At 36.2% G+C, this 72,089-nt stretch overlaps 3 protein-coding genes across 5 annotated transcripts; 2 read left to right on the forward strand and 1 right to left on the reverse strand.

Annotated features, from left to right (window-relative positions):
• Nucleotides 1-14,455: 14,455 nt before the first annotated feature.
• On the forward strand, nucleotides 14,456-26,084 carry ABCG22 (ABC-2 type transporter family protein). Of its 3 annotated transcripts, none has more exons than XM_028205004.2 (11): nucleotides 14,456-14,723; nucleotides 15,630-16,019; nucleotides 20,496-20,566; nucleotides 21,192-21,427; nucleotides 22,232-22,387; nucleotides 22,527-22,710; nucleotides 23,144-23,452; nucleotides 23,695-23,982; nucleotides 24,465-24,749; nucleotides 25,244-25,351; nucleotides 25,476-26,084. In XM_028205004.2, exons 2-11 carry the CDS (start codon nucleotides 15,635-15,637, stop codon nucleotides 25,683-25,685), a joined length of 2,232 nt encoding a protein of 743 aa, XP_028060805.1. In that variant the 5' UTR covers nucleotides 14,456-14,723; nucleotides 15,630-15,634; the 3' UTR covers nucleotides 25,686-26,084. The 3 variants fall into 3 exon arrangements, with proteins under 3 accessions (XP_028060805.1, XP_028060807.1, XP_028060806.1); XM_028205006.2 differs by having other exon boundaries at nucleotides 14,626-14,952; XM_028205005.2 differs by having other exon boundaries at nucleotides 14,629-14,992.
• A 459-nt stretch (nucleotides 26,085-26,543) lies between these two features.
• On the reverse strand, nucleotides 26,544-51,623 carry LOC114260010 (prolycopene isomerase, chloroplastic-like). The gene is made up of 12 exons (XM_082899031.1): nucleotides 51,230-51,623; nucleotides 51,033-51,132; nucleotides 49,641-49,723; nucleotides 49,469-49,525; nucleotides 49,239-49,391; nucleotides 49,056-49,130; nucleotides 48,780-48,928; nucleotides 48,541-48,675; nucleotides 48,297-48,411; nucleotides 43,850-43,960; nucleotides 27,288-27,396; nucleotides 26,544-26,934 (listed from the first exon to the last, which is right to left on the reverse strand). Exons 1-7 carry the CDS (start codon nucleotides 51,386-51,388, stop codon nucleotides 48,917-48,919), a joined length of 639 nt encoding a protein of 212 aa, XP_082755157.1. The 5' UTR covers nucleotides 51,389-51,623; the 3' UTR covers nucleotides 26,544-26,934; nucleotides 27,288-27,396; nucleotides 43,850-43,960; nucleotides 48,297-48,411; nucleotides 48,541-48,675; nucleotides 48,780-48,916.
• Nucleotides 32,522-40,057, forward strand: LOC114286454 (uncharacterized). Its single transcript, XM_082898028.1, has 4 exons — nucleotides 32,522-32,550; nucleotides 36,966-37,092; nucleotides 37,761-39,343; nucleotides 39,451-40,057. Exons 1-4 carry the CDS (start codon nucleotides 32,522-32,524, stop codon nucleotides 40,055-40,057), a joined length of 2,346 nt encoding a protein of 781 aa, XP_082754154.1.
• Nucleotides 51,624-72,089: the final 20,466 nt, after the last annotated feature.

A 72,089-nucleotide genomic window follows, 5' to 3' on the forward strand; every position in this document is an offset into this window, starting at 1 on the left:
AAGGCGAACAGAGTTATTAAGAAGAAGACAGAGGAGAAGACGACAAGAGGGCGATAGAGCCAAGGCAACTGATTGACTGATTGACCCGCTTCGCTTTTGTCGGTCGGCTGATGCAAAAGCGAGGACGCATGTCCGACGCGATTTTCGATGAACAAAAAATATACGCGGGCGAATCATGTATATATCTATTTTGATTATCTATTTTTTGATGCCATTTATCACTATCATTTTCCTTCCCCTCCTCCTTCTCCAGATTCTGACCCATAATTTCCTTTTGATAATGTCACAGGGGGAGAAAACTTATGATGTTATGATGTTATGTATTATGGTATTATTTTCAAATTATGGTATTATTTTCAAACTAATCTGATGTTATCTTAGTCTCATATCATGTTTCTAATTAAAGCTTATTTATTACACATGTGCTAATCTATGTATTTAGAAATGAATTCAGAGAGCATGACTTGAGGGAGAGCTTTTCTTACTCTCAAATCAAATCAAAACATCATTGTGTGCCATCATCAAAAAGGGAGAGATTGTTAGACTTATTTATTTTAATGATTTATTTAATTATGTTTTATTTTATTTGAAAGAGAAAAATAAAATCTAAAATTTATTTTGATGATTTATTTAATTATATTTTAATCAAAATTTATTTTGATGATTTATTAGAAAGAGAAAAATAGAATCAAAATTTATTTTGATAATTTATTTGAAAGAGAAAAATAGAATCAAAATTGATTTTGTCCCATTATTTCTCACCTAAACTTTTATCCTAAATGTTGTTATAATGTATTTAATATTTAATTAAATCAGGAGTTCAAATAACTCAAAACTAAGGTTCAAACAGCCTAGCACAGCAGCAGGTCAAAAGGTTCAAAAGGTTCAAGTGAAAGATATTCAAATTAGTAATGATAGAAGTACAACGACTATAAACGACTATAAACGTTCAAAAGGCCAAAATGTTCAAAAGGTTCAAGTGAAAGATATTCAAATTTGTAATGATGGAGTGGAAGATATTCAAATTGGTAATGATGGAAGTACAACGGCTATAAATTCAAATGACTACAATGACTATAAACGGCTAAAAATTCAAATGACTACAACAACTATAAACGGCTATAAATTCAAATGAATACAACGGCTATAAACGGGTATAATTTTCATTATATATACCAAAGCCTCTAATGTAAACAAGTTACAAAAAACCTAAAAATATTCTTTGATCTATAATCACTCACATTTTTTCTCAGAAATTATACACTGAGCCTTATAGTTTTAAGCTCATCTTTCCTGTGTGAGGTTTACAAAAAAACCAAAGCTTCATTTTATATTTCTATCTTTGAGAGATATTTATTGTAAGTTTTCTTTGAAAGAAAAAACACAATTTCATCTTGTAAAAGTGTTGCAAACACTGTGTTCTTGAAATCTTGAGAGTGATTGTGAATCACCTAAGATTTGCAAGGGTTTGGGCTTGTGAAGTCTGTGTAAAATCCGTGGAGGATTGCTCCATTTGTAAAGAGGTTGCTAGCATCCCTGTGAAGCTAGAAGATAGTGAAAAATCTCAAGTGAAGTTTGAGGAGTGGATGTAGGCTTGGTTGAAGCCGAATCACTGTAAATCTGTTTGTCTCATCTTTCCTAATCTCTTTACTTTCCTACTACTGCTATAGCTATCTAATATTTATGTATTAATCATTTGATTTACCTTGTATGTTAGTTATACTTCATTGTTATTTTGGTTGATCATTTATTGCTAAGTTCATCATTGTGCTTGTTAATAATTTGTTGCACTAGTAGTTAATTTTATTGGGGTATTATTAATTTTAATTTGTAGAAACTTAATTCACCCCCCTCTTAGGTTGCTTTTTGGGTAACAATTTATTATGCTCAAATCTAGAGGGAACCAAAGTACTTTTTTTTTGTTCAAAATGTTAATAACCCATGATAGAGAGATATATTGTAACAAAATTGAAAGTGTGAGATTTAAATTGTTCAAATTAAAATTATGAAGACTAAAGTGATACTTAGCTTTAGGGGTGATCGTGGATGAAGTTGGATTGGGTGGTATCACATCCATCATTCATTTAAAATTAGGTGGATTGAAAAGAATCAAATCGCATCCGTTTACCAGTTTGGCGGATGTGGATTGAGGATACTGTGTGGATTGGCGGATGGATGCGATTGGTTTGGTGGTTTGGATTTTACAAATTTTGGACTTTTTTTGAATTATAATTTATAAATTTTACAATCTCCAATAACTAGTAATCTGAAGAAAAAAAAAAATTATTTGTCTATAATAGACCATAGCACCATGTGTACATATTTTTAAGGTATTGTTTTCTATTTTCACAAAACTATATATTTTATTATTTCCACTCTAGGTTGTTACTTGTTAGTATTTTTTTTTTTTTTTTTGAACTTCATTTACTAGCAGATCGGGTTCATGCTTGTACGGGCTCGTTGATTTGCCATCCAAACCATATCTACGAATTTTGAAATATTTCATTGGCATTCATCTACTGAAAAACACGTATCCACTCAAAATCAATTGATTTGGGTCGATTTGATCGGATTGGGCGGGTTGGATGGATCCATGATCACCCATATTTCTCTTATAAAGACTAATGATGTAATTTACCACTCAAAACAAATTTAGTTATTTATTAGGCATTTTTTTAATTTTTAAATCTAAAAGATTAATTTATTCGTAAATCACTCTTCACCTACTTATATTCCAAGTCCAAATTATTTTCTTGTTTCAATAAGACCTGTGAGTGACATAATTATTAAAATATTTTTAATAATAATAGGGTGAAGCGTGTATTAATGTTCACATTGACAATGTAAATGTATCATGATATGAACAATCACATTGTCAAATTTATTTATTTATTTTTATTTTATAAAATTACATATTCAAGTAAAATCTTATTTGATAGATCTCTTTAATTAGGTTTCAAAAATATAAATTTCATAAAAAAAATATGTACAACAAAAATTATGAATTTTTTAAGTTTAATATATATAAAAAGTACAAAATAATCTGGAATAGTGCACACCAAATTGCTAAGCGTTCAAAAAATATTTGTAAAAGTAAATTATTCATAAAATACCTTATACATGAGAATTAAGATTTGGTGGATCAATGTCAAAATAATAGGACTTTTTGAAATATAAGAATATGTTATGGACTAATTGGATACAAATACTTTAAAAAAAAAAAATCTAATAAATTTTCCTAATATAAAATCATCAAATTTAGTTGTTATTAAAAAATAAAAATAAAGAAGATTTTAACAACTAACAAATTTGACAAGGATATACTCGAATGTGATTTTGAAGGGGTTAGGAAAATACGTATTTTTTAAACAAAAAAATAACATATTTAGGTGATGGATGCTTTTAAATTAGCCAATAATTTTGATAGAGTTATAACATAGTAAACTATTAAACAAGGTTAGTGGATAAATATTTTAATTTTTTTAAAATGTAAATACTTGTTAGTCAATAAGTATTTTTTTTAAAATTATTTTAACACTATAAAAATTAACAAATTTTATTTGAAATTTTAAAACTCCTTTAAACTCTTGTTATTAAAAATTCATTTTTATATAATACTAGAGAGATAGATTAGGTGGATGAAACTTTTGTCACCGAAATGGCATTTGTAGAACAAATGTTGGAGGCATGTAATTTTATTATAAATTTACGTAATTTTTCATAAATTTATATAAGGAATTTTATAAAAATATATAAATTAAATATAAATTTATTTGTAAAAGTAAACTTATGTAAATTTATATTTTACTTATGCAAATTTGTGAGATTATTCATATAAGTTTGTAAAAATTTATATAATTTTGTGATAAAATTATATATTATGTGTATTGTATACTAGAGCATTACTACTACTACTGTTAAATCCATTAATATAGGAGAGAGATAACATATATATATATGCCACGTGGCTAGTTGTTGTGGAGAGAGATAATACATTCCACGTGGCTACTAGTTGGAGAGAGAGAGAGATTCAACCGAGTAAGGATCCTCTCCTTACATTTTTTACTTGAGTCCCTCCTTGCAATAGTTAAGATTTATCTCAAGACAATTCAATGGTTCAAATTATTGCAAAAAAAAAAAAACTTTTTAATTTTAAATTTTTTTTAATAAAATAATTTGAATCGTTAGATTCACTTTAGATGAATTTTGACCATTATAAAGAAGAAATTAAGTAGAAAATGTAAGGAGTTGCTCGATTCAATCATCCACGAGGGCACAGACAAGGCCTTATTAAAAACCACAAAAAATTGTCTTTTTGGGACCACTTTGTCTATCACCCTACTATTTAGGGGTTCTTTGGCATGCAAAGTTGAGACTAAAATTATAGTTATTTTATTTTTTCTTTTATAATTATTAAATTAATTATAAAAAATTAATCATTATCTTAAATATAATCCTTTTAGTTAGATTAAAATAATTAATTAATTAAAAAAAATTAAAAAATTCATTCCAAACAAAGACTTTTATATATAGCTAGCTAACAGCTCGGTGGTTATATTTATGCCACCTTTAATTTTTGAGGAAATATTTTCTCTCTTAAACTATATTCTAAAAATTAATTTCACATTTGATCTTTTAATATTGTTAATTTACCCCTTACATATTTAAATTGTGATTAATTTATCTCTTACAGTCACATTTAAATGGAAAAAATTTGAACACGCTATTAATTTTTAAAGATATATATATTTTATGCCTTTTTGGTCTTTAATATTTTAATTTTATCAATGAAATTCAAAATGTACGAAAATTTTAGCTATGATTGGTTTATTTTGATTATTAAATATGAATTTTGGAGTTTCACTGTTATCTATGATTATTTGTGAATCGAAACATATCTTTTCGCCGATAACTTTTTTTATTTTTTAAGAATGGCCGGCAATGGCGGCGTTGTGATGTTGGTTTGAAAGGTCGTGGTGATGGTTGTTTAGTTGAGCGAGGAGAGATGGCGGTTTGGGTGAGAGAGAAGAGAAGAATTGGTGGGTTTGGATCTATAATTTAAAATTAAGGGTCAAAATATAAATATAAATGTGACGGCAAGAAATAAATTGAACATAATTTAAATAGGTGTGGGGTAAATTGATAATATCAAAAGATCATACGTGAAATTAATTTTTGGAGTATAGGTTTTCTTTTTTTGGGGGGGGGGGGAAATGATATTTTCTCTTAATTTTTTGAGAAATATGGCTTTAGTAGTATTTGTAAAAAATAATTATAAATTAGTGATAAAATTTACAAATATTAATAATTTTATTTCTTTATTTATTTTTATAAATTGATAAGTGTTTTCTCAAATTACTACTGAATTTTAATGTTTCCTTAAATTTTCTTCACACTCGCTTACGTCATATACCATAATTTTTTTAATAATATTATTTGATGGGACAAAAATTTCTTTAAAAACATTACCTTATGTGTGAGTATTATATTAGAAATAAATATGAGTGGTAAAACCTATTACACCAAGGCCATGTTTGTTTGGATGTATATGAGCTTGAGATTCAACTAATAGTCCAATAAAATTATTAATCCGATATTTGGTTAAACAATTAAAGTATGGACTAATAATTCATCCGGATATGGTATTTCACATATGATAGACTATTCAATCCCATATAGGGGGGCGTGATATAAATTAGAGGACTAAGCCAAAATCTAGACTATTAGTCCATTTTTATAATCCTAACTCAATCTAAACATAGGATAAGATACACAATTCTAAAACTATTAGTCATGGGAATGTTAATCTAATCTAATCCAGTCCGCTCAAACAAACATGGCTAATAATATACTAACACATGAAGTGATACATTAAAAGTAATATTAAAAAATGATATGTAGCATTACTCTTTTTCAATTTGTCCATCATTTTCCTATCACCTCCAACATATCAACTATTTGCCACCACTTTTCCCTCATTTCCTCTACTACTTGCGGCCACTCCTTCTCACTGCATGAATAATCGTTGCCACTCCTAATCCTTCTCTTTTCCATCCTCATTTCCCTTCTATTCCGCTTGATTCATTAATTCTCTTCCCTCTCTCTGCCACTCTTTCGCCTAGATCTGTGACCTCCAGTCCCTACATTCCTTTACCTATTGCCCTCTCTCTTAAATATGCCATCCCTCATTTCCTCAACAACAATCATGCTTCTCTCTTCCATACTTTGTTCACTATTGTTGCCTCTTCTTACCATTTAGCCATCACTGCTACCTACCATCTTGAATCAATAAATCAAAAGGAGATGATGGGAAAGAAAGAAAAAAAAGAATAGAAGAGAGAAAGAGAAGAAGAGAATAGGGGTAAAAAAAAAAAAAAATTTGTGAAGTTAAGAATGAGAATAGAGTTGAGATATTAAGGAGTGTCGAAAGATAAAATTAAATTTTTAAATTTTTAAATGGGTATAATGATAAGCAAGAGAAGCTTGAGCAATTGACAAAGACAGAGCCACAAATCAAGCTATGGCCAAGGCCATAACTAAACACAGAGTAGCCAAGGTTGCAGCCCCTATTACAGACAAAGCCGCAGCTCAAGCCATGGCCAAGGCCACAATTGAGCTCAAAGCAGTCTAAGCTGTAGCTACAATTGCATCACCAATCTCAAACACGCACAAGGACTAAGACCTCTCTCACTTGTGATAACAATTGTAATAGTTGTACTGAGCAGTTAGTTTGTTAGAGCTAAATTGTGGTTAGTTTAGTAAGTAGTTATGGTTAGGTTAAATTAGTTGATATCTAGCAAACTCTATATAGATACTTGTGTAATCATTCATTCAATCAATCAAACTAGGAATTCCTTTATGGTATCAGAGCCCTAGGCTCTCACGAGCATTGATTCATAAAGAAAACCTTTAAGAAGGTCTTCAATGGCTTCTTCAAACTCCATCACTGTGACAATCTATTCTTCTTCTTCTTCCTTCTTCTTCTTCTACTACTATATCTATAGCTTTACTTACAAATCTCACATTGCTGATCTCGAATCTCAATGCCTTTGTCACCACAAAGCTTGATTCCACAAACTACATAAAGTGGAAGAGTCAATTTTACAACATATTAGATGATAAGAATGATAATAGAATTGGAATGTTCTTGCCAAAAAGGTTTACCTCTTTATCCAGATCTCATATACACTAATTAAAGAATAAACTCAGTCACATTATCAAGAAAGGATAATCAATGGATAATTACTTGAATAAGTTTAAAGCTATTGCATATTAGTTAGAATTGGCCTCATCACCTATGGATGATGAAAATCTAGTTATGCTAATCTTAAATGGACTACCAGATGAGTATAATACATTAAAAACTATCATACGTGCCATATCTAGTCTTATTTCTATGGAAAATTTGTGTTCATTACTTTGCTTTGAGTCTATTCATGTTGATTCTTCACTCAAACACACAAAATTCAAAAATTCCATTTGCATACTTTGTAACTAAAGGAAATTACACTAATAAAGGAGGCTATATAGGCTATTATAGAAGAAGGGGTTCTTCAAGGAGCAGAGATGGTGGAAGGTTTCAAGGCACTCAGAGTACGCACTATCTAAAGGGAGGTAATACTTCATCTCAGTATCACAAAGGCAAAACAAGCACCAATTTCAATCCAACTGTGAGTTGAGAAAATTTGTGGAAAAGTGAACTATACAGCCTTAGACTGTTGGATCAGATTGAACTCTACTTTTCAGCCTTCGCAAACCTCTTACACATTAACAACTCAAGGCAATGCCAAGGCCTACATTGATTCTCTTTCAAGTTTAACTTCTCTGACTGATTCTAATTGGTTTCTTGACTTTGGAGCCACCAGTCACATAACAAATGATCTACGCAATCTCTCATTTTATTAGCCTTATCAGGGCCATGAACAAATTACTATTAGAAATGGTACTACTCTTCTTATTGCCCACATTGATAAAGGACTTCTTCCAACGCCTTATTTTCCATTTCATCGTACAAAAATACTCTGTGTTCCTACCATTTCATCCAACTTACTTTTAGTACATCAGTTGGCTGTTGATAATCACTGTACCATTACTTTTGATGAAGACTCTTTTCTTATCCAAGACAAGAATACTCAGAAGGTCCTTGTAAAGGCTGCTATTCCAATGGACTCTATCCATTTTCATCCTCATCACCCTCATCTGCTGCAACATCTTCTCAAGCATGCTTCTATTGTTCTCTTCTTCAACTTCTCCAAGCTGGCACTTTAGGCTTGGCCATCCTTCATCCAAGAAGCTTCATCACATACTCACACATCATGATTTACCTTCTACTTCTTCATTGTTTTCCAATAATGCACCTAGCTTGTGTGAACATTGTTGTATGTCTGAAAGTCATAGATTCTTTTTAGTTTGTCCAACTCCACTGTAAATAAACCTTTAGCCCTCATTCATACTGATGTTTGGGGACCATTTTCTTCTTTTGTTTTAGGCTTCAATTACTATGTGTTGTTCATTGATGATTTTAGTAAATTCACTTGGATTTTTCATCTTCATTATAAAAGTGAAGTTTTTACTAAATTTTTAGAGTTTAAAGCCTTTGTTGAAATTCAATTCACAACCAAACTACAGATTTTAAGCAGTGATAATGGAGGTGAATACCATAGTACTCCATTTAAAGTATTTCTCAAACAAAAAGGAATTGAGCATCAATTGAGTTGTCCACACACACCTGCTCAAAATGGTGTGGCTGAAAGGAAGTATAGGCACCTTATTGAAACTACTATTACACTCATGCATCATTCATCTCTTCCTTTGCTCTATTGACTTGATGCCTTTGCTACTATAGTGTTTTTAGTCTATAGCTTACCTACTCTCAAACTTCATAATCTTACTCCTTTTAAGGTCTTATTCAAAAATAAACCTGATTACAAGTTGTTGAGATCATTTGATTACAAATGTTATCCTTGGCTCAAACCTTATATATCTCATAAGCTTCAACCAAAGTCAATTCCATGTGTGTTCATAGGGTATCAATCTTCTATTAAAGGTTATAGGTATCTTTATCCTATTGTAGGTAAAGTCTACACTTCGAGACATGTTATCTTTGATGAACATTTCTTCTCTTTTTAGTTTTTCTCTTCCTCTCCCTCTTCTTCTACCATTCCTAAATTGCTTGATTTTTTTTTGTTTGCCTTTCCAAATATCTATTCCTTATCTCCTTCTGCAGTTGCAACTGTCCTTAGTATGACTGCTACCACTCTACTCCAATGCTTGGTTTACCTGAAGCATCTCCTCTTGAAGCTTCACCTATTGTGCCGGCAGTATCCCTTTTTGCCACTGCAACTAATATCCCTTTTTCTCCAATTTATTTCTCTCCATCATCTGTCATTCATACCACTGCTATTGTCCTTCATGGTCAAGATACCTCTTATTCTTGACCCCAAATCCCTATATCCTCTGTTTTTATTGATCTTCCTTGTCTTCCCACTTGTAATGTACATCTTATGGTTACTAGATCCAAGATTCGAATTCCACAATCTTCTTTTCATTGCCTCCTAGCATGAGCCTTACGCGGACAAAGAAGTAGTTTCTTCACTTGCTTGGCAAATTGCTATGGTTGAAGAGATGAAGCTCTTTGAAGGCACTTAGTCCCTAGCTTCTCTTCCATCTGGTAAACAAGCAATTGGTTATAAATGGGTACACAGGCTCAAGAAGAACTCAGATGGCACTATTGCTAGACATAAGGCCAGGCTAGTTGCTAAGGGATTTCTTCAAATTCAAACTGAAGGTGTGGACTATCATAAAATTTTAGTCCGGTGGCTAAACAACCTACTATTCGAATTCTTTTATGTCGTGCTCTTCATTTTGATTGGTCTATTGAGTAGCTTGATATCTCTAATGCTTTCCTTTATGGAGTGCTTGAAGAAGTGGTTTATATGCAACAACCTCAAGGCTTTGTTCATCCCATTCAGCCTTTACTTGTGTGCAAACTTCATAAGGCTCTTTATAGGTTGAAACAAGCTCCTAGAGCTTGGTATTCTACTTTCTCTAATTTTTTTCTTTCTCAAAATTTCATTGCTAGCCATTGTGATTCTTCCTTATTTGTCAAGAAGACATCCAATTCTGTTACCATTCTTTTCATCTATGTGGATGGCATTCTTCTTATTGAAAGTGACCCTTTTTATATCACCACTCTCAGTAACCGAATGCACTCTACATTTTCTACAAAAGAGCTGGAATTTATCAACTATTTTCTTAGCATCTCTATTACTAAATTAGTTTCAAGCTATGTTCTTTCTCAAACCAAGTATGCCTTGGACACTTTACTCAAAGTTGGGATGAGTGATTGTAAACCATATTCTTCTCGTATGGTTATTAACAATCCCAATCCTTCTTCAGCTAATGATCTACCATTCTCTTAGTCTTCTCTTTATTGAAGCTTGGTTAGTGCTCTTCAATACATAACCATTACAAGGCTAGATTTAGCTTTTTCTGTTAATCATGCCTATCAATTCATGTAAACACCTTTGAATAGTCATTTTGCTGCAGTCAAAAAGCTCCTCAGGTATCTCAATGGCACATTAGCTCATAGTCTTCACTTTTCTAGTGGTCCTCTCATTCCCAATAGGTTTTCAGATTCAGATTGGGCTAGTAATCTTATTGGTAGAAGATCCACCACTGGTTATTGTGTCTATCTAGGTCCAAATTTGATCTCTTGGTTTGCTAAAAAGCAACCAATTGTAGCTAGGTCTTCTTGAGAAGTAAAGTATAGAGCTCCAGGTCAGACTTCTGCTGAACTAAGTTGGCTTGGCATCTTCCTAGTTGAGCTTCATATCAGTGTTCTTGTTCCCACTCTCTGGTGTGACAACTTGTCCGCAGTTGCTATGTCTAACAATCTTATATTTATGCTTGCACAAAACATATTGAGGTTACCTATCATTATGTTAGGGAAAGAGTGGTTGCTAAGAAGCTCCATATTTGTCACATTTCCACTACTGATCAAATCACAAATATATTCACCAAACCGTTATATGTATCAAGGTTTCAATATCTTCAAAGCAAACTTTCAATCCCTCTTAGTCCTTCTAGTTTGAGGGAACATGATAAGGAAGAACAACTTGAGCAATTGACAAAGATAGAGCCGCAGCTCAAGCCATGGTCAACGTTACAACTAAACACATGTTAACCAAGGTTGCAGCTCCTACTGCAGACAAAGCCGTAGTTCAAGCCATGGCCAGGCCACAATTGAGCTCAGAGCAATCTAAATTGCAGTTGCAACTGCATCACCAATCTCATACATGCGCGAGGATTAAAACCTCTCCCACTTGTGATAACAGTTGTAATAATTGTATTGAGCTAGTTTGTTAGTGCGAAACTGTGGTTAGGTTAGTATGTAGTTAAGGTTAGATTAGATTCGTTGATATCTAGCAAACTCTATAAAGATAATTGTGTAATCATTCATGCAATCATTCAAACTCAAAATTCCTTTATATAATACACGAGACTAATTTATTGTGTAAATAGAAGCTTCTTTAACAGCCACTCACAACATGCATGGAGTTACCATTCTACCTTTTACCTGTCTATCAATTCACACCTAATGATTCAAACAACTTCATTTTTTCTTCCTTTATACTTCAGCAGTGGTATAGGAGATCAAAAATTTTACATTCAAGCCTCGTTTGGCAATGGGCTATTTTAGTCAAAAAGTCAAAAAATCACTAAAAAAATTAAAAAGCCAACAACTCATACCAAAAAGTCAAAGATTCCTCATTCTCTCTACTTTTTGCACATCTTTTCGTAAAAAGTCAAAAAGTCATCCCAAGCATACTAATTTTTTTTACATTACATTTTAGCCAAAAAACTAAAAGGTTATTAAAAAAGTCTGTTCCCAAACGAGGCATCAACATTAAATAAAAAGTGTTACTTGCAATTTTAGTTTATTTTTAATAGGTCCTTAATTTTTAAAGTAATATAAATTGGGATTATTAAACACAATAAATTAATTTTTATTAAATACATCCAATTTTATTAAACACTGATTTACCCCATAAATTCATAGAAAAAGTTTAAGATAGAAATTTTATGGGAATATAAAAATGTGCAGTAGGTGACAATAAATATCATCTTTAAAATACAGCATAGGGTAGAAAAACCTCATTTCTATCCATATTTAGTATGCTAGCATTCCAACTATATAGCATGGTCCTCCTAGCATTTGACGGCATACAATTTTGGCTTTGCTACCCTTATTAGGTATAACTAACCACGGTCAAATATTTTTGTGGTTCCTTATATGCTCCAAAACAGTCTAAAAAGCTAGGTATATAATTAATGAAGTGCAAAAAATAAAACATATATTCAATGCAATTACACTCATAACAAATTGAAATTGAATTTGAAAGCAAAAAATTAGGACAACAATGATGGCGATGATGATGACAACAAGATGACTATTTGATAGCATTTGTATGCATATTTTCTACATTTACAAGCAAAAAAAGACTGCCCACAAGGTACCAAAACTCCAAACTTTTATTTTTTAGTTTTTTTTTTCCTGCCCTCTAAGAGAGGGAATGTGAGAGACGGAACCAAAGCGTCATATATGGATTCATGACTTGTGTCACATTCATTATCATCTGATAAGGGCTTCACTTCAAGTCCCTAGCTAGCTAATAAGGTTACGATACATTTAATGTTAAAAGTTTGCTAATTGACTCCAAACTCAAACCGACTTATATATTATGAGTGTCCTTATATGCATCCATGAAATTCCAAAAAAAATGGAACAAATGGCTTGTCCGAACACGTGTATGGTACGGATGACTCAGTGGCTATGACTGATCTTTTGGTGGATCATATACAATGACTACTCTTTCATATTGTCTTTTCAAGTTCAACAATTCTATGGAATCAAAAAAAAAAAAATGTCAATTATAGTGGCAGACTTCAAAATTGTGGAAAGGGTTAGAGTAAAATTATTTAGAACTTTTAGGGTTAAAGTTTTTTAAAAAAAAAAAAAGCCCAATTAATACACATTAATGTGTGTTTGAGAGAGAAAAGATTAAGTACACAGCTAACTTTTTTGGCATAATACACAAAGTGATGGCCCTAAGACTTGAACCCATAACCTCAAAGTCATCATTAGATTTCATTATTGTAATTATGTTATGATTGATACAATGATAATAGCATTTTTAATCCTCATTAGTTTTTTTCATGTATATACATACCTATCTGTTGATCCTTAAAAAAGGTGCGCCATACTCAACAGTAGTTTTACCCTATAGTGAGTTCTTGATATATTTTTTTAGTTTTTTAGAGCCATTTTGGGTTGTAACTAGTTCGTATTTTTTGGTAGACGTGAATACTAGATGTAGAAAATTGTAAGTACTTGAATTGTATTTTAGAGTTGTTACACTTCAATTGTACTTTCAGGTAGTATGAATAACAGATGTAAGATAATGACTAATCTCTCAGGTTAACTTTTTTCTACTTTCTATTAGTTACATACATTCTTATTTTATATATTATAAATCTCTTAAATCATTTTATTGAATTTAGCTTGAGGAAATTGCAAATCAATAGAATAATAAAAAATATATATATTTTTTGGTGGTGTAAATTTTTTGTGTACATCGTGCAAATATTTCCTGTATTTTGTGCAAATCCTGTGTGTCAGAGTTGCACTAAGAAAGACTCCATCTAAATGCAATTATTTTTTTACTGTCCCACTGATTTACAATTTTCATTTAGTTTTGTTATTGGAATAAAACAATTTTGATTTTTGGCATGTATAAACCTTTTAAGTTCTGTGTTTTTTGATAACTCAATATCTGACCTGAATAGACCTGATGCCTTCAGTGATTCAGTTTGGTGGATTGTTTGCTCTTGCATTGAGACATTTTTGTTGAAAACTTAAAGAAAGCTAAAAAAATAATGGATAAACTGGGGTTGTTTTGGTATCGCATGTGTAATGTTTCTGTTGTTGTAATAACCAAAAATAAATAAATAGTTTTGGAGTCAAAAATAAATACAACAAGATTTATTTTAATGCACCTAATACAACTTATATAACTGAAGTTCAAATGTGAATTCAGCACCTCCACCCTTCAACACCTTTAATGGCCCTACTCGTCTTATGGAATTCCAAATAAATAAAAATTTAATTTTAAAGTATGATGTGCATAATAATGCACCAATAATTTCTTTTGTTTCAAACTCGAATCTTGCATATAGTGTAATACTTACCACTTATATTTGATCTGTTTGGTGTTTGTCAACATTCTATAGACTTTAATTTTAAAAACATCTATAATTTTGAAAAACCAATAATTATATTGTAAAGGTCAAACGAATAAAATAAAAATAAAAATTTTATTGTTAGTAAAAAAATTCCAACACACCACAGATATTAAGGTACTTTTTCTAGTTTCATACTTGATTCCTTAGCTTCTTTTTTTTTTTTTTGAACGAAGTTTCCTTTGCTTGATGGGTATTATCAAAATAATGGGATTATGAATCCATTGGTAATTTGACAAGAAATTCAGGGTATTTTTGTAACTTTGTGTTTCCTCTTAATTGCTCTTATAAAAAGCACAGGAGAGCCACAGTTTGCAGCACAGAAAGTTTTTACAAGTTAGTGGGTTCTTTCCCCAAAAGAGATCTCCTCTTAACTCTTCTCTTCTACTTCCAGCCCCTTCCTTTCTCCCACAAAAAGAAAGGTGTGCCAAATCTATATACTTGTTTAATGTTTGTATGTGTGATCAATTTTCTCTTATCCTTGAGGCCTTCAAAATACTTCTATAAATTACTACATATGTTGATTTATGTATGTTTTGGGGGAGACCAGGAATTAGCTCTCTCTCTCTCTCTCTCTCTCTCTCTCTCTCTCTCTCATGTTTCTACTTCCAAGAATTCCCATTTAGTTTGAAAGTTGCCACATCTCCACAAGTATACTTGTTAATTCTTTATCAGTCATTTTGAATCCATGGTATCATTGTTATTCATATCCTTTGTTTCTTGCCTGCGTTTTTTTTTTTTTTTCTTGAAAAAAACATAGAAAGAATTAGAAAACAATATTGGGGTTTATCTTGCCACTTCTGGTACGAATACAAATCACTCACAGACTGAACATATAATACATATGAATGGATAATGTTTTATAAAGTTTGCTGCTGAAGTTCACATTTAAAAAAAATTAGTCATCAACATATATTTCGTGTTTAATTCTGCGACCATTCTCTATGTTTATAGATTTATTCTTATTTTAAAGAGTGGGTCCAAAAACAAAAAAATAAAAAATCAATAATGCAATGTCAAAAGCTCACATGATTTGTTATGCTCATGCCTCCACCATAGTGATATGACATTTTGATTCAACTGCCAAATTGGTGTTGCATATATATATATATATATTTTGTACATGGGAAAAGCATATTTACCTGTTTCATATTTGTGGGTATTTTATGGCTATATATCTATGTCTATATTTATATTATTATTATATGTGTTTATATAAAGCACATAAGAAATTTTTGTTTACTTAAAACACTCCTAGATATAGTAATTGTCATTATTCTTAAATTTTAACTACTTTTAATAATTGTCATAATTATATGAAATTTCAGTGTAAATGATGGAGAAAGCAAACTCGTCTGGAGGACTACTAAGAACTAAGTCAGATCAACTGTTGGAAACAGTAATGGCGGCAATGAAGTCACCGATGTCGAACGAGGCTGTGGGAGGGGCTGAGGCCGGTAGCGGAACCCTATCGAGGAAATCGAGCAAAACATTATTGACAGCAGCCTCGCCAGGGCGCACTAGTAGCAGTAGTAAGAACACACACATTAGGAAGACTAGGAGTGCCCAAATGAAGCTAGACCTAGATGAGGTCAGCAGCGGAGCCGCCCTAAGCCGAGCCTCTAGTGCCAGCTTAGGATTCTCCTTCTCCTTCACCGGCTTCACCATGCCGCCCGATGACATCTCCGATTCCCAACCATTTAGCGACGATGACATTGGTAAGTGTTTTAAGTTCTTAACTCTCGTGTTCATCAGGCAGTGATAAAATTCCACATTTTTGTAGTCATTGATTTTTGGAGAAATAACAAATAAGTGGGTATTTGTAAAAATAATTTCAGATTAATAGAAAACTTTATAAATTTTAATAATTAAAATTATAAATTTTTTTTATGAAATAATAACTATTTAATAAAGACTCTGTTGGTGTGTGATTTTCCCTTGATTTTTTTATGTCATTTATTTGTGTTAATACTCATGATGAGTTGACAAGTATGTAAATGATAAAAAACGGTATCTAAGTCTATCTTAAATCTAAATGTTTTGAGTTGTCAAAAAAAAAAAAAAAATATGTCACTGGAATAAATAGTTATAAGACACTTTTATAAGACACTTAGGCCATGTTTGTTTGGGCGGACTGGATTAGTATTCCCATGACTAACAGTCCTAGGACTACGAATCCGTTGGATTATGTATCCTATCTTAACTAATAGTCAAGTTTAAAATAGTTAGTCCGTACTTCAATTGTTTAACCAAACATCGGATTAATAATTTTATTGGACTATTAGTCCAATCCCAAGCTCATGTCTACCCAAACAAACATGACCTTAGGGTGTCATTTCAAAAGCAAAAAAAACCATTTTATCACTTTATTCTTATTTTTCATATAAAATAGTCATGTGTTTCTATACCATTAAAAAAACACACAATCATGTAATAAAGTTCAATTTGCATAGTTGATCTATATTTAATATATAAATTATGTAAATATTTCTAATTATTTCACTAATAAAATAAAACTATATATTTTTTTACCTAAACTCATGATATTTATTTATTTCCCATTCCTTTTATATTGTTGTATGGGTACTTTTTTGTTCTCTTGCCTTGTGAGAGACGTTATTGTCCACACAAAGTTAAGAGAGTTCAAATGACCAAAAGGACCCTCTGACATATGAGCCTCTTGATTCATATGAACCAATCTAGAAAAGCATAGAGGTGTTTTTGGCCATTTCACAGTGCTAAAAAGACCAATCCTTATCACAAAACGACCAAAGCTTTCATAAGGTTGAGTTTTGTTGGCAAATGATTGGCTTGGATAAGAACACATTGAGAGAGAGAGAGAGAGAGAGAGAGAGAGAGAGAGAGAGAGGAGAGGGAGAGAGAGACCTTGTGATTTTATCTCATGCATGCAAACTGTCAGCCTATGCTTTTAAAGAAAAGGCCACCAAACATTTTTTTAATTATTTATGTATTTTGGAGGAAAATGTGAATACTGGTGAAAAGTGGGCGCTTTGCTCATCCAAAGAGATAAACTCCAGCTTCTCTGGAGACAAATAATAGGATAGAGATTTTAGTTTACTTACCCAAAGAAATTTAATACTAAAAAAAGGATAAATTATATTGTTTTATCAAAATTTTAGTTTGATCCTGATTATTTTAATTTAAATAATATTAACTCTAAACATTACGGTAAGTCCTATCTAAATTATTGTCAAGTTCTTTTACGTTTACTTTTCATGTAACTCTGTTAAAAAATAATAAATTATAACATTCAGTTTGAATAAAATGATTAAACTTAAACTAAATTTAAATTCTATGATTATTTATGCTAAATAACTATTTATGACTGAATTTCAATTTATTTATTGAACTCTAGATACTATTTATGACTTCTCTATATTTTATTTTTGTAAGAAAATTAGTGAAACATTCATCCCTAATTTTGAGGTCCAATATGTTTTTTTTTAATTACTTTAGTTCCACAATAATATTTATCTGTGAAATCAAAGAAATTTTGATGTGAAAATTGAAATTTTTCTGCCAATGCGAAATTTCTCTGTGTTGAATTTTCTCTATTAAAAGATCTCAACTATTATAAAATATTATATATTTTTTATCTTATAAAATATTAATATAAAAAATTATATATATATATATATATTTTATTATATTTAAACTGTGCCAAACGACTCCACCATATCTTTTACTCTGTTTCTAGTTAATTCTTAAAGTTAACAGCAAAAGGCGAACCAAAAAAGGTTCAAGAAAACATGACTACTTTATGATTGATTACCTAATTCTACAACAAATTGTGGTTACAGCCTCATTCCTTTCCACTACTGTCACACTCATGTCACACTCTTATTTACTGCCATATCCACTTGTCATCAACTGTGTCTAGCCAGCTGTTACATGCCGGAGAAGACAAGTCTTATTTTTATTTTATTTTATTTTATTTTGTTTGATTTATATCTTGGATTTGTTTAAAAAGTTGACTATTTTAATAAGTTATTTTAATTTTTAATTATTTTAATAGGTTAAAACGTTTGTAGTTGAAAAGATAGTTAGATTTTTTTATAGTTGAATGTGATATTTGTGAGAAAAAAAAAATAATTATGAGTTTAATGTGACATTTTATTTTACTGATTATTTTAGACTATTTTATCTTTTTATAAATTTTAGCTAAAAAATAAATCAAAAATTCACTTGCCAAATAGGATCATATACGGTATTAAAATAAAATGTAATGAATTACAAGCATAACAATCAAAATCAAATACATTATATAATTAGTACGAATAAATTTCTAAATTGAAAACACCGAAAATTAAAACTCACATGTAGATGAAGAGATTCAAACTATTGATTTCTTAATAAGGTATAATAATTCTGATCAATCGAATTAGTTCCGTTTATTAAATACAAGTTTATTGAGAGTTTCTACTTTCAAATATCAGTATCTATATTTCTTGTTTAAAATAAACTATCACATAAAAACTTATGATTTGAAAATTAATTTCCGAATAAGAACTTATAGTTTGACTATACTTAGAATTTGAAAGTTGATCTTTAAATCATAAGTTTTTGCTTCATAGTTGATATATAATTCTGTTTGAAAATTAATTTTCAAACAAAAAATGATATGTTAAAAAAAAAAATTAATGTAAAAAATAGAAGCTCCCAAGTCTATTTCATATTGAGGGTCCTAAATTTTGGTATGGTTTTGAAACTTGTGGCAAAAATAATTTAATTTGGAGATGCTTTTCTCTCTCTCTGCAAAATTTTCTTTGCTCTGGTCCCCCAACCCACCATGAATTTTGGCTAAGATTGTTCACAATTTGGGTAGGATTTTGGTAAGATCATTGTACCCAACAAAGCTACTTTGTGGTCCTTACCTTTGATTTTCTCATCAGTTGTGTCTTTCAAAAATTTAAAGCGTGAGATATCTTTCTTAGACATAAACATTTTTAGTTTCTTAAAAAGTTGTCAAATCACAATCAAATAATGACAACAACTAAACAAAATTATGCAAAAAGCAAGATTTTATACAATCCTCTCCCTCCATCATTTATTTTTTGGTTAAATCTTATTGTCAAGCGGCTACACCGAGTAAGGATTTACGGATGTTATGATATTCTCACGGAACGTCTTTTTTCATTGTTCCCCAAAAAAAAAAGAGGCACATTTTGGCTTGATTATTAGAAAATCCTTTGCCAATAAAAAAAACTTAGTCATTTTGATTAATTTTTGGACCCATCAAAATGTTAGGTAGAAAAATCATTTGATCATGTAGGTAAGTTCAAAGCTTTCTAAAAGAGGATGCTTTAAGCATAATTCTCCCCACAAAAGCCTAGAAAAGGAGGGTCGGGGAGGTATTGAAGTGCAATAACAGAAACAAGTACACAAAAATAGTTTTGCTACATAAACAAAAATAAACAAATAAAAGAACGGTTATGCTCTAGACCACCAGCACCCCCACACCGCCACACATTTGTGAGAGAGAGGGAGGAGAGAGAGAGGAAAATAAATAAATAAATAATATGTGATCACAAATCAATTGGGGGTTGCGGAGGTCCAAAGTATTTTTCATAAAAGAATCATACAAAAGAGTCATTGACAGAAATGGAGGTCAGCTTCCCACCCCCTCCCTTACGCCTATTTTGTAGAATTTAGTGATTTATTTTTGTACTTTCTCTATGTTAGACTTTCTTTGACAGAAATTTAGACTTTTTTTTGACAAGTGAAATGAAAATTTATTAACTCGACAAATAAGGTACATCAAGAAAATAAAGGCTAAGGGGAAAAAAAATCATAGCTAAATGGGCATGCCCCAAACTATAATGAACCCAATCCTTAACTAATCATATGCTAAAACCTTAGTCCCAGAAACTGAATGCACCCAAGATAGAAACAAAATCAAAATCCTCTGTTCTTCATGTCCTCTCCCTCCCTGGTAAAGAACAAGTTTCACACCATAAAGAAACAAAAATTGGGACTTAAGTAAACATTTCTACCTCAAATCATTCATAAACACATGAGGCATGAAGCCGGATCAAACAACAGTTAGAATGCCGGTAATTCAAACAATCGACAATATCAAACGTGCATGTATATATATTAGTGTATCAAACAAAATTGGAAAAGCAAAATCAGAAGTCTGCTTATTTATAAATACTGAACATGATTACTTACAGCGGAGGATCTTGAAGCTGGCATACACAAGAAGAGGATTCAAGCAGAACCAACCTTGCCTATCTATCTCAAGGTAACATATATAACATAACAATGACATTCCTACCTTTGCTTGTTTTTTTTTTTTTTTTGGTTTTTTTTGTGTGTGTGTGTGTGTGGATGTACAGGGCATATATATATGTATCGAGATGACAAACCCCTATTTTCACAAAAGAGCATGGATTAATTTTCATACTATATGTATTTGGACAGGAAATGATGGAGATTAGCTAGAGATCAACGCGACCCAGTTGAACATGGCTATCATGTCAGGTTAAGTCTTGTACAGAGTCCTATTTATATGACATTTTTGTACAAGACTTTCCTTTCACCACCACCACAAACAACAATGCAAACAGAACGCCCATAATTCATTGAAAAATAAAATAATATTCATCTAGGAAACAAACATAAGAACTAGTTCAAACTCCTTCATAATCAACTGTGAAATTGGTTTCAAATCCATCATCTGAGACAACTTTCAGGTATATTGTATAAAAGACAATAACTAAAAACACAGCCATGCTCAGTACAAATACTACTATGCTATTTTGTGACAATTATATGTATATATACATACACCTATTATTGTTGCCAATATTGTAAATGGAGACTTCTTTTTTTTTTTTTTTTTTTTGTTTTTTTTTCTGAATATGCAGTTTACGGACGTGACATACAAGGTGGTTATAAAAGGAGTGACATCAACAGTGGAGAAAGAAATATTGAATGGGATTTCTGGTTCGGTGAATCCTGGAGAAGTTTTGGCATTGATGGGGCCTTCGGGGAGTGGAAAGACTACACTTCTAAGTCTGCTCGGTGGCAGAGTGAGAGGGTCGATACCAGGAGGTTCAATTACTTATAATGACCAGCCATATTCGAAGTTCCTAAAGAGCAGGTAATAATCTAGATATACATGAAAGAGCTAGTAGCATTGTATTTATGCGTGTTTGGTTCTCAGGAAATTTACTGTAAAACTCCTATCTTTGGTTACAAGGAATATTTCACTACTCAAAAATCTATATATGAGACTTGAAAACTGGTATAAGACACAGCAGTAGGCAGTCCGAGTAAGGTAAGTAATGTGCTTATGCATATAAAGCAAAATAAAACACTTTCAATTTGTACAAGCTATGTCTATCAGTTGGGCTGCATATTAAGAAAGAGTAGTATACATACACAATAACAGTTTTCTCATAGGCCTTTGTTACATATATTCACAGAAATTCATCATCACTACAACTAATGCAAAGAAAGGTAAAACCTAAGAAGCTTGGACACGGACACGTGACACGACACAAACAAATTGATATTAAAATTTAAAAATTTTATAAACAAATTTAAACTTTCTTGTATTTTTCTGTGTTTTTTGTAAGAAACTAAAGCTTAGTTACCATGCTACCATGGGATGGATATAAAAATTACCTTCTTATAACTTCCATCACTTTTATGCTAAACAAACTCAGGAAAGTTCTAACTTTTTTCCACCATTTACTTTGCATTCCCCCACTTTCATCATAACCAAACTTAGCCTGATTAAGACAGATTTCCTCAAAACCCTACCTGATTGAAATTGGTTTTATAATTTCTTTCACCTATATGAATGTTCAATGTTCACATAAAAGTATAGCCTGAACATTACCATTAAAAAAAATAAGTGATGTGAAAATAAAGGGTAATCACAACATGAAATATATTTCAGGATAGGATTCGTGACTCAAGATGACGTGCTCTTTCCTCACCTTACAGTGAGGGAAACATTAACATATGCAGCACTCCTACGGCTTCCAAAGACATTGACAAAACAGGAAAAGGAAAAACGAGCCATAGACGTAATCGACGAGTTGGGCTTGGAGAGGTAAATTCTCATTTCTCTGCTATGCTATTATCTTCAATTATGTGTTAGCTAAAGTCAGATATAGCAAAAAACAGACCACACACAAATGAATCATACCTGTTCTCATGAGCTGATCAATGAGGAATATCAATGTGCCTAGGTGTCAAGACACTATGATCGGTGGCTCTTTTGTTCGGGGAGTTTCAGGAGGAGAGAGGAAGCGTGTCTGTATTGGCAATGAGATTATAATCAACCCTTCTCTTTTGTTTCTCGATGAACCAACCTCTGGCCTGGATTCTACAACTGCTTTGAGGATCGTTCAAATCTTACAAGACATAGCTGAGGTATATTGCATTTCAAGTCCAAAGCTTCAATTTCACATTATTATGAGCAAATTCATGATTATATATGACAACAAAAATACAAATTATAACTATAACAAATCAAACCTATCTTCATCCCAACTTCTCAGAGTTTTCTTTACCCACTGTGCCATATCTAGGGCCACAGGTTGTACAAATCATCAGCAAATCACCTAGACAATGAGAGAACAACTTATAGAGGCAACGGTAAGAAACGGTGATATGATCACCATAAATGGAAATGTTACGAGAAGACCTAAATTAACACGGGATGTAGTTATAAAAAAAAATTTAAACTAAGCATATAGCCCTTGACAGAGCAGAATGACGGAAAATGATTCATGTAGCCAACCCCACTTAAGTGGGACATAAGGCTTACTTTAGTTTGGTCTAATTTGTTTCAATTTCATCGCAGGGTGGGAAAACAGTGATCACCACAATCCACCAGCCATCCAGCAGACTCTTCCACAAATTTGACAAGTTAATCCTTCTTGGAAAAGGAAGTTTGCTTTATTTTGGAAAGGCATCAGAAGCAATGGTTTATTTTTCATCCATCGGATGCTCCCCACTAATTGCCATGAATCCAGCAGAGTTCCTGCTAGACCTCGCAAATGGTAACATAAATGATGTCTCTGTACCATCCGAATTGGAGGACAGAGTGCAAATGGGAAACTCAGAAACAGAGACAAGAAATGGGAAGCCCTCTCCTGCAGTTGTTCATGAGGTAAAGTAATATTGAACTCAAAAACATAAAAAGATGGGTTGTCACACATTGAATGACTTCCTCAAATATTAATGAAAAACAACGCATGTCATTCAAAAAATTCTAGCTAAAACTAGTAAAATCGGCTGAAAATTTTATGCCCTTAGAGATGGTATATCATGACGCTAAAGAGTATTTGTAATTGTGACTAGTAGAGTGAGTGCTAGATTATGACTATTGATGTTATTTTCATTTGGAAACAGTATCTAGTAGAGGCTTATGAGACAAGAGCAGCAGACAATGAGAAAAAGAAGCTTATGATTCCTATACCAATTGATGAAGAACTGAAGTCAAAAGTGTATACTTCAAAGCGAGAATGGGGAGCAAGCTGGTGGAAACAGTTCTCCATATTATTCTGTAGAGGACTCAAAGAACGGCGCCATGACTATTTTAGCTGGTTGAGAATTACACAAGTTCTCGCTACTGCGGTTATTTTGGGATTGCTCTGGTGGCAATCAGATGGTAATAGCCCCCAAAACCTGCAAGATCAGGTATGCAATCATTGCCTTGTGAAAATGCACAAGTTGACCAATTAAAATGGAATCCCTAACCAGCTATTGCTCCTCAATCCCCAAACATAGAAGCTGAATAACCCCCCCCCCCCCCCCCCAAAAAAAAAAGAAAAGAAAAAAAAGAAAGACAAAATATAAATGAACCACTTACATAAAAGAACTCTCAACCATTTTTGAGCTAGGGCTAGAAGGGAACAGAAACTTGAACTACAAACTTTATAAATATTGATTATAATTCAAAAATTGTATTAATTTTGGCTAAATTTGATTAGTTCTCTCAATAAAACAATTCTGTGAAATGTCAGTTAAAGAATGAGAAGATTCCACAGAATCCCATCTAAAAGAAGCTAATAGTTAATTTCATATAGTTCTATGACAAAAGAAACCTGATTTAGGTTGGTCATCGAAATCTTCATTTTGGTCTCAACCTTATACCATAATATACATCTGCATTAATGCAGGCGGGGCTGCTTTTCTTCATTGCTGTCTTCTGGGGATTTTTTCCAGTCTTCACAGCAATCTTCACGTTTCCTCAAGAAAGAGCCATGCTGAACAAGGAACGAGCAGCCGACATGTACAGACTAAGCGCATATTTTGTGGCTAGGACTACAAGCGACCTTCCTCTGGACCTTTTACTGCCCGTTCTTTTCCTTCTTGTGGTCTATTTTATGGCAGGCTTGAGAAAGACTGCTGGTCCATTTTTTCTAACCATGGTTACGGTGTTCCTCTGCATTGTGGCAGCTCAGGTAATGCTTCTTTATTCATCTCGTTGACAAAATAAATACATCGCAAAAAAGTTGCAACGTTGTCTAACAGCTTAAGCTTTTAGAGTAACAATTGTTAATATGGTAACATTCAAAGTAAGAAGATCTTGTGCTTGAATCTTGACACCTGTTTGGTGCAACTTCTTGTAAGCTGAAAGCTACTAATTAGAAAGAAGAAGCCAAAAGCACCTTCTAGATAATCAAATTGTTTCAACTTATTTAAACTATTTCCGCTTAGTAAGTTGTGAGCAAAAGTTGCACCAAACAGTTTGGAACAAACTCTCAAAAAAAAAAAAAAAAGAGAGTGGATATAAGTAGCTCATATAAGTGCACCAACAGCCCCTGAATGAATTTATGTGCTCAGCCCGGTCCTAGAGTCAGAAACATATTAGAGTCAGCAACCATTTGTTAACAAGATCAACACGGTACCATACCACTCCTACAATGCTTCATAACAAGCTTGGGTGCAATGGCAGGGACTTGGACTAGCTATTGGGGCTACACTGATGGACTTAAAGAGAGCAACAACTTTGGCCTCTGTAACAGTAATGACCTTCATGTTGGCCGGTGGATACTTTGTGGCGGTAAGCATGCAATTTGCTTAAAAGTTAAATTTACCTCATCTTTAATTCTCGGAAAGAAAGTACTCAAACAAAACAAAAATCTATACCGAGTTCTTAGATTAATTAACAAATATTTCTGTTGCAGAAAGTTCCAGTATTCATATCATGGCTCCGCTATCTGTCTTTCAACTATCACACATACAAACTTCTTCTGAAGGTGCAGTACGAACACATTACTGACTCAATCAATGGAGTGAAAATAGACAGCGGTTTAACTGAAGTTAGTTGCCTCCTGGCCATGGTTGTTGGTTACCGTCTCTTGGCATACCTATCTTTGCGAAGGACGAAGCTCTAGCTGGGAGGTTAAAGGAGAGAAGATTTTTTGAGTGAGGACAAAGCTGAGCACATTAGCTAGCTTCTGCTTTCTACCAATCGAAGAGCTATCTAGAGAAGACTCTGAGATACAGGGTCACAAATCGGAAACTAAACCACTGATCCAGAACTTTTATGAGCTTTTTTGCACCTCTAAGAAACCTAAACCCTTAATGTAGCGGAAAATACCATAAAGGAGAATATTATATATTATCACAGGCATGTACGTGGATGTAACTGCCCAAAGTTTCCTTGTGGTTGGTTTTACATACATTTTGAACTCAATATAAAGATAGGTCCTTCACATTTGTGAGAGTACTTTATCTGTTGTAACCAACTGCTACTCATACATATCTATTAAATCCAGGTAGCATCTCAAAAATTCAGCTTTGCATTTGGTATTGGAAACTGGAATTGGTTTATGCACTTCTATATCTTAATTATTGGACGTCTCAGAATTGATGTTGAATTCAAAATTCAGTGTTGGATGGTCATTATTGATCAATTCTTCATGAAGTTACTCAAACTTAGTAGTTGGAAAGCTACAAGCATATTTGGTGTTTGTAGTTGAAGCAGCAAGTGATATCTTACTACATATTAATTTATTTTTGTCCTCATTCCACTTTGTTTTAGTTTGGCTTTAGTAAGTTGAATTCAAATAGCACCTCCTTGAAAATTTGCAACCTCCATTTTGTCACTAAATTTCAAATCTTGGTATGGGAGGATTTTTCATATTCAATTTAAGGTGCATTCACCCAAGTAAACTAAGCACAGCAAGGTCAATGATTTATTAGAACTTTCCAATCCATGAATTAAAGAGTACCACAGTACAATTTACTTCTATATGAAGAACCATTGGCAATAATTAAACAAGTTCTGAATCAAATCATGAATTACAATCTAAAACTTTTCTATAAATACAGCCTGAAGTCTGTATAAATAAAAGTTACAACTGACGATTTAAATTTCCAAAATTGACTAAAATCAATGTTGCATAATATACGGATTCAGCATTGACGGTCACCGACTAACTCAAGGGTATAAAGCAAGCATCTTCATGCCTCAACTTACAGTAGGTGGTTGCAATTCAGATATGAGCGACGGTTTCCCTTCCACATGATGATGATGTTTCTTGTATTTCTATCATATAAGTAGTGATTATGTCAATGTCCTTAACCAACCAAGTAATCTAAGAAGAGCAGCATCCAATATCGGGGAATTCTTCTCAAGTCCTGAGGACAAAAGAAAGGAAAATGAAAAATCCCTAATCAAATGAAAGAAGCTATTCAAAGTTGAAGCAAAAATAAACAATGTGGTGATTCAACTTTGTTTTATCACTACTCAATTTTGTGGGAATCTATAAACAGCTGTGATCAAAGAAGTTGAATTTTTTTTGCTCTTTCAAGTACAGTAATAGAGAATTACAATTTTGTCAACCAGGACAGCTCCGCCAATCATAGGCAAAGTGCAGCCATTACCCAAAATTTCTGGTTCTAGAATAACTAAACTGTATAAGAGTATCAGACTTTATTTTCAGCCAATGGCAAACATTCTGTTCAAATGAAGGCATCTAAAATCTGCTTACCAATGTCAGCAGCTACACGATGTGCACACATCACTCCAGAGAAGGCAACGGCAATAACACCTTGTCCTGGGAAGCAACTATCTCCCACACAGTACAGACCATCTATAGCCTGCAAGTTCCAAAATAATGTGGTAATTAATTGAAAGACCTGATGCAAATAAAAATATCTATATGTACGAGCAAGAAAAAATCTTCTCGTATAATCCTGTTGATCAAATCTGCGCTCCTCCAAACGTCGTCGCTTTACTCCCTGAAAACACAAACATGAGCTAGCCGGCGGGTGTGTGCCGGATACCTCTCCGATGCCTAAGTTAGCAAAATAGACAAATAGGCAAAAAGCTCTGTGTATTTGAGAATTAAAGTTGTGTTACCTCTCCATAGGTATTGTTATGAGCTTTAATAGGTTCCGTGTGGCATAATCCTAGTAGGACTCTTATTCCTCCATGCAGAGTCCTCCTAGGAATCACACTCCTGAAAGATATTGCTTATCCTTCAACACCCCCCTCACTGCTTAAGCCATGTGAGATGGTTTTACCCCGGTTGGATGACAGTACGACCGAGCTAACCCAGCTCAGATCTTCTCTTCAGTGCCTGTATCCTGGTTAGGCATACTCCAACCGGGCTGTTAACTTAAGACCGAGCTAATCAAGCTTGGTGCTCCAATGCGCAACGCCAAGCTAGCTCGGCTCTCGTTCAGTTGTACCTCGGTTGCCTGTTGAAAACCAGGCTAATCTACGGCAAGCTACGACCGTGCTAACCAGAGCGAGGTCCATCGTGAGAAGCCATCATACCTCGGCTCCAAACGCTAAGACCGAGCTAACTCCACTCCAACCGTGGTGATTGTCATTTCATTTGGACCGTGCTAACACTACGGTCCACTTGCCAAGCCCTTTTCTACCGTGGCCCATAAAACGGCCCATTACTCAGCTCGGCCCAATTTACTTATAAATTACCCTCTCAATTGCCCCTTAATTCCATCTGCGCAACATGATTGGGATTACTCTTCTTCCTGCCGAGCTAAAAAGTGGTCTTCAACCGGGCTAAATTCACATCGAGCTACTAATCTGTCCGGTCAAAACGTCTTTTCAGCCGCTGTAATTGAATCGCTTCCCATTCCGTGGACACGTGGCGAACGTTCATTGGCCCAGTGAAACTGTCACGCCGTCTTCGTACTCCGAGAAATTTGAACAGTCTCGCCTTTTTTATTACTCTTCACAAAAACCCTACTCTTCAAACGTAACACTATTCACCTTTTTCTCTTTCTACTTTTTGAAATTTCTTCAATACTGCATCTGCAAAAGCTCGTGTTTTGCTCCTGGTGCCATTTCCATCTCCAGTTCCTCCATTCTTGACTGGTATGTTTACTCAAATCTGTTTCCTTTTTGTTGATTTTGCACCTGTTTTGCAATGCATAGCATGTTCATTCGTATGTTTTTCAAAATATATACCATGTTTGCTTCCATTTTTCTGTGAAAAACCATGTAATAGAACCACTTGTACTTACGAATAATCTGAAGAACGATGTATTTGATCCAAAATCACACTCCAACCGAACTAGGAAGTTGTTTGTATTAGGTGCGAACCTAGCCAAACTAAACAACCGAACTAACACTTCATGTCATACTTGTAGTTTCAATAAGTCTAAATACCTTGTGCTTTACTGGCCGAGCTAGCGAACTGCCTTAGGTTCGCGCAGTACTGTGCTAGAAAGCCTCAATCGCCAACCGAGCTATAACTTGGGCTAAACCAGCTCCCTTAGTCAAAACCGAACTAAGAATGCTACTCCAATAGCTTCAACCGGGCTAAAGTCCCTCGCTCAAACCGAGCTAAGAACGATAGTACCCCACGTAGCCGAGCTAGGACTTCATTTATCTTTCCTTTGTTTCTTTTAGCACGGTCCAACCATCTGTGCTTAACACCTTTCTTTTTTACTTTGCAGACTTAGGTTGGCCAGGCACTCCTTTGAACGCTCAATCGAGCTACTCAGCGTCATTTCTCGACCGAGCTAATATTTGAGCTAATTTATTCATAATTTAATAGCTAATGGGTAAATATAGGTTTTTAGTAAACTCACCAGGGGCCATGGCCGAGTTCCGAAGGGACTACCATATCCCTGATGATGTCTATCTTACCTTGACCAACCTAGATACCATACCCTGGGGAAACCCTGGCTTCGTTCCCTTCACCCTTCTTTCCATTGTAGAAACCGGACTGTGATTCCCTGTACAGCCCCTTCTCTGTGAATTTCTCAGACAAACAAACCTTTGCCCTACCTAGCTTTCCACCAATTCTTACCGCATAATAAATGGTATCGCCGAGCTAAACCGCCGGGCTAGCCTTAATCTCGGTTTAGTCGAGCTTTTCCACTAATATTCCATAGGATCGGCTGAAGATGGCTGGGTTTACTATTTAAGAATAAGGCGCCGGCGCGAAAAGATAATAAAGAATACCCCAGATAAGGATGTAAACGATGATGATTTTTTTCTGGGTTTCTAGGAACTTCGAAGACCAAGAAGCCCAGATCCCGGGCGACCAGATAAAATGGAATTAAGGAATCGCCGGTATAATTACCTCGACTTAGTTTGCTGTATTCTTTTACCTCGGTTTCCTTATCTTGGACCATGCTAACTGTTTGTCTCTTTACTTCATGCAGATTTGAACTTTCTCAAGTCCCAGTACAGCTACCCCAACTTGAATGCACTTCGCGCCACTCTGCGATATTTCAACAGAAGTTGAGCCGAGCTACTGAGTTTTGAATCGACATACAGATATAGCAGCCGTAGGAAGACTAGGGTGACCGATTTCCTCCTTGAGCCTTCACCAGAGCCAGACCCAACCTTGCCTCAAATCAATTTGATCTCGTTGACAGCGGAGCAAGAGATGCCAAGAAAAGAGCAGTAAGGGCCCTCATAACCAAAACAAACCAGGCCGAGGTACCACCAGCCAGCCAAACTCAAGAGGCCGTGGTAGCCCTCCCAACCCATCAGCCTTCATCATCTCGGGCAAGCAAGCATGCTCGGACTTCCACAACCGAACCATGCCTTGTCGACGAGGATGAAACCGTGGTTCCTCAAGCCTCTTCACCAAGTCCTCCACCTGAGCGCTTTGACCGAGCTAGTTCTTCTAAGTGGGTGCCAAAGGTCACCTTCAAGAACCGCGCTATCACTGACTCTGATTCAGTGGTCGCGGAAAAAGATCATTTGTTGGCCTTCAATTTGGCCAAGAGCGTCTGCCTTCTAGCTGACATGGATCATCATGACCACCTTACTGAGCTGAAGGCCATTCGCTCGGCTTCAAAGTCAATGGTGTTGGTAAGTTCTCTTTTTCATTCTCCAAATTTTAACATCTTTTAGCTCGGTTCCTACTTAATACTGCCTCCCTCCCCTCGCAGGCCTTACAGAAGAACCACATTGCTCACAAACGCGTGCTGGAACTTCGAAAAACTACAAGGCAGGCCATGGCAGAGGCCAATGAAAAAACGGCCGAACTAAAAGAATCTTAGCAAAAGATGGCTGAGCTACAGGCTGAAGTAGCCCGGCTCACTGGCCTAGTCAATTCAACCGAAGCTGATAAGAAGAAGGCTGCGGCCATGGTGAAAGATAAATACTTGCGCGAGCTGGCCAAGCTCAAGGGAAAAAAGAACGCTGAGATAACCGAGCTAGAGAAGAAGGTTGAGGACGCAGAAGAGTGCGGTTACAAGGAGGGGGAGGCCACTTACATCAAGTAATGTGAAGCTGCAAAAGATCTTTTCTTCAAGTGTGGATGGACGGCGGCTGTGGCGCAGCTCGGTCATAGCCCAGAGACCGAGGTCTTCAACCCTCCTCTGTATTTCATACCGAGCTCTATGACGGAGTACGCTGTCGCCATTCAGCAAAAATTTCTGCAAGAGGAGGACAAAGATGCTGCTCTAGAAGACAACACCCAGTCCGATCGCCAGTTTGTCTCCCCAACTCCAGTTGTCTCCATCCTCCCTTTGCCTATAGTGTCTGATGCGGTGCCTCCAACAGAGCTGAACCAAGAGGTGCTTGCAACAACCGAGCTACCTCTGGGTGAAGACCAGGTTGTTTTGGATGCCGACCTAGACGATCTTTTCTCCTGATTTTTCTTTTTTGTCTAGCAAAAGAATTTGTAACCGGGCTAAGGCCCCATCTTTTGTACTTTGGCTTTGCATTATCAATGAAATCATCTTTTGTTTTCCTCAACTGTCTGTTCGGTTTACTTCTATGAAATAATCTGAATGAAGTAAATTCTCTGGCTGAGATATTTATCCCGATCTTAACTTTGCAATCTAACTAGCCATACCTGCCAACCTCTTCAGCCTAGATCCTTATCTCGGCTGAAGAACAATAAGTGTTGGTTTTTCCAGCCAACTTCTGTAGCCTAGATCCTTATCTCGGCTGAAGAACAATAAGTGTTGGTTTTTCAAGCCAACCTCTTCAGCCTAGATCCTTATCTCGGCTGAAGAACAATAAGTGTTGGTTTTTCCAGCCAACCTCTTCAACTTAGATCTTTATCTCGGCGGAAGAACAATAAGTGTTGGTTTTTCCAGCCAACCTCTTCAGCCTAGATCCTTAACTTGGTTGAAGAACAATAAGTGTTGGTTTTTCCAACCAACCTCTTCAGCCTAGATCCTAATCTTAGCTGAAGAGAGCTCAAAGTTGGTTTTTCCTGCCAACCCTAAGTGAAGTGTTTGGTTATTCCTGCCAAACGCCCTGCAGCCTGGGTTCTTATCCTGGGCTTAGGAGGGGTGTTGGTTATTTCAGCCAACTTCTAAGTTGGTTATTCCTGCCAACCTAGAGTAAAGTGTTTGGTTATTCCTGCCAAACGTCCTGCAGCCTGGATCCTTATCCTGGGCTTAGGAGGGGTGTTGGTTATTCCAGCCAACTTCTAAGTTGGTTATTCCTGCCAACCTAGAGTAAAGTGTTTGGTTATCCCGACCAAACGTCCTGCAACCTAGATCCTTATCCTGGGCTTAGGAGAAGTGTTTGTTGGTTTTTCCAGCCAATCTTTTCAGCCCAGATCCTAATCCTAGTTGAAGAGAGCGCAAAGTTGGTTATTCCGGCCAACTCTGCTTTTGTTGCCCCTAGCTCACTAAAACAACTTTTACAGAATAAAACAATTATGCTGAAAAGAAAACTACTTGTTTTATTGAGGAAAAGAAAAATGACAAGTATGTCTAAAGAGAAAGCTAAAAATAAAATAGTTTGAGATTGGCAGTGTTCCATGGCCTGGAAATGGCTTTGCTGTCCTCGTCTTCCAAGTGGTATGCCCATTTTCCTGCTAACCCAACCACTTTGTAAGGTCCTTCCTAATTGGGCCCTAATTTGCCGTCTCCGGGTACCAGGGTGTTTCCTATTACTTTGCGTAGTACCCAATCTCCAACCTTGAATTGCCTTGAATGTACTGTCTTGTTATACTTTCTGGACAACTCTTGCTGGTATGAGGCAATGTGAACCAGTGCTATTTCTTTTCTTTCTTCCGCAAGGTCGAGTTCCAAGGCTATGGCTTCCCCATTTAAGTCTGGATCAAAATTCTCGCTTCTCATTGTGGGGAGGCCGACTTCTAGTGGGATTACTGCCACCATGCCATAGGCTAAAGAGAATGGCGTTTCTCCGGTTGATCGCCGAGGTGTGGTACGGTAAGCCCATAAAACATGAGGAAGTTCTTCAGCCCACTTGCCTTTTGCTTTCTTTAACATTTTCTTCAATCCATCTAAGACGACCTTGTTTGATGCTTTCGCCTGGCCATTTACTTGGGAGTATGCCGGTGTAGAGTTGTAGAATTCTATCTTGTACTCCTCACAAAAACCTCTGAAAATTTTGCCGTCAAACTGAGTGCTGTTGTCTGATATTAGCGCCTTGGGTATGCCGAACCGAGTGATAATATTTTGTCATACGAACTTCTTCACATCTTTCTCCTTTATTAATGCTAATGCTTCTGCTTCCACCCACTTTGTGAAGTAGTCTGTTGTTGCAAGGAAGAACTTTCTGTTGCCGGGTGCTGTCGGAAGTGGTCCTACTATGTCCAAGCCCCACATTGCGAAGGGCCATGGGCTAGTTAGTGGTAGAAGCTCACTGGCTGGTTGATGTATTTGGTGTGCGAACTTTTGACATTTCTCGCATTTCTTGACATACTTCTCTGAATCTGCTTGCATATAAGGCCACCAATATCCCTGCGAAATCGCTCTGTAAGCCAATGATCTCCCCCCTTGGTGGCTTCCGCATACGCCTTCGTGTATCTCGAACAAGAATGCCTCAACCTTGTTGGGATGGACGCATTTCAAGTAAGGTCATGTGAAGGATTTTTTGTACAAGGCCATTGATGGGGAGAGCCAAAATCGTTGCGACTTTGCTCTAATCTTGTTGGCCTCTTTCTTTTCTTTGGGTAAGATGTCGTCTTTTAAGAACATTATAATGGGATCCATCCATGAAGGTCCTAATTTGGTGTAACATACCTCTTCTACTTCGGGTTCTTCAATGCTTGGTCTTGGTAGGTAGTCAATTAGAAATAGATGTGGGATGGATGTATCTGCCATCGAAGCAAAACCTGCTAGTTTGTCTGCTTTGCTGTTTTCTTCTTTGCCAATCTGCTCCATTCGCACTACATCGAACTTCATGATCTCTTTCTTGACTAACTCTTGGTACTTAGCCATCCTTTCATCCTTTGCTTCCTAGTCGCCTGAAATTTGGATTACCACTAGCTGTGAGTCACTGTAGACCATTAGCTCGGTAACCTTCATGTAGAGTGTTGATTTTAGTCCTGCCAGAAGCGCTTCATACTCCGTTTCGTTGTTTGATACTGGGAAGCCGAGGTTGACTGCCTGTTCCACTACTAGGCCATCTGGTGAGATGAGGACTATGTCGAGTCCTGCACCGTGCCTATTGGACGCTTCATCCACAAAGAGCTTCCACATCTCTCCAACGAACAACTTCCAGCAAGTAGAGGGATCGGATGATGCCTTGGGGTCGTGAGTGGTGCTGGTGTTTTCTTCCAAGTCCACGTTTACTGTTTGCCTCTCATTATCTGATTGTGCCAAGTTTTTGTTTGCTGATGAGTCTTCGCCTGGTGTAGCATGGTTCGCCTTTTCCAGCTTGTCATTACTCTGATCTGTTTTAGGGTGTGGCTGGGCATCTCGATTCAGGGGTTGCGCACCTCCTGCGGCGCTTTCCATCCCCATTTTGGTGGCACCAGTCAAGTCAACTGGGCAGATGTGAAGGCTTTCTGGGGTGAATTCTGCCACAAAGTCTGCCAATACTTGGACTTTTATTGCGGTTCTAGGTTGAAACTTGATATCGTACTGTCCCAATTCCACCGCCCACTTCAAGATTCGCCCAGAAAAGTTCGCCCTCTCAAACAAAGCTTTTAATGGGAAGGCTATGAGGACAATTATGGTGTGGGTATGAAAGTAATGTGACAACTTCTTTGATGCCATCATCCAGGCTAAGGCCAGTTTTTCTAATGGTAAGTACCTGGTTTCTGCGCCCAGTAATGTCTTGTTGACATAAAAGATGGGCAGGTGTTGGATTCCCTCTACTCTGACCAATACCGCACTAACTGCGTGTTGTGAAACTCTCAGGTACAAAAAGAGTTCTTCTCCAGGTATTGGGGTTACTAGCAACCAAGGTTTTAAAAAGCGGCCGCAACCGTTACGTAACGGTTTTGGCGGTTACTGCCACCCGTTACGGCCGCTTTTGCTGTGTGATTGAGATTCACAGGTGTGTCGGCCGTAGCGACTGCCGTAGCGGTCGTAACAGTGCCGTAACAGCCGTAACGGCCTGTTATGCACCGTTACGTAACGGTTCCAAACTGTTTCTTTCGAAAAAACACCAAAAAAAAAAAAGCTGAAAATGGGAGAAGAGGGATAGAGAGAAGAGGGAAGATGAAGAGAGAAAATGGAGGAGCAAGAGATAGAAAGAGAGAAGAGGGAAGATAAAGAACATGTTATTGACTTGTTGAAGCTGTAAGACCTATGCTATTCTATTCAGCTGCTATCACTCAACCATTTTGTTTATGTGTGTCTATATATATATTGTTTGAAAATAATAACAATAATAATAATAATAATAATAATAATAATAATAATAATAATAATAATAATAATAATAATAATAAGTGTGGTCATTATCTATTTGGATTGGTTAAAATATGTATATATATATTTAGGCTCTTATTTATTCTCTTACTTTTATCATTGTTTATCTCATATATAACAGTTAGTGATTGATTTTTTGTATAATATAAAGTCATTAATTATCAAAATAAAATGTAAAAAACTCAATTTATAGTGATTTAAAAATATGAAATATATTGGATCATACTTAAAAATTTACAAAAATTGATAAATATTCATTTTTAACCCAATAAATCTAATCATGGAAAAAAAATATGCATATCGGTAAGTTTTTTTCAAATTGTGCAAAAAATAAAAAAATTCACGGTTCCGGTTACCGCAACCGTTACGCTACGGCCTTTACACCCCGCAACCGCAACCGCGTCACCGCCACCGTTACGGCGACCGCAACCGCTTTTCAGAACCTTGCTAGCAACGGTGGAGAAGACATGTATTCTTTCAAACTTTCTAGGGCGCGGTCGCATTCTTCATCCCACTCAAATTTGGCCTTTAATGCTTGAAAAAATGGTCGACATCTGTCTGACGACCGACTTATGAACTGGTTGAGCGCGGCTGCCATGCCGGTGAGATACTGTACTTCTTTCACTGAGTTGGGCCTCTCTAGATCCTGAATTGCTTTGATCTGAGAGGGGTCTGCCTCAATACCACAGTTCGTCACCAGGAAGCCTAGGAACTTGCCTGATCCTACGCCGAACGTACACTTGGAAGCATTAAGGCGCAACTTGTTTTTCTTTAGGATCTGGAACATTTCACCTAGGTCCCTGAAATGGTCCTTTTCATCCTTGCTCTTGACCACTATGTCATCTATGTAAGCCTCCATTGTTCTGCCTAACAATGGCTCAAACATCTTGATGACCATCCGTTGGAATGTTGCCCCTGCGTTCTTTAGGCCAAAGGGCATGACCTTGTAGCAATACAGACCTCTTGGCGTTGTAAAAGATGTAACCTCCTGGTCTCGTTCATACATAGCGATCTGATGATAACCTCTGTATGCATCAAGAAAGCTAAGTCGGTTGTGTCTTTTGGGCACGCCTTGTTGACTGTTTTGTAGTCCACGCAGACATGCCATTTTCCATTCTTCTTTGGCACCACTATTGTATTGGATATCCACTTGGGATAGTGCACTTCTCTGATAGCTCCTGCCTCTAGAAGGTTTCGCACTTCTTCTGCCACTATCTCGGCGTGGTGGAGTGCTGATCTGCGTGTGCGCTGTATGATTGGTCTTCTATGAAGCACGGATACTCTGAAATAGGTCACGTATGCGTATCGGATACGTATCAGATACGGATACGCGCCCGATACGCGAGGATACGTATCAGATACGGGAAATGGAGTATCCGTTTTTTTTTTTAATTTTTGAATTTCGGATACGTCTCGAATACGCGAGGATACGGAATGGATACGGTATGGATACGGCGGGGGCAAAAAAATAATTTAAAAAACTTAAAATGGGGTGAAATTGTAAAATATGAAAATAAGATGAAATTAAATACAAAAAAATGAAAAATAACAAACCAAACTCTGTTTTACCTACGAATTCGACGCAGCCGTGAAGGAGGAGGAGAAGCAGCTCGCCGATCGTCCGTGAAGGAGGAGGAGAAGCAGCTCGCCGATCGTCTGGAACAGCTCGCCGATCGTCGCGAACAGCTCGCCGATCGATCTCATCTTGATCAGGTTCGTCCCTCTCTCTCTCCCTTTCGCTCCCTCTGTCTGTGACGAACTCTCTCTCTCTCTCCCTCTCTCTCTCTCTCTCTCTCTCTCTCCCTCTCGATCTCGCTCTCGCTCGATCTGTCTGTCTCGACTCGAGGTCTCGTCTCTGGTTCGAGATGTCGATCTGGACTATAGACTTGGTCTTGGATGTTTATTTATTTATTTATTTTTTTATATGTAGACTCTGCAAATCGTAAAAAAAAATAATAATAAAAAAAAAACTTATATATTCGGTTTATTGAATAAAACAAACAAACAAATAAATAAATAAAATAAGGTAAAAAAAATTTAGTAATAAATAAATAAATAAATAAACTTATTAAAAATAAAATTTGTCAACTTAGAAAATTATAAACTTTGTAAACTTATTAATAAATCAAATAAGATAAAAAAAAATTATTAATAAATAAATAAATAAATTTATTGATAAATAAATAAACTTTGTAAAATTTTTCCCCCTTAATTTGGGATTGAATTGCATTATGGTTGTTATGGGTGATGCTATATTGTTAAAATTGTTGAAATTTAATTGAATCAATGAATTTTTTGTTATGGATGAGGATAATGCATTATGGTTGTTATGGGTGATGCTACATTAATGTTTTTTTTTATTTGTTTACCATAAATTTTAGGAAATGAGTTCAGGTACGGGAAGTTTAGGTTCAACAAGTGGTACACCAATGGAAGAAGATGATCATGCTCCTCTTTGGTGTTATGTTACAAAACTAGAAAAATTGGGAGGAGGTGGTAATACTAGGTTTAAATGCAATTACTGTCAACAAGAGTACAGGGGGTCATACTTTAGGGTCAAGGCACATTTGTTAAAACTTTCTGGCAATGGGCTTAGAGTGTGCCCCAAAGTGACTCCACAACACCTTGCTGAAATGCAAAAGAAAATTGAAGAAGCTGAGAAGAGGTTAAAGATGGCTATGCCTAAAAAAGTTCCTTTACCACCTTCCACCCAATCTACTTCAACAAGTTCAGGGGCTTTAGATATTAGCGGATTTAGGATGGAGGGGTATGAGCCAAGAAAAAGAAAAGCTACTGGAACTTCTGCTCTAGAAAAGGCATTCAACCCAGTTATTCGTGAACAACTACATTCTGAGATTGCTCGCATGTTTTATTCAGCGGGGTTACCTTTTCATTTATCAAGGAACCCATATTATGTTAGTGCATTTCAATTTGCTGCCAACAATCCAATTCCTGGTTATGTACCACCCGGTTATAACTTGTTGAGGACTACATTGCTTCAAAAGGAAAGGGCTAATGTAGAGAGGTTGTTGGAGCCAACTAGAGCATCATGGAAGGAAAAAGGGTTGAGTATTGTTTCAGATGGATGGACTGATTCTCAAAGAAGGCCCCTTATTAATTTTATGGGAGCATCAGAAGCTGGGGCAGTGTTCTTGAAAGCTGTTAATTGTGAAGGCGAGCATAAAGACAAGTTTTTTATTTCCAACTTAATTAGTCAAGCAATTGAAGAAGTTGGACATCAGAATGTCATTCAAGTCATTACAGATAATGCTCCCGTGTGTAGTGCAGCTGGTTTACTCATTGAAAATAAGTACCCGAATATCTTTTGGACACCATGTGTAGTTCACACATTGAATCTTGCTCTTAAGAACATTTGTGCTCCAAAGGAAACAGGGGGTACTACTTTTGCTTATGATGAATGTCACTGGATCACACTTTGTGTTGATGATGTGATGTTTATCAAAAACTTCATCATGAACCATTCCATGTGGCTAGCTATTTTCAATGAATTTGTACCCTTGAAGTTGCTTGCTGTTGCAGATACACGTTTCGCATCTGCCATTATCATGCTCAAAAGGTTTAAACTTATAAAGCGTGGCCTCCAATCAATGGTTATTAGTGACCAGTGGGTTTCTTACAAAGAAGACGATGTTGGAAAAGCCGCATCTGTAAAGGAAAAATTATTGAATGATGTGTGGTGGGATAAGATTGATTATATTTTGACTTTTACATCGCCTATCTATGAGATGCTTAGGTTTTGTGACACTGACAAACCATGCCTTCACTTAGTCTATGAAATGTGGGACACCATGATTGAAAAGGTGAAGGCAAGCATCTTTAGGTATGAAGGGAAGCTAGATCATGAGGAATCAATCTTTTATTCCGTTGTGCACAATATACTAGTTGAGAGGTGGTCCAAAAGTAACACTCCTCTTCATTGCCTTGCACATTCTTTGAATCCAAGGTAATAGCTTAATTCATACTCTTACTAATTACATTTCTTTGTTGACATTTGTCTTTTAATATGAATAACATAATTTAATTTTAAAACTTTCTAATGTTGTAATCTAGGTATTATAGTTCAACGTGGCTTGATGAAAATCCCAATCGTGTCCCTCCTCATAGGGATGAAGAAATTTCAAGTATGAGAAACAAGTGCTTCAAGAAATACTTTCCAAATTTAGAGGAGAGACGGGTTGTAAATGTGGAATATGCCAAGTTTTCAGGAGGTTTGGATATGTTTGGAGATTTTGACTCAAAGATTGATAGAGGAGTATTGGATCCACTTATTTGGTGGTTTACACATAGGTCTCCTGCTCCTATGCTTCAATCTTTAGCATTAAAATTGCTTGGCCAGCCATGTTCCTCATCATGCTGTGAAAGGAATTGGAGCACCTACTCCTTTATTCACTCCATGAAAAGAAACAAAATGACACCACAACGTGCTGAAGATTTGGTTTTTGTGCACAACAATCTTCGTCTCCTATCAAGGAGAAGTCAACAGTACATTGAAGGAGAATCTAAGTTATGGGATGTTGGTGGAGATGCTTTTGATTCATTGGAGGGTGCATGCTTACTTGAAATTGCAAGCCTTTCTCTTGATGAACCAGATATGGAAGCTGTGATATTCACTGATGAAGGGGAACAAGTTGAACCTATTGATGTTGAAGACTCTTAGTTCATAGGAATCTCTCTTTTTTTACCAAGTTGTCTTTTGTTTTAAGTTTTATTTTTATGTATGCTACATTACCAAAAATTGTTGAAGTTTTATTTTATGTATGTTACATTACTAAAAATTGTTGAAGTTTTATTTTTGTGTATGTTACATTACTAAAAATTGTGAAAAAAAATATTTTTTTTGAACGTATCCCCGCCGTATCCGTATCCTACTTTTTTGAATTTTTCCGTATCGCCGTATCCGTATCGTATCGTACCCGTATCCCGTATCCGTATCCGTGCTTCCTAGTTGGTCTTGCAGTTTGGTGGACATTCAATTGGTGACAGATGAAGTTTGGGTCAATGCCAGGCATGAGGTCAAGAATTCCATAACCTCTATTCTCTCGGTGCTGGACATAGATAAGTCAAGCAAAAAGAACTTTTTCGGGTCCTTTTCATCTATTCTTACCTGTACCAAGTCTTCCACTGCCTTCTGTTCAACGGCTTTGTCAACATCTGCAAACAATTTATTGCTCTCAGGTTCTTCCACCATTTGAACAAACCCTTTGGCAGCTCAGCTGCCATTTACTGTGACGAAGCATTGCTTGGACATAATTTGGTCTCGAAAGACCTTTTCAATTACTCCGGCTTCGTTGGGGAACCGCATTACTTGATGGTAGGTTGACGCTACCGATCGCATGGTATGCAGCCATGTCCTTCCCAAGATTATGTTGTAAGTGGAAGGGACTTTCAATACCCAGAATTCCACTTGTTTCGTCATGCTTCCTGCTCTGACTAGGAGGATTATTTTGCCAACTGGCCACTCTAGCATTGAGTTGAATCCAATCAGGGGAGATACAGCAGGTGCCAAGTCTTTGTCCTCCAGTTTCAACTGTTTGAAGGTTTTGTAGTACATTATCTCACATGAGCTCCCTTGGTCAATCAAAATTCGCTTGACGTCGTAATCCTTAACGCGGAAGAGTGACGACCAATGCATCATTGTGAGGGCAATATATCCTTGCCAAGTCTCTGTCTGAAAAAGACATGACGTTCGTGGCCTCTATTCTTCCCTTTTTAATGGTAGGTTGTGCACTTAATACCTCCTTTAAGTGTTTAGCCTTCTTGATCATTCCCCTGAGCTCACATACTCGCTCAGGTTCGAATACCCCATGTATTACGTTTATCACACCTTGAGGTGGGGCGTCGATCGACGTTCCGTCTGGGTGATCGTGGTTTTGGGGGGTTGGCTGTGTCCTTCCCTCAATGTACTGGTCCAGATGCCCAGCTGCCACTAACTCTTCCAGATGCTATCTCAACGGCGTGCAATTCTCAGTGCGGTGTCCTTTTTCCTTATGGAAGGTGCATTGGGATCTTTCGTCATAGTCCTTTTGTGCCTTTCCCAATTTAGCTGGCCATCTGACGAAAGGTTCATCGCGTATCTCACTAAGAATCCGATAGATCGGTTTTTTGAACACCGTGGTTATGGCAGTGCGGACTCTCAACCACCTTTTATCGTGGTCCTCTCCGTTGTCCCGCCTGCCTCGCCCGTTTCTGCTTGGACGTTCTACCAATTGACTTTTGCCGAAGTCTTTTTATCTGGTGTTGCGGTTGTACCAGACTTTGTTTTAGCACAGGCGCCATCCTCCTCCACCCGAATGTGCTGGTGTACCCTCTCCATTAAGGCTTCCATTGTGAGGGAGGCGTCATGGTAATTGAGTCCCTCAGCCTGTTTCCGACTGGAAGACCTCTTTTGTATTGCGCAATGGCGAGATTTGTGGGGCAATCTCCTATCTGGTTAAAGGTCTCCCAATAAGGACTGTTGTAGGATCTCAACGTCTCCTTGTCGTCCATGCCAATGGAGAGTAGCTGATCGATCTCTACTGGCGTCTTGGTGTTTGTTCTGAACCTTGTCACGAATGCCTCTGCCAATTGTGCCCAGGAGGCTATGCTGCCTTCTGGTAGGCTTTCGAACTAGGTTAAACCTAGGTCGCCAAGGTTGGATGGAAATAGGATGCACATCAAAGCCTCGTTTCGCCGGTATACTGCCATAACCTGGCGAAAATGGCTAAGGTGTGTGTAGAGGTCTGTCTTCTCCTCATACATGGTGAATTTGGGTTGAAGAAAGCCTGAAGGTAAGGGCGCATTCTCAATTACTAGAACGAACGGCGAGGTCTGCAGCCTTGCTAATGTTTTGTCTGTCGGTTCGTAAGCAAGACGCGGTATTGGCATTCCTACCTCGATGCTTCCATGCGTCCAAGGAGCCAACCGCTCAAGGGCTAAAACTCTGCGAGGGTCGCGTGCCCTGGTATCCTCATTCCGTCGTGCCCTTTCTTCAAGCACACTTCGTAAGTCGGACGATCTAGGCAACTCCGTTTGCCTGGATGATGTTTGGTGCGTACGTGAGGGCCGATAGGTGCTTCCTCAGTGTAAGACCTCAATGTTCTCGTTCTCTCAGACCTGGAGTAACGAGTCCTGGAAGTCCTTGATTGAGTGTCGCCTATTCTGAGGCTCTTACTCTCTGCTTGCGATGGCGTGGTATGCCTACCACTATCTTCTGAGTGGCGAGGAGGCATATTGCTTTTGCGCACTTCTCTTGTTGCCACCCCCTTTCCTTTTATCTGGCGCTTCATCAATTCCATGTCTGCCGCCATCTTCCTAATTAACTCTTCTTGCTTCTTTACCTGATCCTCCAAAACTTGAGGGTCGATCCTCCGCCTCTGCCAATCAGGACTTGATGAGCGACGGGGGCTGTTACCCCGCCTCCCTCTTGCATCCCTCCGGGGGTTCTGTCGCTGGGGCTCTAAATCTGCCATGGGAGGGATGAAAGGCAAACCTTCGCGCCTCCCACCTCCCTCTGGGGTTTGTCCGTCAATGGCGGACTGCAGCAAATCTTCATTGTGCGCCATTGCGTCTAATCTAGCAAAGAAAACTTTGATCAAGAGGTTTTGTTCTTTTTGTGATTCGCACAGACAGCGCCAATTGTACGAGCAAGAAATAATCTTCTCGTATAATCCTGTTGATCAAATCTGCGCTCCTCCAAATGTCGTCGCTTTACTCTCTGAAAACACAAACGTGAGCTAGCCGGCGGGTGTGTACCGGATGCCTCTCCAATGCCTAAGTCAGCAAAATAGACAAATAGGCAAAAAGCTCTGTGTATTCGAGAATCAAAGTTGTGTTGCCTCTCCATAGGTGATGTTATGACCTTTTATAGGTTCCGTGTGGCATAATCCTAGTAGGACTCTTATTCCTCCATCCAGAGTCCTCCTAGGAATCACACTCATGAAAGATAGTGCTTATCCTTTAACAACCCCCTCACTACTTAAACCAAGTGAGATAGTTTTACCCCAATTGGATGACAGTACGACCGAGCTAACCCAGCTCAGATCTTCCCTTCAGTGCCTGTATCCTGGTTAGGCATACTCCAACAGGGCTGTTAACTTAAGACCGAGCTAATCAAGCTTGGTGCTCCAATGCGCAATGCCAAGCTAGCTCGGCTCTCGTTCAGTTGTACCTCAGTTGCCTGTTGAAAACCGGGCTAATCTATGGCAAGCTACGACCGTGCTAACTAGAGCGAGGTCCACCGTGAGAAGCCATCATATATACCTCGGCTCCAAATGCTAAGACCGAGCTAACTCCACTCTGATCGTGGTGATTGTCATTCTATTTGGACCGTGCTAACACTACGGTTCACTTGCCAAGCCCTTTTCTACCGTGGCCCATAAAACAACCCATTACTCAGCTCGACTCAATTTACTTATAAATTACCCTCTCACTATCTACTAAACCATCCATGTGAATTTGTGATTCAACTCACAGTTGTGTTGAATGGCATCCCCAATAAGCCCTTTGGAGTGCCCTGTGGCATTGGTCCATAGGTACCATTAATACGAGCCAGGTACCTCCTGTGTGTCTTTGGTGTCCCTACCTGTCATGATCGACAATAGTAAGAAATGTTTGAACAAAATTATAAAACCCGTGACAATGCTGAAAATTTAGGCAGACTAATGCATTCAATGGCCAGTGACAACTACAAAAGGATCAAACTCCGTTTCACTTAGATCTGACCACCACTATGGTAGAAAACATCAACGTGATTAGTATACTGTGCTCATCAGAAGGGAATAAAACAAAAGAAAATTAGTAAAAAATCTCAAGGCAGACTGGTTCTGTGCACATGAAATTATCAATACTTACGCAAAGGCAAAAACCATTTTGATGAGACTTCATTTTTCAAGTTCTGCCACATTGTTGTTTTCCAAAAGCCCAAAAATAACAGCTCATTTACATTTTCATTGATGTAATGATTGATCAGTTAGTGGTAAATATGCAAATACCAAATCTTTATCCCCTTAATATAAAGGACCCACTCCCATGTAAACCTTCTTTTTCTCTCAAGTCCAAAAACTACACTTTCAAAGCTGTCCTCCATTTTTCAATTACCCTTCCATAGTCAAGATCATAAGCAATAAACTCTCCTACTCATCAAAAAAATAAAATAAATAAATAGGAAAGTAATTATCTCTCTCTTAGTACAGATTTGAATCAAATGTGACTACTGAATCAGAAAGAAAACTGGTGATTTCAATATATATGATTTGAAGGTCTCATCCTCTATTATTCTTTTTTTTTCTCTCCGAACTTTTACCTATCCAAACGTTGGAAGAGGAATATTGAAGGTAAAAGAATAATATGCAGTTAAAAAAAAAAAAAACTACTTGAAGAAAATTGGTGTAAAGGCATGAGTCTCTAATTTTATTTTTTAATCTTTTTTCTTTAGTTTGCGTATATTCCTTCAGTAATGTGTGTTTTTCTTGTACATCTTCCAATATGTCTTTTCCATTATCAGAAGATTTCACAAATTTTCCAGAATGTTCCTATAACAACCTCGACCTGTGATTAGCTTAAAACATATGATTATGAATGCCTAATAAGTAATCAAGATGAAATTCTGAATTAATTGCATATGTGTTGCATTAATTGTGTTTCTATCTGTTTATCGTAGAAATATCTGTTTGTGTTTCCACTTTGTTCTGCGAATTGAAGTCCTTATCGACATCCGATCATGAAATTGACTTGGTTTACGTGTTATTTGAGATTTTTAGGAAATTATGATAGGTTCAATTGAAATTCGATTTGGAACGAAATAATTAAAATAATTAATGCTCAATTGATTAAGTGGTAAGCTTAATTAATTAAATTTCCTAACCAAGCCTATATAAGGCTGTTTTGACTTTAGACTCTCAAAATTTCACCTACACTCATCTTCTTGACATTAAAAACGTAGAGAGAGAGAGAGAGAGAGAGAGAGAGGAGAAGATTGAGCTCACTCTAGGAGAATTGCTAGAGAGCTTAGAGGTTTTGGCTTGGAACTTCAAACAATTAACTATTTAGAATATAGTAGATCATCTAAGGTAAGAATTCAACCTTATAACTTTGGAATTGAGTCAGTTAGTACATGAATCCAAAGAATTAAGTTGTGTAATACTAGAATTGAGCTTAGAGAGATGAATATGGGAGTGTAGTATGCATGCATGTATATATCATGTCATTTTGAGGAAGTTTTCAAAGAATTCTCCCATGCATGTTATCATTTTACCTTAGTGTTCAGAATTCATCTTGTTTTATACCAATTGATTATGTTTTGGAAGCTTTAGAGCCAAATCATTTCATACATCTTATGTTTTCAACATTTCAAGTTTGAGTTTGAGCAATTCACATGTTTTTGAGGGCTCGATTTTGCAAAATTGTTTTCAATTCATGAAATTTTATGAGTTTATATATGTTTTCCCAACTTTGGGCTCAAAAGGATGTGTTTTGGATGGTTAAAGATGAGTTTTGAGCTTAGGAGAAAATATGGAAATCCCAGAATTCTGCTCCTTCGCTCGAGCGACGGATCCTGTGCTTGAGCAACCGCTCTGTGTTTTGCACCTCCGCTCGAGTGACCAAAAGTTGGCTCGAGCATAAAATGCATACTCCCAGAAGTTTACACATTTTGCAGACCGCTCGAGCGATAATAGTTGTGCTCGAGCGAAGACCTCAGTCTCACGCTTGAGCGACCGTTGAACGTGTATCGAGCGGAAAAATCAAGCAACCAGTATTTTTACAAAGTTTACAGACCGCTCGAGCGACCAGAATTGCACTCGAGCCACCTCTCACATTTTTTGAACATCCGCTTGAGCGAGGGAAGTTGCGCTCAAGCGAGGCCCCTATTTTCAGCATATTTGATTAAGTGTTTTCAAGTACATTTTAGCATCCTCATTGCATCCTAGGCATTCCTAGGCTAAGATTAAGACTTAATAATGAGGATAAAATTTAGAAACACACGAAGACGAAATGAAATAAGTTAAATACGATCTGAGCGTGTGTTTCAGTATGTGTATCAGTTATGTTTGTGTACGTCACGGGCCGTAAGCTGTTGATCTATTGGTTGCTATCAAGCTATTTGTGCAACTATCTGTGAGTAATAACTTAGTAAAGTTATATTTGCTATGAAATACTTTCTAAACATTATGATATGATATGAATTATTTCTAAATGTTACAAAAGGCTATTTTGTGATTCCATGAATGATGATCCATATCTTTGAAATGTATTTCTGGTATCCTTGGCAGAGGCCCTCGCCCAGGGAACATAATACTGTGGCTTATGGTCATGAGGCCCTCGCCCGGGGGAAACAACACCGAGGCCTAGGCGACATGGGGGAAATAATGCTGTGGCCCATGTATGAGATATGTTACCCAGTACCGGAGGTTCCATTATGGAACTTGCTATACTTGACCAAAGTGATATGTTAATGCTAATGGATGTACCACACATGATTTGAATACGAATATGAACATGACTCTGTTTTGATACGACTATGCTTATCTCTCTGATTGATATGATACAAAACTGGACATCATTCATTAAAATCTTCACTCTGTTATTATTCATTGAGCTTTCGCTCACTATATATGTTATGTATGTAGGTGACCAGGCGTGTGACTAGGCTCAGAGTTGATGACCTGGAGTCCCTGTTTTGTCAGCCAACCATTGTGCCTCTCAAGGAGGTTCTGGAAAGAGTTTAGTGGTTGGGTTTTGCAAACTTTTGTTGTTTTGTAAACAATTCTTTTTCCTTATTTTGTAAATGGATATGTGAATGACGTCATACGTGGGTTTATGTATATCAATTTTAAATGTTTTTATCTCATGTATGTTTACATAGCCCTATAGACCATGTATGTTTCTATATTTGCTTCCGCTAGCCCCTTTTAGTTTGTTATTCAGGTCAGAGGCCTTCGGTAATCTGAGGATTACTGGTTGATTACGACACTAAACCTAAAAGGGCGGGTTTGGGTCATGACAGTTCGTTGTCTCATACTTCATAAAAGCATAATAGCTGATACAATATAATCAATAGCAAGTAATAAATATTCCAAATACGCGTAATAATTTGTGCTTTATTAATATTTCCAATGTTTAATTCCGTTTTTTGGAAGGTTTCACATTTTTCTCTGAATGTCTAGTGCATCATAATTTTGTGCAGTAGTATTAGAGCTAATATCACATCATATCAGCAACATCAAGTAGTAGTATCTGGGACCACTGCTGCAGAGACGGGTACAATACAAATAGCTAAAAACATGCTATGGCACATCAAAGGGGTACCTAACTAAGCAATTAAGCAAAGAAAACACATTCTCAGATGAAGTATCAATTGACAGAACAAAGTGCTCTAGATTTTTCTAGTTATTACTCTTGACATGGCAACCATAAAAGCACCAATCAAAATTCAAAAGCAATAACGAAAGAAAAGTAGGAGGTTCAAGTGAATCCCAAGGACAGATAAAAAATAAAAGAAAAAAGGAGTAGAGAGAGAAAGAGGGGGCACAAAAATTTAATATACAAGCACCATAAAAAATATAGTTCAATAAAGGAAAGGCTAGCCATTTTAATAGCAAGAATCATATTTTCCCTCTTAGATTACTAAACTTCAGAAGGGAAATTTGATTATTTTGAAAAACTACATCACCTGATGGCCCAGTTTAAAATTTGTAACGTGAATTTTATCAATCACAAGGCTGAGAAAAATTTAGCCAAAATTGATAATTTGAAAGTGTTCTACAAATCAATTTCAAGTATTGAGTTTCTTCTCAGAAAACTTCATTGAACTTCAGCATCTAAATACCACTTCTATTGTGACTGAAGTCGAATTTCTAGTTTTAAGTGTCTCAACATTGTCCAAAATTACTGCTTGAAGGTTTACAAGTATGAGGGTGTACCTCCTTGAAAACAATAGAAGATTTAAGCCCTTGGAAATAGTTTATTTTACAATCTGCTAATAATTTTGTCAGCTACAAGCTCTTTCTTTGCGTCGTAGTTCCCTTGAGACAGCCCCTAGTACGATAAAAACAAGATATTTGTTTAGTCAAAACATTATGATATACATATTCCAACTGAAGTATTAAGAACGAGAAAGGGATATACAAAACAAAAAGTAGAATCAAGATCTTAAAATAAATTTACCTCCCAGTCTTCTATGGAAGAAGTTGTAAATATGTGAAGAATATGGCGCCCTTCTGGAGCCAATGATGAGTCAAGAATTGTTGGAATGCTCAAAAATATACTCCCATACGGCTTCTCCAAACTTGTCCAGTCATCCTAGATAATGATGGATAACAATAAAGTGAATGCATCGGGCAGTCATTCATCATTAAAATCCTTTGAATTACCAAGCAAATGAGTTTTCTGAAGAAACCAAGTACCTCAAGAACAAAATGATGGCAATTCGTATCAGGTGGCAAAACCTCAGCTTTGACCCCCATGTGAATCGAAAGAAAAGAGGGGGCCTTGACATACAGTTTTTGGAAATTTTGTTCTCCATTAGGAAGATCTTCTCTTTTTAAAAGGTTGCCTGTAATAAGAGAAATACAATTCAATCAGGTCTCCATTAGCGGGGGGAAAAAAATCACATAGAAAAGCAAAACTTTTTGGTCAAAATTGATCATATTGGATTGGCAAAGTCTCAGTAAGAACTAAACAAATGTATCCCATCTAGCATTTGATACTACGGTTTTGGCAAATAACTCTCTTCCATCCGACAGTCTCACCCCTACCTACAAATTGCAGACAAATAACATGAGAAACAAAATCACATTTTTCCATAGGCAGTAACCAGTACAGAAAATTTGGTATCACTTATTTCACATTAAGGACAAACTCACAGCCTTTCCTTGGTCAATTATAATACTTGTCACATTTGCCTTGTAAAGTATTTCGCTGCCCTGCTCAACCAAGCCTTTTGCTAATGATTTGGCAATTCCACCAACCCCATAAACAGGGTAGTTGATTCCCCCAAAATGCCTGTCACATAAAACCTAACGGAAACAATATATGAGGAAACAGGAAAATAACAAAGAAAGGGGCACTGAGAAGCTAATAGAAGACAGATTACCATGCTTGCATTGATCATTGGAGTCTGCAAAGCATTAACCGTACTCACTATAAAACACTGCAAACACAATGGATAAGTTCTTCCTTGTGAGATGAACAGGATATAACTTGGATCCCAAGGCTCATGAATAAGGAAAACCTTCAATATGATCAAAAGAATAATATCAGCCCACCTCAGCGTCTATGAAGGACAATAATTCAGGATCTTTTATGAATTTCCGAGCTATGTCTCCAGCATTTTGGGGCAAATAGTAGGCTGCAGAGAATACCAATAGCATGTGAGATAAGTTTAAAATCAGGATGCTACTGGGTAGTCATCAACACTTGGTGACTTATAGAGAAAATGAAAGAACAGAAAACAAATTGAAAGCAGTATGAACATCCAACATAGACTAGAAATTTGTGTCAATCATCGTCCACAGAGATGGCATAAAGAAGTTAGATCTAAAGCTCAATAATATGCACTTCTATCAAGTCAAACCAAGAATTTAACAAGAGCACAATTACAGTTACTTGTATCAGGTATTTGTTCCACAGCCACTAGATTTTACTAACCATGTAAGAGATGTGATAAAAAATAAAATAAAAAATAAAAGGAGTGCACATATTATTTTTGGTTTCATATAACATGCAGCTAAACTGTAAAATAATGGTAATACAATTATCTGCCATTCATAGTCTCCATTAAATCTGAAAATAATGAAGATGAGAATTTTGCTTGTTGCTGCTAAATAGCTTGATATACATTGTAGGGTCCATTTCCTAACAGCTTAGCCTTTTGGGAAAATTGATAACTTAACATGGTATAAGAGCTCTAGTTGAGAGAAGTCTTTGGATCAAGTCTTTCTGTTAGCATTTGGTATTATGTCCCTATTTGTTTGGTTCTCCTTTTGTTTGTCTCTCCACGTGCAAGACGGGATTGCACATGAGGGAGCGTGTTGGATAGACTTTTTTTTTTTGGGCCCATTTCCTAACGGCTTAGGCTTTTGGAAAAAATTGGTAACATAATAGTTGCAACAATACATTTTGCATATTAATGAATTTCTTGCAGAACTATAAATTCATGTAATTTGACAAGTTCCTCACTCCTTGTTCCAAGATTCTCCCTATACTGTAAAAAATATAAATACAAAATACATGCAACTTTGCTATTGAGTATTATTGCCTAAAAGATATTCCAATTGGAGCCTAAATACCCCGATCAACTCAAGAAACAGGAGAATGACTACTAGATATAACTATTATGGCACACCGAAAACAATGAACGAAGGTCTGCTAAACATATTGATGATTATTTTTCTTGTGTTTATTACATAATTGGGTGACATGGAAGGTTAATTATCCCTTTAGAATTTTTTGAACGTTGTCGAGAATTTAAAATTTTGTTTTCAAATGAAGTGTCCACACACATGCAAGCCCCCATGTCACTCATACCGGGTAGTTATAGGAATAAATCCTCGAGATTAAAGGTCTATAGGCTTGTTTTGAATGCGTACGTGTGTTTTTTAACACTTTTTAATGAAATAAAAGGAAGAAGAAAAAAATACACAAGTATAAACATTTACCAAGTGTCAAGCATTCAAGAGGCTTCTTAAAAAACTGCCCGAAAAGGTAGATTGGCTCCTCCAGTGACTTCAATTCCAGTGAGTTCAAGGCATTGAAGATCTATTGAATCCGTATACAAATTTTTAATGTAAGTTTGCATCACAAGTAGAGTTAAAACACCCAGAGTGAAGTTGCAGTCACCTCAGTTAAAACAGACCTTCCAACATTCACCGTAGAATTTCAGAATCCCTTCATTTTCATGGGGAAATTTGATGACAAGTTCTGCGATGAATTCACTGTATTCTCTGTGTACTCGGACAGAAAGATTCTTGGGTAGATGAAAATGAACAGTAGTAGGATCAGGTATCACCTGCATTTTACACCCAACTGCTGCCAACGCTTGGGTTATCAAATTTAGATTTCCCTGCCAAGATCATAGTTTTAGACGTCCACAGCCATTCCCACACTAAAGACACTTCGCTGTGTTTGGATCAGGATTTGGATAGAGATTTGTGGAGGAAACGGAAAAGATAAAGGACGTGGAGAAAAAAATTAGCTTATATTTCATTCACATTTCTCTCACTTACGCCTTTCCCTCCTCAAATCCCTACTCAAATCCTAGATCCACACATAGCCTTCGGGTCACCAAAGTTCATCTAATGGTTCAAGCTAAAAACCATACTTAAGAACTTGAATAAAGTATTGACAATGCCACAGATAGTGGGCAAAACATAAGCATAAAATCAAATTTTGAAATCTCCATAGTTTCTGCTGGAATCAAGCATTAGACAGTTCCTCCTTAGGTCATGTAGTTTCATAATAAGTGTCTGCCTGCAGAGTAGTGAATTACACCAAGGGGCCTATTTTTCATGTATCATTTAATATTTGTTAATCACTGACTTACAACCATTTTCTAAATTGATTCAGTTCTAATTGGCCGAAAGTTACACCTGTTATCCATTTCCGCACATGCTATACCATTTAGGCCCCATTTGTTTTCAAAGGTTGAATGGAAGAGATTAATAGTGAGGGAATTAATGATGAGGAGATTAAATAAAATTGTGTTTATTTTGATGATAGTTGTTAGTGTAAGGATTATTAAATTATTTTTATATAAAATAATAAAACAAATAAAAAAATACGAAAACATTAAACATTAATGTTAAAAAAAATACCCAACATGTAAAAAACTTAAAATAAATCAAAAATTTTCAGAAAAAAATGAAACAAATAAAATAATAATTTTTACTTAACAAAAAATACAAAAAATTAAACATTAATGTTCAAAAAAAAATGCCCAACCTGTAAAAAATAAAATTAAAAAAATAAAAAATTTCTAGTCTAACGGACTATTTTTCTAATATCAAGTTTTGGAGGCCATCCGAATCCCTCCCTAAGGGAAATCATAATCCGGAACTCACTATCAATTCCTTCCCCATCTCTCAAAACAAACACAATATTAGTGAGTCTCACCTCACTATCAATCTCAATCCCCCTCTAACTCTCCAAACAAACGGAGCCTTAGATTCTTCAATAATTAAATCTACTCACCCTAAAAACTGTCTCTGACTGCATTATTAATATATAAAATGCATTGTGTGAGAAACAAAAAGATAGTGGTTAGACGATCCGACATCCAATGCATAACCATCTCTCTTGTAAAACCCAGAACTCCCACCAGGAATCACATACTTCTCAAGTACCAAAACCCTAGCTCCCTTTACAACCAACTGTGTCGCCGCAACCAACCCACCAATCAATGACCCAATAACAATTGCATCATAGGAGCCCCTATCCACTCCAACATTTCTATCACTCTCCAATACTTTATCAACACTCAACACCTGAAGTACGGATCCATCAAATAGGTGACATATTCGTATCGTATACTGATACTCCTTAGATACTTGTATATATGTATCGAATACTTATTAAAAATATCATATATTTTTTAATTATTTTTTCGTTAATTTTGAAGGATCGGATACTTAATTTTGAAATATCAGATACTCCAAGTCATGTTTACTTGTTTTATAAAATTAAAATTGTAACATTTCTTACATAGTAATATAATATAATATAATTACAAGTATAAATATAGGAATATTTTTCTAATACTTTGTTAAGTTCTTCGATAAGAAGAGCATAGTAAGTTAAATAACAGAATTTATCAAATTGATGTATTCTAATTATTTCATGCATGTCCCCTATAACTACATAGAAAGTAAGAATTAACAAGAGAATATAACAATGGTAAAATTAAATATCAATAAATAAATAAGTAAACTTGAATATAATATTTTTCACTAGTGTTAAAAGAAAAAGCGTAAGGACAAATTGTGAATTGTTCTATTATTGCTATATAAATATATTAAATTTTATATTGAAATGAAATATTTACAAAAATTATTAAAAATTTAAAAAGTAAACAAGCTACTAATTTAAATTAATACAAAATTTCTTAAAGGTTAGTATTTTACATTATAAAATTACATTGTAGTTTCTCAACGTTCTTTAATTTATGTGTAACTCACTATTAATAATTTTAAAAAATATATTTTTCACAAACGTATCCTAATCATACCGGTATTCTATATTTTTTAGGTTTTGTCATATCACTGTATTCATATCATGTCATATTTGTAGACGTTCCCGAACGTCCCGGGAGGAAATTCCCCTCCGTTTGGTTCATTGGGCTCACTACGGTTCAGGACTCAATATCACGGTCCTGTATTTAATCTCGCAGAGTGCAATGCAAGACCGATGAAATCATCAAAGAGTCCAAATCCGGCAAATCGTTTTTGAAAACAGATTTTTTGAAAGAAGTGCCAAACATGGACTGCTTTGCCAGATACAGAGTCGCCACCTAAATATTTATTTTGGGAGAATTTAGGAAACCCTGACTCGTTGCCTAAGGCCACGTGTCCATCATCACCAAAGTTGCCTCGGCTCGGGAACTTGTGTACGATTGGGGAAGGTCACTTCGTGAGCACCCCCGCTCGCCCGATCAAAGATCGGCCTCTACTAACCATGATATCTAGTTTTGAAAACATTATGCGTTCTTATTCCGGTTATTAACCTAGATTTACTATATGATGCGCACAGCATACAAGTATAGACCGGGTCGTCTGAATTGGAACAACACATCTCATGTTTGTTTTGAAAACGGTTTGCTACTCGCAAGTAGGCTAAAATATGGATTTGCCACCCTCAGGTGGGCTTAGAAAACAAGATGATTTGCCACTATCTAGTGGGCTTAAAACTCACAATTGATAAATTGTTCCGATCCAAATAACCCAACTTTCACCCACAGGCATTCAGGCAGTTATATCACATAAGCAATTAGCCTTATGGTAAGCATGCTATCATGGCAGTCACTCACACACATGCAAGGATGCTAAAGCAAAAACACTTACCGAGTACTCCAAGCTAAAACAAAAGCTATGTTAGAAATCCATGCATGATCCTAACTATACAGAAATGCCTAATGCAACACATGAAAAAATGCAATTACAGTAGGCTCGGCTATTCTAAACATGGCATATGATGATGTTACAGCTAACACGTATTCAATTTGGAATTTAAAATACAAATGCAGTTAGTATGATGCGTTGAGCCCGGTGCATGTAAGACAGATGAATGATGCAAACATGCTATCATACTGTATGCTAATCGAAACAAGCCCTAATCTAACCATCATAAGCTGGTAAATAAAAGGGAGAAAGACGTGGGGTTGGAAGACATACATCACACGCACGCACACTTATTACAACATTGCTCTCGTTCGGAGGGTCCGAAAGAATAATACAGTCCGAATAAATAATTACAGTCCGGAATGAATAATTAAATATTACAAAATCCTAATTAATTAACAAATTAACTAGGAAATTGATAAACTAGCATGTAAGCCTATGGACTGCCTCAGCTCTGTTCTGAATAGTAGAAGATGCATGCTTGAGTTGCCCAACGTGGAAATCCAATGCGATGCCCCGATTCGCCTCTGTTTGCAATTAATGCCGGAATGCTGAACAAGGCTTTAGAAAGCTGCTGATTTCTGATTTACTGCAACAGAGAGCAACAAAGAGGCATGGCAAAGCATTTCACATATGTATGCATGACTACTCTTCAGGGAGTGTAGTACTCGATCCTCGTGCCACCAATCACGCATATCGATGCATGATGGCCGAGGATTCGAATTGCCCGACTCAATATGAAATGAATGCACATGAAAACACAACAAGGCCTAAACTCCATCATGGGTAATCCGGAGTGTCGGCGACAGGGAATTGAGACACGTTCCGTCACTCGGAGTACGAAACGTCTCTCGTTTCCCGTGCTCGGGCTAACTCCTATCCCAAACACAATGCAAATGAGATGGCATACACAATGCGACTAACATACAACCTAGCATACACAGTGCTATGAAATGGCATATACAATACTCGATGTAACATGGCATACACAAAGCTCTAACAGGCAACCTAGCATACGCAATGCTATGAATTGAAAAGGCATACACAATGCATAATGGACTTACACCAACATGAATGGACCTCGGCCACACTCACATCAGTGGCCATTAGGTGAAAATGAGACAACCGAAATACGTGCACACATGCACGCATACCGAGGACCGAACCTAAGGCATCAAATGCCACTCTACCAAAGCATGACAAGGGATGCAAGATGGCATTCAAACATGTAAATTTCAGCACTGAAACATGATGCTAAATGATCCCGAAACATGAAAATATGGCACACGATGCATGGAATAAGCCCCGAAACTCAAAACTAGTCCAATGCATTGAACCACAAGTATACAAAGGAAGCATTATTTGATCATGAAGTCTGAAGACAGAGCCAAGGCAGTCCCAAAACATGCACATTTCTAGTTTAGAGCATGGCCAAAAGATGCTAACATGATGGACTAAAATAGCATGCAACATTGGCTAGCAAGCATGGTTTACATGGCATGTATATGAAGCAAATGAGAACCCATCAAACCAGCCAAAAACAGTGAATAAAATATGCCAAAATATGCCTAAATAATCACTGAAATGCAGCCAATGCATGCAAAAATGAGGGGCTTCTTTGGAAGGCCATTCAAGGGGTTGTTAAGCACATATAAGATAGACACTTAGCATGGCAAAACCAACTCTGGAAATGGATTATGACAGCCCTAAAACTACCAAATAGGCCCTGAAATCAGTCTAGGAAACATGCAAAGAAAGGCCCCCTCAAAAGGCCTTGAATGGAATTGTTCTACACATGCATTGTAGACATAAAATATGATTAAAAGGGCCCTGGACAGACCTAAGGCAGACCTTAAAACCCACAAAATTGGGCCTGAAACAAGACTTCGATGCATGAAAAAAAGGGTCCTTTTGGAAGGCTCAAAAGACCCCCAAACAAGACAAGGAGAGAGGGGGTCACCCCCCTCTAATTTTGGCCCTCAAAAATGCATCAAAGCCACTAGAAATCCACTGGATTTCAGTGGCTAAGAGGCCAAACCATGGCCAATGCAAGTGCTCTAATGCATAGCCTTAATCATGAAGAGATGAAACATGCATAAGGGGAAGATGATCCCAAACAGAAATGGGACCTTAACAAAACTTGAAGAGGATGTCAAAACAAGACTTTTTCTAGTTTATAGAAAATCTCAAAAATGCTCACAAGTAAGGCTAAAATAGGATGCAAAAATAGCCCTAAAAGAGAGATAGAGGATAAGGGAAAGTAAATGACCTCAAACAGCAAAGTGCTCTTAAACAAAGTTGAAGAGGGGATCAAAATAAGACACTTTACAGTTTGCGTCGAAGCCCAGAAATGCTTGAAAATAAGGCTAACCAATCATGCAAAAAAATACAAGTTTAAGGGAAATGGACACTTACCCTTGAAGAGCCGACCTCCAGCAGCTTTTGGACCAAGTTGGTGAGCTTTCAACCTCTGCAAATGACTTCCAAGGTGCTAGAATGGATGATGGTGGTGTGGTGCTAAGGGTTGTAGTGCAAATGGACCAAAAAAGTTAGGGTTTTGGAGCTTAGAATAGTGACAATGGAGGAGGGAGGTTATAAGCCTTAAGCAATTTTGTTCAACCCTTCAACAAGAAGCCAAGCCTCTCCTTTATAGAGGAGAAGCTTGAAAATATCCAAAAAGGGCCCAAGTATCCTCCATACACGTGTATGGAGGATGCACCAAATGGCTTCCAGCTGGCACAGCTGGATTACACTCAGAAAAAGCAAAAAGCAAGAAGCAGGCCGGCCAGTTCAAGTGGCCGACCGGCCACCCCCCCTGGTCGGCCGACCAGGGGTCAAAAGGGTCAACAAAAATTGCCGGTCGGCCTACCCATATTGGTGGCCTCCCAGATGAGCACAACACAATGGTGGTATGAAAAGCCAAAAAATGTGGCTCAAAAGTGAGAAAAACCAGCTTTCTGTCAGAAAAATCGGCTTTTGGAGAGACAAAATGAGAAAACTGGATTTTTAGGGAAAAAGGTGGCTAGCCACCATACTACCCCCTCCCTAACAATGAAAATAGGGTCTCTACCAAAAATGGACCAAAGCGGATGCAAAACGAAGGTTTGGGGGCCAAAACGCGCGGTTCGGGGCCCCGAAAACAAGCTGTTAGGCACCGGAAGTGGCGTATGACCACGAAGGTGGTCTCCAGGGCCACAGTGTTCCTCTAAAGGGAGGAAATAAGATATGTGCTAAAAACCGGAGTAAACGGAGGTAGTTAAGCAGTCCCGAACCGAGGCACATGGCCGACGGCTTCGAAAATCGAAAATCGGGCTCCAAACGGGAAAAATAGCCTACGACCACGAAACGTAGCCTACGACCACTGAGAGATGATCTACGAGACCTCTCCCTCCCTTCGGGAAGAGAAAACAGAGAAAACAGGACCCGGTTCGCAAACCGAGGCAAAGCACAAAAGAGCCTCGAATTCCGGAGGCAAGGCTCGCAGCTGAGACTCTGAAACCTCAGAACGAGCACAATATGCAACATCACCGAGCGCTCAACTGGTGACGTCTAAGTCTTAAGGTCGGTCAAAAATGGGGTGTCTACAATATTCATATCTCGTATCCATATCTATGCTTCCTAGCTCAACACTGATTTCAATGTTACAATGGAGCACCCTTTCCTCTGACTCGCCCTATTAAACCCTAATTTCAATTTACCAAGCCACGATAGGAAAATTCTTGCTTGTTCAGGGGATCAAAACACAAAAAGCTCTGATTTTGGCTTCTAGGTCTGAAACACTGAGAATTATAAAACCCTAATTTCATATTACCCAATTTGCAGCCTTTAAAAATAACGGTCTCCGGAGAATTAAGAGACAAAAAATTGTGTTTTTTACTTCTGGGTGTGGAAGAACCAAACTGTATAATCTTGTATGGACTCGACAAGTGAGTATTGTAAAACCCTAAACCATTGAAATTCAAGGGTTTTAGAGAATCAACAGAAAAATATTTGGGTTCTTGATTACTGGGTCTGAAAGTGCCTAATTGAGTGATTTTGTGGTGAGTGAAGAGCTTAGGATTGTGGGTGGAAGTAGGAGAAGTGAGCCCTAGTTGAGGAGACATGAGAATTGGGTGAGAGAGCAACATATGTGAATTATGTGATGTGAGTTGGAGATGGAGATGGTGGTGGTGGTGGTGGGTTGTTGCTGGTTTTTATATTTGGAAGTGGAGAGAGAGTGGCTTAGCATGATTCCAGGTGATGATTCTATCAGAAGACGAGACAAAAGACGTTTTTAATGCCTCGTTTGGGAAGTAACCCATTTAGTTTAAAAGTTAAAAAGTTATTAAAAAAGTTAAAAAGTCACCAATTCATACCAAAAAGTTAAAGATTCTCTTTTCTCTCTACTTTTTGCATAACTTTTCGTAAAAGGTCAAAAAGTCATCCCAAACATACTAGTTTTTTTAGCTCATATTTTAGTCAAATAGCCAAAAAATTACGGGGTTGTTTGGGGTGTCTTAAATAAGTGCACTTTTTGTCTTTTTGGACTAAAAAGTTGAGGAAAAAAATATAGATGTTTGGGTTAACTTTTTGACTTTTTTATGAAAAAATGTGTATTAAAAAATTGTATAAAGAAGTGTGTAGAAGAAGATTGGAGATACAATCTGCACAAGTGAAATGAGAGTAAGAAATTATTGGCTACTTTTCGGGCATTGCACTGGACGGTTTTTTTTAGCCCGTTGGGGTCATCACGGGTCCCATTTTGATAATCTGAACCGTTCAATGTGTAGAACTCGTCGAGTATTATATGTTTATAAAAAATCACGTTGATCGGATATTGATAGCTATTTAATCAGATTTGTTTTTTTTTCAATCGTTAATTATAACACCATCCATTTGTTGTATATAACTGATTTGATCATGCAGTTATCGATATCTGATCAATGTGATTTTTTACAGACATATAGTACTTGACGAGTTCTACACATTGAACGATTCAGATTATCAAAACGGGACCCGTGATGGCCCCACGGGCCGAACAACAACCATCTAACATTACACCCAATCATTTCATTTTTGTCAACAAACGCAGCACAACAGCTGCACAAAACTCAAACCAAAGTTGTACTTTTGTTTAGAAAATTAATTTTTTAATTTTTTTTTGGTGAATAGTGATAACTTTTTAACTTTTTGAGTAACTTTTTGACTTTTTTAGGCTATGCCAAACCAGTCCTAAATTAGCCTGTTGCCAAACGAGGTCCAAATAGAAGTATAAACAAGTCTTGTGGATTTGTATTGGCTTGGCCATTGGGTGGCCATTTTCTCCTTTTTGTCCTTTTTATATTTTTTTATAGGGCAAATTATCAACTCTCCTAAAATACGGATTCTTCTTGAAATTTGAGAAATTATATTCCGCTTCTTGAGGTTTATATTTATATAATAAATTGTCTCATAAGATTTATATTTATATAACAAATTACCCCTCATTTGTTATGCAAATATAAACCTCATGGGCAATTTATAATTTTTCAAACTTCAAGAAAATTCATATTTTAATCAAATCTCGAAAGGTGTTGGTAATTTACCCTTTTTTATATTTTATTATTTTTGTCTTTGTAGGTTTCAAAGGCTGCTCTAGTATTATGATTGGGATAATTACACCCAGTGTAATTTTAAAAAGATAATTGCATATTAATAAAAAATTTATAATTTTAATTATTAAGACATTAAGTTTTATGGATATTTTTTTATTAGTGAGAGGTTTACTATTTGTAAAATAATTTAATGAGAAACCTTTTTATTGTTTCGAAGACATTTTGTTTTCAATTTTATATAAAACACATAAGAAATTTTTGTACACTTAAATCACTCCTATATATAGTAATTGTCATTATTCTCAACTTTTAACTACTTCTAATAATTGTCATAATTATTTGAAATTTCACAGTGTAAATGATGGAGAAAGCAAACTCACTCAGAGGACTACTGAGAACCAAGTCAGATTAACTGTTGGAAACAGTAATGGCGGCAATGAAGTCACTGATGTCGAGCGAGGCTGTGGAAGGGGCTGAGGCCAATAGTAGAACCCTATCGAGGAAATCGAGCAAAACATTATTGACAGCAGCCTCACTAGGGCACACTAGTAGCAATAGTAAGAACACACACATCAGGAAGACTATGAGTGCCCAAATGAAGCTAGACATAGATAAGGTCAGCAATGGAGCCGCCCTAAGCCGAGCCTCTAGCGCTAGCTTAGGATTCTCCTTCTCCTTCACCAGCTTCACCATGCCGCCCGATGACATCTCCGATTCCCGACCATTTAGCGACGATGACATTTGTAAGTGTTTTAAGTTCTTAACTCTCGTTTAAGAGGATTGTTGTCACGACCCAAACCCGCCCCTATGGGTTTAGCACCGGCTAGTAATCCGAGATTACCGAAGGCCTGCTTAACAGTAAAATAGTAATACATAGTACAGGGGTTGGCGGAAGCCAAAACAGTAATAAAAGATGTCCAATGAGTTGTGACAGTCTGTATGCAAAAAGACTTTTCATAACATATTCATATTCAGAACAAAAACAGTATATACATACATCAATTACAGGCATTCAGGTTAGGGACCAAATCCCTACCATAACAATACAGCAACAGTCTATACAGTCTATACAAAACAGAGACAGAAAAGGGGAAAACTAAAACACCCCGAAGCAGCCTTAGCTTGGTAGCACTTGGAACCTAGCAGTGAGGCACGTTGGTTGGCTTGACAAAAAGGGAGTTTAAACCCCACGCCCCTAGCTCCGATCCGGTGCCTGGACACCTACATATATATAAATAGTGAGCTAAAGCCCAGTGAATAACATATGCGTAAAGAGGTTAAGAATGAATGTCCTTTCAGTATTGAAAACAGTCATTTATCAGTATATCAGTCATTCAGTTTGTGGCTCATATTTAATGCTATAACAGTCATTCAGAAACTATAATAGTCATATGTGGTTCATCCAATAGCAAAGCAGTACAGTAGGTCTTAACAGACCGAATAGTCAGTTGATGGCCATCATATCAGTAAACAGTAGTGGTTCCAAACATGGGAACCGACAGAGATCTCTGTGACAGTAGCAGTACAGTACAGTAACATTAATTTGCCATGGATGCCACGAATACAGTTCACAAATAGGACAAACATTCATTAAGTAAGAAATATCATTTTAGAAAGCAGTACGGTTGTTCATTCAGAAAATATTCATGGTTGAACATATCTTTACAACATTGTTACTCACAGAGCACTGGGCTATAAGCAGCTAGAGTGTCCTCGGATACTAACCCTACAGTTACAGAATATGAACACACACTAAGCTACACAGTTAGGAAATAATAACTTAATCCCTAATTTGCCTCGGTATGGCTCTACATCAATATCCTCATTAAGATGCCTTAAACTAGGCGTAGGAATGCCTAGGATAGAATGAGGATGCAAAGATGCACTTTTAAACACTTTTCAAAATTCCTGAAACAGGGGTCCACGGTCGAGCATGGCTTTCTACGCTCGAGCGGACATGCAGAACAAAGGAGCTTCGCTTGAACGTGGTTTCCCCCGCTCGAGCGGACTGTAAAATCGTGCAAAAGTACTAGATGCATGCAATTCACGCTCGACGGGCGCTCGATCCCCGCTCGAGCGTGAGACACAAGTCCTCGTTCGAGCGGACTGTAAACATGGGCAAAGTATTGGATACACGCATTTCCCGCTTGAGTGTCACTTTCCCCGCTCGAGCGGACTGCATGAACACAGGTTGTACGCTCGAGCGTGGAGTTCCCCGCTCGAGCGTGAGTCCAAATTCTAGAAATTCCAGATTGAACCTTCAAGCTCAAAATCAACTTTAAATGTACCAAAATCGATTCTTTTGGGCTAATTTTCTGGAAAACACTTGTAAACTCATAGTATAACATATTTTGAAGATCAATTTTAGAAATCAAAGCCCAAAGGTAGTTCAATTGAACACAAATTCAAAGAAGTTTTCATGAACATGAAGAACAATGCAAATTCAACACATGCATGGGTTCCTAGGAACACCAATGCTACAAAACAAGATCAAATGCAATGTTTAGCTTCAAAACATGGTGAGTTCATGGATCAAGACCAAAAATATGAACATGTATGAAGAAATCCTCATGAAACAACTTCAAAACTCAACAATAAGAACATGCATGCATGAATTCCTACTCAATTCAACATATTAAGCCAATTCTTGACTCTACTCTTCAATATATCAAGAACCATGCAAGAACTAACTCAAATACAAGTTCAAGAAGATGGTTCCTCTACCTTATGCCTTGAATTACAAGTGTAGAAACTCAATTATGCAAGACTGCTTCAATTTCTCTAAATTTCCAAGCAAAACATGATGAAATCAAGCTTCTCCTAACTCTCTCTCTCTCTCTCTCTCTCTAGTCAGTTTGCTCTAGGAATAAGGCTGAAGAAATGGTGCTAAACAATGCCAAAGGTGAGAGAAGTAGTGGCCTAGCATAACCCACTCAATGGCAATTAGGTAAATAAAGCCAACTTATGTAATTTAACATTATTAAATCTAATTTAATCATACCAAACCACATTTCAATTAAATATACCATAAAATCACATAAATTTCAATTAGCATAAAACATTAATCAATTTCGAATTCGGCCGCCGATAAGGCCTTCAATTTGCAGTTTAATCATAATACACAAACAGATAATTTAGCAGTCAAACAAATAGACATGCATTTAAACTAATATCCTCAATCAATCAGTTCAGGATTTCAGTCAATCAGTCAGTTAACATGCTTAATCATAGATTAGCACTAATCAGTGGTGAGAGTTGTCACAACTGTTATATATCACCAGATTTTTTTACTATTTACCACATATATGACACAATATGATTGCTTATTTTTCTTCATATGAAACCAATTATAAGTATTTAATTAGGGGGTGATAAAATTCATTGACAAGGCATTTTTGTAGTCATTGATTTTTGGAGAAATAACAAACAAGTGGGTATTTGTAAAAATAATTTTAGATTAATAGAAAAATTTACAAATTTTAATAATTAAAATTATAAATTTTTTCATTAAATAGTAATTATTTTATAAAGATTCTATTAGCACGTGATTTTCGCTTATTTTTATATGAGTTGACACGTATCTAAGTCTATCTTAAATCTAAGGCTCCGTTTGTTTTGGGAGATAAAATAGAGGGGATTGATAGTGAGGAGATTAATAGTGAGGGGATTGTTAGTGAGGGGATTAATAATGAGGAATTATTAAATTATTTTTATATAAAATAATAAAAAAATATAAAAATATAAAAAATTAAAAATTAAAAATTATATTTAAAAAAAATTCCCAATATATAAAAAATAAAAAAATTTCTAATCCCCTCACTATTTTCTAATACCATCTCTACCTCCTCCTTACCAATCCCCCTTCCAATGGTATTAGCAATACCAAGAGACTAATAGTCTCAAGACTTTCTCTGCAAACAAACAGGGATATGTCTTGAGTTGTCAAAAAAATAATATGCCAATAGAATAAATAGTTCAATAAATTTGGCATATAAGACACTTGGGTGTCATTTCAAAAGCAAAAACATATTTTATCACTTTATTCTTATTTTTTATATAAAATAGTCATGTGTTTCTATACCATTAAAAAGACACACAATCACGTAATAACGTTCAAGTATTGCATAGTTGATCTATCTTTAATATATAAATTATGTAAATATTTCTAATTATTTCACTAATAAAACCATATATTTTTTTACCTAAACTCATGATTTTTATTTATTTATTTATTTATTTCCCATTCCTTTTATTTTGTTGTATGGGTACTTTTTTGTTCTCTTGCCCTGTGAGAGACATTATAGTCCACACAAATTTAAGAGAGTTCAAATGACCAAAAGGACCCTTTGACATATGAGCCTCTTGATTAATATGAACCAATCTTGGAAAGCATGAAGGTGTTTTTGGCCATTTCACAGTGCTAAAAAGACCAATCCTTATCACAAAACGACCAAAGCTTTCATAAGGTTGAGTTTTGTTGGCAAATGATTGGCTTAGATAAGAACACATTGAGAGAGAGAGAGATGTTAGATAATGTCTCAATGGGACCACATAATTAAATGTGGTGTTATCATTTATAAGAAGCCTACAATTTAAGTGATTCAATTTAGTTAATAGGCTTAAGGGTATATGTGTTATGGACCTAATGTGTAGATACTAGTTGTATAATTTCTATTTCTATGAGGGGCAGAAATAGAAATTAAAACATATTGGTTAAAGTTGGTTTTCATTCCTTTTGAACTTCGACAACCTTTCAGTTTTGAAAACCAATTACAACCTTTAAAAGGTTATGGTCCCTATTCCTTCCCAAGTGGAAAAATAAGAACACTGTCATTTTTCTTTCTAAATCCTCTCAAGGAGAAACATAAGGCACCAAAGGGGAAAGGATTAGAAGGCAATAACATAATCAATAACAAAGAGTTCATTGATAATCACGCTTTCGTTTAACCGTTCATCAATGGATTCAGGTATGTCATTTTGTCTTGATTTCTTGATAATACACATGGTAAATGATCCAAAGTGTAAGGTTTATGTTCTGAAATTTATGTTTACAATTGGTATCAGAGCATGCATATCATGTGTCTTATCAGAATTGATATGCTTTATTCATTCTATTTAGTTTCCTGGAATCAGATTCTGAATTTTCTTATGGATGTAAATTCTGTTTTTTCCTGTTTTATTCTGTGAAAATGGCAATCTGTTTTCTAGAATTGTAAAATGATTCGGTGGGCAGTTTTCTTTTTTTCTCTCAAATGGATGAACATCATGTATTTATATATATATAGATATATCTTGCGATTTGATCGGTTTATTTTTGAACATCATAAAAAAAAACTATTTGTTTTTGGACCCGTCAATTCTATTTATATATGTATATATACAATTGGAATTGCTGCAGATTATATAACATATACGGGGTCACAAATTTAGAAATCTTTAAATTTAATGTAATTTCATACAACGTCTACAGAAATTTAATTTTCTAACACTCTCAATATAAGTCAATTCAAACAAGATGTCACAAAAGTGATCTCTCTTGTCTAGATTGTTTTGTATGGAATGTTTTGAAGTTCATGTCTGTGTATCTCATGCGGGTATTTATCGGTCCAAAGACATGATTAAGACTTGGCAGAATTACACACACATTTTGTGGTGATAAACATGTGCCAATTGTCAAGAAAACCTAATGTGAATAATAAATCCATCAAAAGATAGATTTGTTATTTGACATAACTTATTGTCAATGTTTGATCATTACAACAAGAATATCACTTACAGTTAATATCACTACCCAAAGGCTTGGTATTAATGTTGTGCTAGGTATCTTGAGATGTTGTCATTAAATTAATTTATTTAGCATGTTATGAGGCATCAAACCAAGGGATATGGCTGCGGAATTTTGTCACTGGGTTGCGTATTTTGGAAGGCACTGCAAGACCACTTAAGTTATATTGTGACAATAAGTCTGCAGTTTTATATTCCAATAACAACAAGAGCTCGACAAAATCAGGACATATTGATATCAAGTTCCTAGTTGTAAAAAAAAGAGTGCAGAGTGGACAGATTTCCATAGAGCACATTGGGACAAACTCCATGATAGCGGATCCACTTACGAAGGGACTACCACCCAAGGTCTTTCATGAGCACACTGCTCAGATGGGTGTTGTTCTATTTGAGAACATTCTGGTTTAGTGGGAGTTTGTATTTATATTACTGCTTTATGTCAGCCTTGAGTTTTATCTATGTAATTAGATTAATTTCTGTAGAAATGAAATATTCAGTTTATTACGCTCTGTTACGTATTGTGAAATATTGATCTCAATAAAGTTAAGTAGGACCAGTTGGAAATAGGCATGTATGGATCACATCACATGTAATTTCCATGCTACGCATCCATGATTGATCTATGTCATTTAGCTGTATTAGTATACGTGACCATTGGTGGGTCGAGTTACGATTGATGTAACGAAGACCGCTTTGATCCTATATTAATATAGTTAATGGACAAGATTGTTTGGATACCCTCAAGTTATGATAACAAATTTCTGAGCTCACTAAAGTTAAGCACATTTTTCAGGATACATATGTGGTCCAGTGGGAGATTGTTAGATAATGTCTCAATGGGACCACATAATTAAATGTGGTGTTATCATTTATAAGAAGCCTACAATTTAAGTGATTCAATTTAGTTAATAGGCTTAAGGGTATATGTGTTATGGACCTAATGTGTAGATACTAGTTGTATAATTTCTATTTCTATGAGGGGTAGAAATATAAATTAAAACATATTGGTTAAAGTTGGTTTTCATTCCTTTTGAACTTCCACAACCTTTCAGTTTTGAAAACCAATTACAACCTTTAAAAGGTTATGGTCCCTATTCCTTCCCAAGTGGAAAAATAAGAACACTGTCATTTTTCTTTCTAAATCCTCTCAAGAAGAAACATAAGGCACCAAAGGAGAAAGGATTAGAAGGCAATAACATAATCAATAACAAAGAGTTCATTGATAATCACGCTTTCATTTAACCGTTCATCAATGGATTCAGGTATGTCATTTTGTCTTGATTTCTTGATAATACACATGGTAAATGATCCAAAGTGTAAGGTTTATGTTCTGAAATTTATGTTTACAAGAGAGAGGAGAGGGAGAGAGAGACCTTGTGATTTTATCTCATGCATGCAAACTGTCAGCCTATGCTTTTAAAGAAAAGGCCACCAAACATTTTTTTATTATTTATTTATTTTGGAGGAAAATGTGAATACTGGTGAAAAGTGGGCCCTTTGCTCATCCAAAGAGATAAACTCCAGATTCTCTAGAGACAAATAATAGGATACTTACCCAAAGAATTTTAATATTAAAAAGGGAAATATTTCGTAGCTCAAAAAGTCTTTGGCTCGAATGATTCGATCGTTTAAAACGATATCGTTTTAGACAGTTTTTTTTTTTTCACCTCTGTTTTCTCTCTGTAACACACAGAAGAAGAAAAAGAAAAGGAGAAAAGAAGGAAAAAAGGAGGGAGGGGAAACAGATTTATGACAGATCTGTGTATACTCGTAGATCTGGACTTCAATGGGTCTCTTCGGATATGGACTTCAATGGCTTGATATTCTCTCTCTCTCTCTCTTCGTGGATTGTTATTCTCTCTCTCTCTCTCTCTCTCTCTTTCTCTGTGTGTTTGCTGATTTTGTGTAATGATAAGATTTCTGAAATGAAATGGGAAATGAGATTTGCAGGTAGGGTTTGGTTTGGGATTTTTGATGTTTAATTTTGGAAAATTTTTAACTTATTATATATATATATATATATATTTGATTTTATTTGAGTCTATATGTATGTATATATGTATGTGTGTTTATATATTGCGTGGGTTGGTGGGTTTTGAAAATTGTAGACTTCTCACATTCCATATCAATCTTCTTTATTAATTAGGTGGATGTTTGACTTTATGGTCAATTTCTCTCTCCCTCTCTCTGCTTTTTATTAATCTTCACACTAGACTTTGGATAATCCATATATATATATATATATGCCCATTAATTGTATGTGTATGTATATGTATATGTATGCATTGCAGGTTAAGTTTTGTCTGAGAATCCCTTGATTTTCTTAGTGAATAAGACATGGCATCTCATGTTCTGACTCGAATTCACAGCCTTCGTGATTGTCTTGATGGAACACTTGCTACTCATCGCAATGAAGATGAAGAAGCTTGAAAACAGTGATGAGAGAGAGAGAGAGAGAGAGAGAACAGAGGAAGAAAATGAAGAAGATGAAGTAGAAAGACAGTGATATGAGAGAGAGAAAATGAAATGTGTCGCATTGAGCACAACAGCAGAAAATTGAGTGAGAAAAGAAATTCGGGCCTTGAGCCAATGACGATTCGAGCTACGTAGCGGAGTTGTATTAAAAAAAGGATCAATTATGGATCCTTTTGGAGAGTGGGTTAGCTTTTTGACTTTTTTAACCTAGGACTAAAAAATTTCGTTTGGGAAAGACTTTTTGACTTTTTTGATTTTTTGTGAAAGAAAGAATATAATGATTATGGATTGGATGTGATGTTTTATCTTATTGAACTAAAAAAGTCTATTTTGTCTTTTTGTAATTAAAATAATCCCAAATCCAACCAAACCCTTCTTCCTAAACAAAGCCTATATTGTTTTATCAAGATTTTAGTTTGATCCTGATTATTTTGATTTAAATAATATTAACTCTAAACATTACGGTAAGTCCTATCTAAATTACTGTCAAGTTCTTTTACGTTTACTCTTCATGTAAGGGTATTAAAAAATATTAAATTATAACATTCAGTTTGAATAAAATGATTAAATTTAAAATCTATGATTATTTATGCTAAATAACTATTTATGACTGAATTTCAATTTATTTATTGAAGTCTAGATACTATTTATGACTTCTCTTTATTTTATTTTTTTAAGAAAATTAGTGACACATTTCTTTCTAATTTTGAGTAGTAGGAAAGGTCCAATATGTTTTTTTGTTATTATTACCCAAGATTCCACAATAATATTTATCTATGAAATTAAAGAAATTTTGATATGAAAATTGAAATTTCTTTGTGAAAATTGAAAGTTACGTTTGGTAGAGTTTTGTAGTTATGATTTGAGAGTATGAGTTTTATTTTGAGTTTATGAGGTTTGGAATTATGATTTGAGTGTGAAAAATTTGTTTGATAAAGAGTTTTGAAAATAGTTTTAAAAAGAGTTTTAATTTGAGTGGAGAATTGTTGATGTGACATTTGATATTTGATACAAAAATTTACAATTTATAACCAAACATACAACTCAATTATTTTAAAGCACATAAATTTTTTTTAAAAATTCGGAAAATATTTTTTTCGATTATATACAAATTAACATATCAATTGCAAAAAAAAAAAAATCACTATTCCGGTCAACTGGCCGAACGACTGGTTAGGCAAAATTTGCAATTTTTTTTTTAAAAATCGCACCTGAGACAAAGTTCTCTGCAGAGTTTTGAAAAACTGATTCCAAAACTCCTTCCAAACATCATATTCAAATGTAGGTGTAGAATTATGTTTTCAAAACACAACCAAACGGATTTTTCCATTAGTGCAAAATTTTTATGTCGATTTTTTTCTGTGAAAATATTGAAAGATCTCAATTACTATAAAAATATTATATATTTTTTATTTTATAAAATATTAATATTAGAGATTTTAATTTTTTTTTCAATATATATATTTAAACTGTGGCAAACAACTCCACCATATCTTTTACTCTGTTTCTAGTTAATTCTTATAGTTCACCGCAAAAGGTGAACAAAAAAGGTTCAAGAAAACATGACTTTTTTTTGTTACATGAAAATCCTCTCTACCCTCCCGCAGGTCTAAGACAGCGCCCCTTGCAGAGATCACCAGGGTGTCCTGTTAGCCGTTCTAAGCGAGGAGACTATAAGGAGACTATAACTTGAGAACTTGCCCCGACCTCCCAAGACAAGCACCGCTTAAGTCAGGACTCGCACAGCGGGAGAGCATTGAACCCATACCAAGTTCTGATTAGATAATTTGAGGTCCAACCTCCTAACTAACTGTGTTTCGCCCAGGAAATTGGCCCAAGGGGGAAGGAATTGAACTCATGACCTTGGGGCTTAAACCCCAAGTCTTAACCACAATGCCACCCACCCTTGGGTTAGAAAACATGACTTCGTTATGATTGATTACCTAATCCTACAACTGTCATGACCCCATTCCGCCCCTAGTAGAATGGTGCCGTGATGGCCAGTAATCCGAGATTACCAAAGGCCAACTTACAAGAATTCACACACAATTATAGTATACATATGGGGCTTACATATGCGGAAGCAATAAAATTCAATCTAATTAGTCCATAAGAGCTGTACATAGATTAAATGAAATGGCATACATCTTATCAAGGTCTTACAACTTAAATACAAATAAAATAAGTACATAATACATCTTGATCAAAAGGCTTCTCAAGCCGACACAGACAAAAACAGTAAACTACAAACCAAGAAACATGATTTTCAAGATGCTATAAAAATGTGAATCCAAAACAAGTTACAAATAATCATCTAGGCGTCGCCGCCTTCTGCTTATCACCTACATATATATAAGGAGAGGGCGAGCTTGGATACTCAGTGAATGGTATAAGTACTAAAGGTTTGAATGAATGATATCCGAGATCTTTTTCCAAAACAATACATAGCATATCTTATACAAAATCAAAGGGATGAACCAAGTTCATTTATCAAATCTTTCAAAACTTCTTGGATGTTAATAACATCTACATAATACCAAAGAATGACATTCCAGACAAACAAACCCACGCGGAAAACCGTCAGTGGCAAAACAAAGGTGCAGTTGCATTATAGTCCCTTGACACTAAGGACTTTCAAAACAAGGGTGCAGTTGCATTATAGTCCCCTGGAATTCAGGACTGTCAAAACAAGGGTGCAATTGCATTATAGTCCCCTAGCACTAAGGACTTTCCCAGAATGTCATCAAAACAAATATAATACTTGATATAAAAACTAGGGATAACCATTCATGCTTGATCAAATACCTTTCTAAAACAAAGCAAAGCTTTATCAAAATTTTATAACATAGCTTTATTAAAAATACCACTCACATAGCTCTTCAGACGTCGGGGTTAAAGCAAAGGTCTAAGTCCTACAAACACATGGCAAAGTCTACTGAATGCACTTCAAAGGGACAAGAAAGAATGCTCAAAGATGGATATGAAATGCATTCCTAAAACAAGCTTTGCATGAGTGTAAATGATCTCGACATTTCCTTCAAGACTAGGTCAAGTCAAAGCAAAACATGCTGGAAGTTAAAACACTATTTTTCATCTCGGGAAAACATGCTGGGTACCAACCAGGTCTTTGCCGAGCTTCCACACCTCTTGGCCGAGGTGTGGTTACCAAGGCTTCGGCGAACGACTGTCTGCAGAGGTGTTCATGCAAGATAGACTAATGGTGCAAGTGATCATGCAAGGTAGGCCAAGGTGAGATACGATACTTGGCCTAAGTATGAGATCTAGGCAAGAGTGGTCTCGGTGACCACACCTAAGGAAAGGTGAAGTCTGGAAATCTGGGTTTCCTTCCTTGAAGCACATGAAGAACATGAATGCTAAAATCATAACTTGTTATTACAAAATCTGAGATTTCATGCTATAAGTTCAAAAACATGGACCTTGGTACCTATGCGGGGAGCAAATATTCAGGCAAGCCCGCACTCCTTTCTTCCAAGTTCCTGCATGTCCGATCGACCTGCGAACATAACGGCGGTGAGCTACTCGGCAGTGTGTGGCCGAGAAATCCCTCCGACGATCAAGTTAGACACACACACCAGGGATAGAGAGAGAGAGAAAGAAGACTAAGTTGGGTTTAGTGTTTATCTCACCAAAAATGTGTCATCCTCCGTATGGGGGGCGCAAACTCGCTTATATACCTTCTGCGCCCCAAATCTACTCCCATTAGTCTCTCGACACATGGTGCTGCTATCCCATCTGTCAGCACAGATCTTGC

The sequence above is a fragment of the Camellia sinensis genome, chromosome 12, assembly GCF_055761805.1.
Source record: "Camellia sinensis isolate YWXY chromosome 12, ASM5576180v1, whole genome shotgun sequence".
In the NCBI taxonomy this organism is placed as follows: domain Eukaryota; kingdom Viridiplantae; phylum Streptophyta; class Magnoliopsida; order Ericales; family Theaceae; genus Camellia; species Camellia sinensis.

What these genes read in the sequence shown, in the direction of transcription:
- ABCG22 (XM_028205004.2), top strand. Translation starts at nt 15,635, where the DNA reads ATGATGGAGAAAGCAAACTCGTCTGGAGGACTACTAAGAACTAAGTCA. An exon ending in CTCCTGCAGTTGTTCATGAG is followed by an intron (nt 23,453 to 23,694) that starts GTAAAGTAATAT and finishes ATTTGGAAACAG; the next exon opens with TATCTAGTAGAGGCTTATGA. An exon ending in TCTGCATTGTGGCAGCTCAG is followed by an intron (nt 24,750 to 25,243) that starts GTAATGCTTCTT and finishes GTGCAATGGCAG; the next exon opens with GGACTTGGACTAGCTATTGG.
- LOC114286454 (XM_082898028.1), top strand. Translation starts at nt 32,522, where the DNA reads ATGGCTTTGCTGTCCTCGTCTTCCAAGTG. An exon ending in CTGTCCTCGTCTTCCAAGTG is followed by an intron (nt 32,551 to 36,965) that starts GTATGCCCATTT and finishes AATTCGACGCAG; the next exon opens with CCGTGAAGGAGGAGGAGAAG. An exon ending in GCACATTCTTTGAATCCAAG is followed by an intron (nt 39,344 to 39,450) that starts GTAATAGCTTAA and finishes GTTGTAATCTAG; the next exon opens with GTATTATAGTTCAACGTGGC.
- LOC114260010 (XM_082899031.1), bottom strand. Translation starts at nt 51,388, where the DNA reads ATGCAGGTGATACCTGATCCTACTACTGTTCATTTTCATCTACCCAAG. An exon ending in TCTACGGTGAATGTTGGAAG is followed by an intron (nt 51,133 to 51,229) that starts GTCTGTTTTAAC and finishes CGGATTCAATAG; the next exon opens with ATCTTCAATGCCTTGAACTC. An exon ending in TGTCCTTCATAGACGCTGAG is followed by an intron (nt 49,526 to 49,640) that starts GTGGGCTGATAT and finishes TTGTGTTTGCAG; the next exon opens with TGTTTTATAGTGAGTACGGT.